The following is a 72,089-nucleotide window of genomic DNA, read 5'->3' as shown; positions in this document are numbered from 1 at the left end:
AAAGATGTTCAGGAAAGCAGGCGTCCTTCCAATAAAATATCCAGCCTCCAGCCAATCACTACTGAGGGGTAGAAAGAGGAGGCATCTGGGGAACGTCTATCAACAACCTAAACATGTGGTACCGTCACAACAGACAACTCAAACCCGTAAAGCTGCGACTAAGACGCCTGCACAACAACAAGAAACTAGAGAGGATAATCTAATCTTACCGTTTCCAATTGAATAGGTAATCGAAATCCTAGAAGTGTGGATTCAAGATGGCTTCATCAAGCTACCTCTTATCAGACGTCCTCCAACTGAAGAAGAAATGGTAAATCCTGAATATTATCGTTACCATAGGTTCGTCAATCACCCCACCAACGATTGCGACAAATTGAAGAACATTTTCAAAGAAGATGTGGATGCAGTAAAACTTCAACTAAGCACTGAGGGAGTCCATAGAGATCCTCTTCTCGTCAGGAGCTTCATGGTTTCTGGGGAATCCGTCCATAAAATTGTACAGTCCATGATGGAGCATTTATATGAGATTCTGTATTTCTCCAAGGCGCGGCGTCAAGACATATTTTCAGCCCTCAACCGTGTTATATCATGCAAGCAACAATAGGCGAGATTCCTCACACAGAGAATCAAGGAGGAGATGCTTCACCGAAAATAAAAGAGAGGAAATAATAAAAGGAGAAATAAACTCACGTATGTGAGTTATATGAAAGGAAGAAACTCATCCTTTGGGCCATAACAGCCTATCAAAACCTTTTAATGTTCGTGGTCGTGGCTAGCATCACCGCCTATGCTCGCCTAAAGCTCGTGGACGTAGCTACCACTACTTATGCCTCTCCGCTCATCCAAGATTCATGGTCGTGGTTACCAAATCCCATGACCACCATCACCACGCCTCTCCCTGCCGTGTCCGCATCCACCACTCCTCCCTGTCAAGTATCGTGATTGTAGACATCCAAGCTCTAGCCAATCTGTTTTGTTTCCACAAAAATGTAGTCTCTTCTGATTGCAGCTGCTGCTAAGAGCCGTTGTTGCTCGTTTGTTGATACCATCCGGAGCTTCACCATAGCAACAACGACTACGGACAAAGGTAATCCGAACTTATGCATATTATATTTTCCCATGGAGGAGGTAATAGAGTCACCAATACGGAGGCAAGATGATGATATATTTATTATGGTAAACTCATTGACCATACAAGATAGAACCACGTAAACCAAACTTGGGGATTGAGGCTCGACAAAGAATCCCTTCACTGTCAAGGACCTCTTCAACTCAGAAGAGACGGTCAACCAAGAAACCGTGACAAGGTCACCACTCTTCAAAGATGTAGCGTAAGGATATCATCACCTCCCTTTCTGGAAGGCGCCTGACCAACAAGCAGTATTTGGTTCAACCATTCATAAGCGTTGTTGTCAGTAAAGAATCGAAGAGGAAAGTCACGCCTCAGCAAGCCACACAGACCAATCGCGTCATGTCTTCCACATCACCTACTCAGAACTCATCACCGCCTACCCAAGGAGTGCACGAAGCTGCGCATCAACAATAACATCGCCGACAAAGTCATATTCGGTGATTCTATATTTCCAATTTCCTATAGAAGGGGTGCATGGGCTTCCAAAAGTTTGGATACAATACAGATCTATCAAATGCGACTCCCGCTCATTGATAAACAAGTGACGAGCAAATGCAATAGTAGTACATCTTCCAGAAGAAAATAGGCTCAGGATAATTACACTTGGGGACTGCCAGCACAGGATGTCTTCACGTCCCTCGACCAGGTTACTTTTGATATGAGCATCATCACTGTCAAAGCTTTACGAGCCGCAGTAATTCCTCAACATGAAGATGTACACGTGCATCAAAGACTCCAAAAGTACGCCGCAGAGATATTTTCACATATCCGGCCACGCCATCGGATCTAGCACGCATCTATAACTCCTTACAAGACTGCATTGTATTGCCAAGCCGACTCAAAAGTAAACCTCTAGTAATTAAACAAAAGTGTAACTGGGGACTGCTCAATCGCATCCCATTCCGTACAACAATCCAAGATTCAGAAGATAGTTCAAAGGGTATCGCCTGATATGAAGTCCTTGAATACTTGATAGCAGCACGTAGGAAACAGAACGCTTCTCATATGGTGTACTCCATCCAATGGCTCTGAAAGATTTTGCTCATACAAGCATCCCAAGCATATCGTCATCGTAATCAGAAGGGAAAGAACGAGCCTATGAGATAAAGAGTCAGAATGAACCCAATTTCATTTCAGTCAGTGTTCAGGAGTTTAAAGAACATTTTAGTTGAGACTTAGCAGTACAGACACCAAACAACTTAAAGTCAAGGCTTCTTGTAATTGAGCGTAATGGAGTTTGGCAAATTTTGAAATCCACTGGAGAGGCTAGATACTCATTTTTCTAGAGACAGGACCTTATTACACATTTCAGAGAGGACCGATGGAGTTCACTCAGGATTTGATGAAATTTCAAAACTGTGAAAGTCATACGTACAACTAAAGTTTATACTTACAAAAAGAAGAAGAAAGAACAAGATATACTTACCTCGTGATGGAGCTGCTGACAGTGAGGAAGAGGAGCCGGCTGCTGCAGACGAAAGCACGGAACCTGACAAGCAACAAAAAACGGAAGAGGGTCGATACCCCTTTTTTACGAACAGAGTTTCCAGAGTTCAAACAGAAGAAGGATTTCTTCTTGCTCCATGAACGGGAATAGATGGGTTGGCCCACAACACTCATACCCCATAGCCGAGCTAGCGACATGCTACTACGAAGACCACTGGACGTGCGGTACCGTTGTTGAATGCCGATTAGAATTTTCCTGGTAATATCTACCTGCTTCGTCTTTTCAATTTTAATTTCGTCTGTCACCATCTAGTGCTTATCCCGCAAAAATGTTACTGTTATGTGCTAAGCAGGGGACTTAATATTGATGGTGGTTTTTAGCTTAGGGAAAAACTATAAAAGTCTGTCTACCTGATCCGGCATCAGAAGTAGTAGACCTTGATATGTCTATCTTCCGCAAGGAATTTGAAGAATATATCGAAATATGATGAGTGCCTATGTCTCTCTTCATATTGTATTAAAACTCAAGTTCCTAGATGAATTGTTCACTGGTATAGAGCCTAATGAGTATTTCTCCTAGCTGCATTCACTAGTGGAAATAGCAGTTTCGCGACCGTCATGGCAAGTCATATATACAAGTTAAATTACTTGTTTTAACGGTCTCAGAAATGATCGTTGTTTGAGCGTATTTTTCATATATGACGTGGTTGTGCGGGTCGCGGAACATCCTATGTCAGCGACCGATTTTAACAGTCAAGGTGTTAGGACTGACCACCATCGGTCGTAGATATACATTTCAATATATAAAAAAATAGATTCAGAACTGGCTGAATGGATACATCCGTTCTGAATGGGCTGAAATGAAATAATTATACTGAACTAAAATGAAATAATTATACTGGATTAACAACCTCAGAATAAAATTACGTTAAAACATTATATTCATTGTAAAATTCATAATCCGAGTTCATGGTTTCTTAAACAAAAGCTCAAACCAGCACCATAAAATAGTACAATTTTGTACATCAACTGAAGTTCATAATTCAAGATATAATAAATCAAATAACTCAAACTAAAAAAAATTCAACCAAAAAATATACAAAAGTGGAACCTTCTCAGTTAGCAAGAAGACGAAGCACTTTTGTAGTTCCAGGACCTGAAAATACGAAATTTCATATTTTTGTTGAATATAGTCTCGGAGAATACTATAGATTGGTAGTACATAAATGATCGAACCACCAAAAATTTGACCTCGAATGGTGTGGTGGCACTGAATGTTCACGCCACCAAAAATGTGGTGGCATGAACCACCAACAGTCACCAAGACCAACACCACCATTAAATTGAACTATGCAATGAAAGAAATGAAAAATTACAATTTACAAAGGCATACCAGTAGATACAGTGTTTACCCTAACTTTATAGTGCCTTCCATCTTTAAAAGCAAGCACCTGCATCAAGTAGATATAGTGGGTATGAAACCTTCTTCAGTTAGTTGGAATATTAAGCAACAATTGTTGTTCGTCGACATGAAATTACGCACATTTCAGGAAAAATCAGTCCATTTCACCATTATTCACCAGAAAAAATTACAAGTCAAAATTGAAAATGACAAGGTATTATCATAAACATTCAAATAGAACATTTAGAAAACTATGAAGGGAGTTTAGTAGGAATTTATTGGAGTTTTCCAGGCTAACAAGTATCAATGATTATTCAGCTGCAGTATTAGCAGCAACAATACCATCTCGCCTGGCCCTGCGAACTGCTGCACAACCTCAATACCTGAAGAATATGAATAGATCAGACGATCCAATTAGCATCCAAAGTGCCCATTAGTACTCATATAGCAGAACAAGTTCAATTAACCAACCTAGAAGAGCACCAAATTGCTTTTCTCGGAGTCGAGTGGTCTGGTTTGCATCATCTCCAAATAGCCTTGCCAAACTTTAATGTAGTTGTCTTGCACAGTTTAGATGCAAATAATGTTAAAGTTGCGTCGTTGCTATTAGCCGTTGATATGATGTTGACAGCAAGATAATGAGACAAGTATTAGATTTGTGAAAACTGTTAAACATCGTAAAATCACAGAGACTGTGTTTCCTTACACTGCTAAGTTATGGTAAAGGTCCTTGAAATTCACTTTAAGTTCATTGTTTGTGTTCTCCAAATCAAAGAATGACTGCAAAAGAAACATGGATCAGAGTATATCGTTAAGGAAATCCATCCGACGACAATAAATACAGGAAGATTAAGAACAAATACTCAATTGTGACTTTCATTACTGCGGAATTATTACATGCCGACTGGACATCAATTTCAGTAATAATTGAGGGCCAATGTTTCCTAGATCCTAGTAGTATCGAAAAGGTCACATAGAATTACCAGGAAGAAAATTTATAATGTTTCTTCAAGAAACTAAAATTCTTGTACCTAACTCAACTTTAGTAATCATGTTGCTTAATCCTTCATATGGTTGATTTTAGACCATTGAAATCACACCCATAAATATACAGTACTTAAACTTTATTATCCAAGGGACCAAGGGGTGGGTAAGAAAACATATATATCCATGAGTTTTAAACTATGCGTACATACTACATAGGAATTAAGATTCTTTCATAGAAAAATAGATATGCGTGAATGAGCCTATCATGCATTTAATGGAGGTTCAAGCATAATCAGTAAGTTAACCTTTCCGAGTCCTAACATTTAGAAGAAATCCTGCACGAGGAATTATTAACTGCCTCAATTAATACATGCATTCATGTGCAAAACAAATTGCAGAAACTACAAACTGGAATAGCAATCCATGTACAACAAGAAATATGTTAATCAGTCTAAGTAAACAAAGGAGTAGAATTTTTAATGAATCTACACATGTGACAAACAAATTAGCGTCAAACATTAGATAAGAATTCTCGCCCTATAACAAAATCAGGCGTGTCGTATAAATATTCAGTAATAATGGCATGTTAAGACAAAAGATAATGAGTAAAATTATGTTAATGCTAATACATACAGCTAGATAGATGTTTAGAAGCAACTGATAAAATCTTCTTTACCATGCCATCCTTCCAGTCGATCTTAACAACACTTAACAATTCGTCAAACACTAACAATTCTTCATCAAAATCAAATCAAGTTCTCTAATTCGGTCAAACCAGTAATCAAAAAATCAAAACCAAAAAACCAGACAAGAAAAACCAGTCACATTGACCCTAAGCTACTAATCATACCGACATTGATAACTGAAAATCGAGAAAAAACCCAAAAACATGCAAAATTAGCCGAAAGTTAACAAAAATGGTGTAAATAGAGATATAGATAGAAGGAGAAGGAGAAGAAATATCCTCACCAGGATCGCACTGCGAGAAAAGTTCTTCCACATCTACAACCACATAAAACACAAACAGATTAGAACCAAAAACCCATAAACCCTTAAATCAAAAATAAAATAAAATCAACATCAAAATTAATTAGGAATTGAAGATTATTAACCATAAGTAAGAGCTTTAATCTTTAATTATTCAAAGTCATCAATCTTCATCATCTGCAGCAGGTTCTTCCATCTCCATTTTTGAAAATCAACAAACATCCTTTCAAATCTGATTCAGCAAGAGCGCACTATTTCCCATCATGAACAAATAACATGAAACATTCACACCCATCCAAACAATCGACCCCTAAAAATTGAAAAATATAAACCCTAACCCTAAAATTAAAATACAAGAGAAAACCAAAATAAAAAAACTTACCATGTTTCATATTCCTTAAAACAAGATACTGCGAATCTCTAATCAACAACAACACTTTCAGATTCACTGGTCTCAGATTGTTTCAGATTCAATGTATTCTTCTACTTCCTGATTAACCACCTTCACTTCTATTTCTTATAGAACATAAATTCACTTCTATTTCTAATAGAACATAAAACCAAATTCTAGTATGCATGATTATCAAACCCTAAGAGAAATGAGTTAGAGAAGGGTTTGAGGTGCGGCTGTGAGAGGATGAAAGAGAAATAAGTTTCGTTCGCTTTTGATAGGGAAGAGAAGATAAGATATGGGAAGAGATATGGGCGAGGTGGTCAAAAAGAAGAAATAGGGTTAGCTTCATCCAGCCGTTCACTTCGGTTTGGTTAATCTTGACCACCAAAAGGGTGGGGCCCCGAAAATCCAAACTATAGAACAATCTAGGATTATCTGTCATAGTGTGGGTTAAAGAATGAGGAATAAAATAATAATAAAAAATCTTAGACAATGACTGTTTTTGACGCTCCTAGTTGTGCTCCTCATTTTTATTAGATCTAGGACCGTCTTGACCGGTCCACGGTCAATTTACCGCCATTGAGGGTCGGGGATGTGGGTCAGAAAAACCCCCTTTTCCACTAGTGGTACCCATACGCATACTGGCAGAAGTTCAAGACCGTGAATTTCTGCTGAGTTTGGAAATCAAAACCAACTCAATCTGGTTGCCTAAGTATGCGTACCCGTATGCATACTGGCGGAAAGTTCACGACCGTGAATTTCTGCTGAGTTTGAAAACCAAAACAAACTCAAGTCCAGTTACTTAAGTACGCATACCCGTATGCATACTTAAGTGTCTTACTTTCTAAAATTGGTTTGTTCATGAACTAAAACATTTATATAATAAGGAATGCAATTTTCAAACCGTGGATATCATGTTCGCGAAGCGATTCGATTGAATCAAAACCGATTTTGCTTCGATTGTGTCTTGTATACTTCTATAAGATCTAAGAAATTGAACAACTCTCTAACTAGTTCTTTTGAGTCATTTGAACTAGTTATGGTGAAGGTGAATATGGTTGATATGAAAGTGCTCATATGGCTAACCATTTGGTTAACTACTGTTGAACCAACTAGGTGTACATGTTTAGGTACGGTTACACAAACTTAAATGAACGTGCATTTCATTTGTGTATAACAAGCTAAGATTCAATCTAAAGGTTGAAATATATTAGCTTGAATCTAATCAAGTTTTCATCTAACGGTGAATATTGGATGCTTTGTTACCAAGGTAGCATTGATTGCAAACCCTAATTTGAAGACTATATAAAGGAGAACTCTAGAAACTGGGAAACCTAAACCCCACACCTCCAGTGTGATACTAGTTGTATAAGCTAGAGTCGATTCTCCTCTAACCTTAGGTTTCTATCGAGACCCTGTAGGTTAACGACTTGAAGACTTCATTGGGATTGTGAGGCCAGACCCAACTATTTTCTCTGTAGTTACGTGATCTGATCTTGCTGTTTCTATCGTATTGAGTACAATTGTCTCGAGATTAATTTCTCCGATAGGCAAGATAGAAAAGTAGTCACAAACATCTTTGTCTCATCGTTTTTGATTCCGAAATATCTTGTTTCACTAGTCGATTAAGATTACTGTGAGGTGATTGATATTTCTAGGATGTTCTTCGGGAATATAAGTCCGGTATATCAATTGGTTCCTGTTCACCTTGATTTATCAAAAGACGGAACAAAACTCGTAGGTATTTCTGTAGGAGACAGATTTATCTATTCTTGTAGACTTTTCTGTGTGATACAATTTTTTTTATTAAAGTCTTCGACTTTGGGTCGTAGAAACTCTTAGTTGTGGGTGAGATCAGCTAAGGGAATCAAGTGCGTAGTATCCTGCTGGGATCAGAGACGTAAGGAGCGCAACTATACCTTGGATCAGTGTGAGATTGATTGGGGTTCAAATACAGTCCAGACCGATGTTAGTTTGTAGTAGGCTAGTGTATGTAGCGGCTTAATACAGTGTGTGTTCAATCTGAACTAGGTCCCGGGGTTTTTCTGCATTTGCGGTTTCCTCGTTAACAAAACTTCTGGTGTCTGTGTTATTTCTTTTCCGCATTATATTTTGTTATATAATTTAAATATCACAGGTTGTGCGTTGAATCGATCAATTGGTAAATCCAACCTTTGGTTGTTGATTGAAATTGATTGATACTTGAACATTGGTCTTTGGTACCGTTCAAGTTAATTTATCTTATTCAATTAGACTCTCATATTTCTATTTGCTTGAGTAAGTATTGAGTTGAGAAATTGAGATATAACTCCTTGATATACTTTTTACTAAGATTGAGTCTGAATGGATAGTTGATTCTCTTAAAAGTATATTGGAGTTACTCCATACAGACTGCTAAGCGAATTATTGGGTGGGGTTGTTAGACCCCCACTTTTTCAGATCTCTCAACCGCAGATTGGTGGATAGTCACTCTAATGGGATAGTCTTCCCGTTGTTAGGGAGAGACAGGAAAAAGTATTTTCCGAGGGAACGACGGGGAATGTCGTGATATGTTCCCATTTTGTCTCATATAGACTCCTATACTCCACAAATGGAAATGTGAAGTGGAAAAAGGATTATCGATTTTCGGAATGTACACTGATATCGCTAAACTAATGAGATCACACATACCAAATGCAAACATGACTGTAAGGTTAAAAATCCTTAGTAAAGGATATGCACCATAAACTAAGGTGTTACAACTACACTTGGTGAAAGTGTGGTTGAGGTCGTGGCTCCATAAAGGAAAATTGAGAGACCACTAGGTTCGATCAGTGTTCACCTAGAAAGGAAATAGGTGAGTTAGGCACAAACTAATTATATAAATTGAAATCATCTCATAAGATTGTCTCTAAATATGTCCATGAATCAAACGGGAGGACGCTCCGAAGTTTTAAATGATTCTAGAGAACAATGAAATCCTGATGGATTATGAGAATGCACATGAGTCAATGGAAGGATCATGCGTGCACAATAATGATATAATCCATAAATAGTTGCTCCAGAAGTAGAGCACAATGAGATCGAACCATGCTTTATTTTGATTAATTTCAAATAAATAACATATTTGGCCTACGCAATCCAGGCAGAACTTAGTTCTTCGACAAATATACAGGTATTTGGTATGGTAGTGCTAACCAACCTAGTGTAAATCCTGTGGGACATATGTGGTTATTTGTCACAAAGTATAGCGACAAGAATGAGGTCTTAAAGTATAAAGAATCACCTTGTCTTGTGGCGCGAGGTTTCTCACAAACCCCTGGATCGCATACTCTTTTGAACATCATAATATTCAGTTAATTAGTTTGCTTGGTAGTTTCCAAAGAACTTGAAACATAATAGATGTGGTTATATCTTTGGAGATTTAGACTCAAAGATATTTGCGAAAGTGCATGATGTCCTTTTGCGTCCCAAGTCGAATGACTTTAAACCACGGAGTGTGTTTTCAGTTACACTGGAACACTCACTTATTGATTTAAACAATCAGGCGGATGTGGTATACCCGTCTAAGTGACTATTTGATTGGGAAGGGATAAAAAAGTACGGTTTTGTGCCATGCATATTAAATAAGTTCTTGATTAAGATCTTAATGGAATATAAAATCTTACAAGCTATTTAAAACCAGAATTTGAGATGAAAATCCTGAGAAATCTCGATCTTATCTATGTTCTGAACTAGAAGACCGATCTTGTGGTATATTATTCCATCAATTTGCGTATGTCCATTGTCAAGAAATTTAACAAGGACATGCATCCTACTAGCACTCCCATGATTAGTTGAGTTCAAATGTACATAAATGACCAATTCGTCTAAAGGAAGATGAGGAAGTTGTGTCGGGAGATGAACTTTCCTTATCTAAGTATAATAGACGCATTATTGTACTTAGCGTAATGTACTCGGCCAAATGTTACATCCTCGGGGAACTTGTTAGATAGATATAGCTCAGCGCCAACGCAACGTCATTGGAATGATATTGAATGTAATCATGTACCAAAAAGTAACCATTGACATAAATTTGTCTTATCTCTGCAAAGACATAAAAAGGAATGATAACGAAAGTGCAATCCAAAGGTTGTTGATTATGAAATAACAATAATCTCTTCTCCAACGAAAGTAATCAGGGGGAGATATGGTAGACTATTTTATAAGTCATTACGGATATTCAGTTCGAAAAGTATATGAATAAAGAAACTGTCTGGAACAACTCTGAAAGTAATCAGGGGGAGATGCCGACATCATGGGAAGAAGCCAAGATTATAATTTCAACATATTTTACTTCGAAATTGAAGTTGTGTTGTACTCTTTTTCCCTTCGATCGAGAATAGTTTTTCCCAAAGGGTTTTGTTACTCGACAAGGTTTTTAGCGAGACGACACTAAAACATCAAGTATGTTGATCGTTGAAGACATAAAGATCGTGTTGATATTACTGAATATATGGATCAAATAAATGAAACGTGATAGTCTGTTAAGCAATGTAACTTTCAGAATCAACAACAAGGTTTTATAAACATTCAAGTCACCAAAGTAAAGTGTGATGAACTCCTTTTGACTGCACTAAACTAATAAAATTTGTCCGACATCAGAGGGGCATCTAATGATGTGTTGAACTATTTTACTCATCGAGGTTGCTTTTTCCCATAGGGTTTTGTTCACTAGTGGAAAAGGGGGGTTTTCTTACCCACATCCCCGACCCTCAATGGCGGTCAATTGACCGTGGACCGGTCAAGACGGTCCTAGATCTAATAAAAATGCGGAGCACAACTAGGAGCATCAAAAACAGTCATTGTATAATATTTTTTATTATTATTTTATTCCTCATTCTTTAACCCATACTGTGACCGATAATCCTAGATTATCTTATAGTTTGGATTTTCGGGGCCCCACCCTTTAGGTGGTCAAGATTAACCAAACCGAAGTGAACGACTGGATTAAGCTAACCCTATTTCTTCTTTTTGACCACCTCACCAATATCTCTTCCCATATCTTATCTTATCTTCCCTATCAAAAGCGAACGAAACTTATTTTTGTTTCATCCTCTCACAGCCGCACGTCAAACCCTTCTCTAACTCATTTCTCTTATGGTTTGATAATCATGCATACTAGAATTTGGTTTATGTTCTATTAGAAATAGAAGTGAAATTTTGTTCTATTAGAAATATAAGTGAAGGTGGTTAATCAGGAAGTAGAAGAATACATTGAATCTGAAACAATCTGAGACCAGTGAATCTGAAAGTGTTATTGTTGATTAGAGATTCGCAGTATCTTGTTTTAAGGAATATGAAACATGGTAAGTTTTTTTATTTTGGTTTTCTCTTGTATTTTACTTTGAGGGTTAGGGTTTTGATTTTTCAATTTTTAGGGGTCGATTGTTTGGATGGGTGTAAATGTTTCATGTTATTTGTTCATGATGGGAAATAGTGTGCTCTTGTTGAACCAGATTTCAAAGGATGTTTGTTGATTTTCGAAAATGGAGATGGAAGAATAGGTCCTGCTGCAGATGATGAAGATTGATGACTTTGAATTCCATAATTAAACATTAAATCTCTTACTTCTGGTTAATAATCTTCAATTCCTAATTAATTTTGATGTTGATTTTTTTTTTTGATTTTAGGGTTTATGGGTTTTTGGTTCTAATCTGTTTGTGTTTTATGTGGTTGTAGATGTGGAAGAACTTTTCTCGCAGTGCGATCCTGGTGAGGATATTTCTTCTCCTTCTATCTATATCTCTATTTACACCATTTTTGTTAACTTTCGGCTAATTTTTCATGTTTTTGAGTTTTTTCTCGATTTTCAGTTATCAATGTCGGTATGATTAGTAGCTTAGGGTTAATGTGAGTGGTTTTTCTGGTCTGGTTTTTTGATTTTGATTTTTTGATTACTGGTTTGACCGAATTAGAGAATTTGATTTTATTTGATGAAGAATTGTTAGTGTTTGACGAATTGTTAAGTGTTGTTAAGATCGACTGGAAGGATGGCATGGTAAAGAAGATTTTATCAGTTGCTTCTAAACATCTATCTAGCTGTATTATCATTAACATAATTTTACTCATTATCTTTTGTCTTAACATGCCATTATTACTGAATATTTACACGACACGCCTGATTTTGATACATGGCGATAATTCTTATCTAATGTTTGACGCTAATTTTTTTGTCACATGTGTAGCTTCATTAAAAATTCTACTCCTTTGTTTACTTAGACTGATTAACATATTTCTTGTTGTACATGGATTGCTATTCCAGTTTGTAGTTTCTGCAATTTGTTTTGCACATGAATGCATGTATTAATTGAGGCAGTTAATAATTCCTCGTGCGGGCTTTCTTCCAAATGTTAGGACTCGGAAAGGTTAACTTACTGATTATGCTTGAACCTCCATTAAATGCATGATAGGCTCATTCACGCATATCTATTTTTTCTATGAAAGAAGCTTAATTCCTATGTAGTATGTACGCATAGTTTAAAACTCATGGATATATATGTTTTCTTACCCACCCCTCGGTCCCTTGGATAATAAAGTTTAAGTACTGTATATTTATGGGTGTGGTTTCAATGGTCTAAAATCAACCATGTGAAGGATTAAGCAACATGATTACTAAAGTTGAGTTAGGTACAATAATTTTAGTTTCTTGAAGAAACATTATAAATTTTCTTCCTGGTAATTCTATGTGACCTTTTCGATACTACTAGGATCTAGGAAACATTGGCCCTCAATTATTACTGAAATTGCTGTCCAGTCGGCATGTAATAATTCCACACTAATGAAAGTCACAATTGAGTATTTGTTCTTAATCTTCCTGTATTTATTGTCGTCGGCTGGATTTCCTTAACGATATACTCTGATCCATGTTTCTTTTGCAGTCATTCTTTGATTTGGAGAACACAAACAATGAACTTAAAGTGAATTTCAAGGACCTTTACCATAACTTAGCAGTGTAAGGAAACACAGTCTCTGTGATTTTACGATGTTTAACAGTTTTCACAAATTTAATACTTGTCTCATTATCTTGCTTTCAACATCATATCAACGGCTAATAGCAACTGCGCAACTTTAACATTATTTGCATCTAAACTGTGCAAGACAACTACATTAAAGTTTGGAAAGGCTATTTGGAGATGATGCAAACCAGACCACTCGACTCCGAGAAAAGCAATTTGGTGCTCTTCTAGGTTGGTTAATTGAAATTGTTCTGCTATATGAGTACTAATGGGAACTTTGGATGCTAATTGGATCTTCTGATCTATTCATATTCTTCAGGTATTGAGGTTGTGCAGCAGTTCGCAGGGCCATGCGGGATGGTATTGTTGTTGCTAATACTGCAGCTGAATAAGCATTGAAACTTGTTAGCCTGACAAACTCCAAGAAAACCCTACTAAACTCCCCTCATAGTTTTCTAAATGTTCTATTTGAATGTTTTTGATAATACCTCGTCATTTTCAATTTTGGCTTGTAATTTTTTCTGGTGAATAATGGTGAAATTGACTGATTTTTCCTGAAATGTGTATAATTTCAGGTCGACGAACAACAATTGTTGCTTAATATTCCAACTAACTGAAGAAGGTTCCATACCCACTATATCTACTTGATACAGGTGCTTGCTTTTAAAGATGGAAGGCACTATAAAGTTAGGGTAAACACTATATCTACTGGTATGCCTATGTAAATTGTAATTTTTCATTTCTTTCATTGCATAGTTCAATTTAATGGTGGTGTTGGTCTTGGTGACTGTTGGTGGTTCATGCCACCACATTTTTGGTGGCGTGAACATTCACTGCCACCACCACCACCATTCAAGCTCACATTTTTGGTGGTTCGATCATTTATGTACTACCAATCTATAGTATTCTCCGAGACTATATTCAACAAAAATATAAAATTTCGTATTTTCAGGTCCTGGAACTACAAAAGCGCTTCATATTCTTGCTAACTGAGAAGGTTCCACTTTTGCTTTCATTTTTTTGTTTCTTTAGCTAGTAAAAATGTTAGCCCTTGTATATTTTTTGGTTGAATTTTTTTTAGTTTGATTTATTAGATCTTGATTTTTTATGAACTTCAGTTGTTGTACAGAATTGTACTATTTTATGGTGCTGGTTTGAGCTTTTGTTTAAGAAACCATGAACTCGGATTACGAATTTTGCAATGAATATAATGTTTTAATGTTATGTTATTCTGAAGTTGTTACTCCAGTATAATTATTTCATTTTAGTTCAGTATAATTATTTCATTTCAGCCCATTCAGAACGGCTGCAGCCATTCAGCCAGTTCTGAATCTATTTTTTTTATATATTGAAATGTATATCTAAGACCGTTGGTGGTCAGTCCTAATACCTTGACTGTTAAAATCGGTCGCTGACATAGGTTGTTCTGCGACCCGCACAACCACGTCATAGATGAAAAAAACGCTCAAACAACGACCATTTCTGAGACCGTTAAAACAGGTCACTTAACTCATATATATGACTTGCCCTGACGATCGCGAAACTGCTATTTTCCACTAGTGGTTACTCGGCAAGGTTTTAATGAGACAACGTATTCGAGTCCAACTATGTTCTAAGTTTGCTTAATATTGTACTCTTTTTCTTTTAGTTCAGGTTTTGTCCCTCTGGGTTTTCCTGACGAAGTTTTAACGAGGCAATTAACTTAGACTCGTTGATCTTTGAAGATCGTATTGCATGTGATGAACAACATGTAAAGTACGAGACAACATGTGAAATACTACATGTGAAGATTTGTACCAAAAAATTTTCCCACTGGATTTTTCCTTGTCAAAGTTTTAATGAGGCAATCGATTTCAGCACAAGTCATCAAGGAGAGAACGACATTTAAAGAACTACATTCGAGACACTATATGTGAAGCACTGCATATGAAGTTCTGTTGAACCGCACAAAGGGGAATGTTGTAGGACCTACAGCCCATAGATGTGCGGCCCAACTAGCTATACCTAGGATTTTCCTTACATGTATATAAGGATATTATAGATATGTAATGTGGCTAATGAATCAATAAGATCTTCTTCTTTCTCTTATCTCTTTGTCTTCTTCTTTACGATTCTACCGCAAAAGTTATTAGTTTTAATCACAGACGTCTGACTCCTACAAACTAGAACTTGTTCGGTACAATCCATTGAGAAAGTCATGTGGGTGGGATTGTGTAATGTGTAGGTTGGAAAAACCAAAATCCTTTATTTATTGCACATGCACTGAAAAGGACAAACAAACATCCAAATGAAGCAAACTGGGTACTAGAAAAATGAAGCACAAACATACGCGCGCACACTGTTTATAGATAAGAAATAAAAGCAACATTTAAAGAGTTTTATCTTCAATGATCTAGAGATATGCTTGATGAACAAATCCAACTCTTCAGTTGAACTCATCCCTTCTGCTGGTAATACAGACTTCCGAAGAGCCAGACTCAACTCCTCTGCTCGCCTTCTCATGTCCTTCCCATCATCGGAATCCATCAGTTTCCTAACCACTTTGTCAATCATAGTCGAAGAAACTAGGTCGTTTCTATTAGCCCATTCTTGAACAAACACGCCAACTTTTAACACCTCCGTCACCAGCACAGCGTTCCAGGGATGGTCCGAGTGCATAGGCCAAACTGCCATAGGCACACCCATGCCTAAGCTTTCCACGACAGAGTTCCAACCACTATGGCTTAAAAAACCTCCTGTTGACGGGTGTGCCAATATCTCAACCTGTGGTGCCCAATCCCGCACTATCATACCCATTCCTCCTTCGGTGACCCTCTTCTCAAAGCCAATGGGTAGACCAATTCTCCGGACTTCGTTATTAGCATCAACGACATCGTTTCGATCTGCTTCTCTAAAAACCCAAATAAACCTATGTTGACTGCAGTCCAGCCCCTTTGCGAGTTGGTTTATTTCTTCCTCTGACAATGTCGTTGCAGTTCCGAATGCTACATACAGTACTGAATTTTGAGGTTGTGCATCTAACCATTCTAGGCATTTGTAGCGAGACTTTACTGACGCTGCTGACGACTTCTGCGGTGTCCCTCCAACAGCTGGTAATCGTCCTACTAATGGCCCAAGGCACCACAAAGTCATATTCCCTCCTTGAAAAGGCGGGACAGATAATAATATGTCGATGAACTTCCCTTCTAAAGGACGGCATGTGTTATATATATAACCGGAACTTATCTGTGATGCCAGTTTCATCTGCGGGGACATTATTTTTTCGAAAAATCCATCGAGTAAGCAGCCATCTATTGTCAGCTGATGCGAATACTCCTTAAGATACTCAAAGCTAGGCCAGTTTGGTCGACCATAAATCTCCCATCTGGTATACAAGGCAGTGAAAATCGTAAAAGGACTGAAACAATACACTTCTAAATTGTGAATCTTGGCTGATGAGGAGGCTTTTTCGACAGCGAAAGCCATGAAACAGTCGTGAACTAGGACAACCCGTTGAGCAGTGGCTGAGAGAGAGCTTATGAGTTCCGCAAGGGGCTGGTGGAAGTTCACTACGCCTTCAAAAGTGGGTGCTAGTTGGACTGGCAATTTGTTGGAAGAATTTGGATCAGGAGTAGGTGAAGGGAACGAATGAATCCCCAAATCATGAAACTGTATCGGGTTGGTAGCGGAGAGATTTCCCGCTTGCACACGCTGTGTTATTTGCTGAATGTTCACGGCTGTACAGATAAAATGAACGGGTATTCCTCGTGCCGATAAGAGATGGGATAAGTGTACTACTGCGCTGAAATGACCTTGTGTTGGAAACGGAAACATCACGACTACCACCGGTTCTAGTGGTAGTAGTGTTGATGAGCCATTGAAATCATGTTCTTGTTGATGACCCATAAATGATGGTTGCTTTGGTTTGGAGTTCAAATTAGTGATTGATGATATGATCAAGTTTTTGAATACTTTTTTTGGTTTTCGGTGTGTCGGTACTTACAATGTATTAGTTTGAAAGACAATCAACTTATCCTAGGTTCTGTTAACTTGTATATCCGGATGCATGCTAAGGTTTAATAAATAATTATCTTATTGTATTGGGATTATGAATTCAATTTTTTCCCCTCTATCTGCAATAATTGCTGCTGGTGGCAATTCGTTTCGTTAATAAAGACGCTGGGGCAGGTAGAAGAAAAACTTATCAAGTCGCTACAACTTTATTCCTTGTAATAGTGTATAAAAACTCATATAAAAAGATTAATCGTTACACCTCAACGAACTATAATATATGCCGTATAAACTTCTCTTTCTAGTTCTCTAAATCAATTATCATTCTTCTGTAAAATTCTGTAACATTTTTCGGTACAAGAAAATGGATGTTCCAGTTGATGATAATAGCACTTCGAAACCATCTTTGAAGTTCTTGATATATGGTAGAACAGGGTGGATAGGTGGTCTACTTGGCCCAATCTGTGACAAACAGGGCATACCGTATGAGTACGGAAGAGGCCGCCTGGAGGAAAGGTCCTCGTTAATGGAGGACATTCAGAACGTCAAGCCTACTCATGTTTTCAATGCTGCAGGTGTAACTGGTCGGCCTAATGTCGACTGGTGTGAGTCGCACAAGACAGAAACAATCCGTGTCAATGTTGCTGGTACACTGAACTTGGCTGATGTGTGTGGAGAGAATGGATTGCTGATGATTAACTTCGCTAGTGCATGCATATATGAATATGACGCTGAACACCCAAAAGGTTCAGGTGTTGGATTCAAGGAGGAAGACGTACCCAACTTTGCTGGTTCGTTCTACTCAAAGACCAAGGCCATGGTTGAAGAGTTGGTGAAGGAATATGACAATGTTTGTATTCTCAGAGTCCGCATGCCCATATCGTCAGACCTTAACAACCAACGCAATCTCATCACGAAGCTCAGTCTTTACGACAAGGTTGTTAACATTCCCAACAGTATGACAGTCTACGATGAACTTCTGCCTATTGCGGTTGAGATGGCTAAGTGGAATCTGACAGGTGTATGGAACTTTACAAATCCCGGAGCCATGAGTCATAGCGAGATTTTAGAGATGTACAAGGAACACATCGACAAAGATTTTTAATGTGAAACAAGGTAAAAGAAAGCAATACTAGATTGCTATAAGCAAGAAGAGAAGAGAATTCAAGCAAGAAGAGAAAGATAAGTTTTGTGTTTAATAATTTGATTGAGTAATAGATAGATCTTACAAGACTTAATCTAACCTTTATATAGGCTTGAAGAATAACTAAATTAGGAAACAGAAAACTAAAAGGAAATCTAAAAGAATCCTAAAAATAAGAAAGACTGAAACTAGGAAACCATGGAAGCCAAACCTCTAAGCGGAATCTTCTGGAATTGTAGTATGCCCTGCATCAGTCCCCCCTTCTAGAGTAAAGCTCGTCCTCGAGTTGTCCAAACAAACCAGAAGTTCATTGTCACCATGAAACGTAAAAATCTCTTGAACATTAAATGTGTTGGAGATATTCCAATCATTTGGTAGATCAATAACATAAGCATTATCATTGATCTTCTTTAAAACATTGAAAGGACCATATTTCTTCATCTTGGTTTTGTTATAAGTACCCACTGGAAATCTCTCTTTTCTTAGATGTATCATCACGAGCTCCCCTTCCTTGAAGGTTTTAAACCTCTTGTGTTTATCAGCATCCTCTTTATATTTAGAATTGGACTTCTCCAGTTTAGATTTTACTTCATTATGTAATTCAGTTGCTTTGTCTACAAAAGAGTCGGCTGCAGTGTTTGTACTCTGTGTGGTGGGTAAGGCTACCAAATCAAGAGTATGATTAGGTACTTTAGAGTACATAATCTCAAATGGAGTTTTCCCAGTAGAACGATTCACAGAAGTGTTGAAAGCGAATTCCATATGTGGCAATAACACATCCCACTGCTTACTATTATCCAGGCACTTAGCTCTAATCAAATTCCCAAGTGATCTATTAACAACCTCAGTCTGTCCATCAGTTTGCGGATGTGAAGTTGTGCTGAATTGTAGAACTGTGCCTAAGCGCATCCATAAACTTTTCCAGAAATAACTCAAAAATTTGGTATCTCTGTCAGAAGTGATAGACTTTGGAACCCCATGCAATCTTACTACTTCTTTAAAGAACAAAGAAGCAACATTAGAAGCGTCAGTTGATTTCTTACAAGCCACGAAGTGAGCCATTTTAGAGTAACGATCAACTACGACCATAACAGAATCATTACCTCTAGCAGTACGAGGTAAACCAAGTATAAAATCCATACTTATATCAACCCAAGGTGCATCAGGAACTGGTAAAGGAGTATACAACCCGGTATTTTGAATTGTACCCTTTGCTCTCTGACAGACCATGCATTTTTGTACGAACTTTTGTACATCACGTTTCAAAGATGGCCAGAAATATCTTTCTTCAATCAGGGCAACGGTTTTATCTCTCCCAAAATGACCACCAAGACCACTGCCATGTAATTCTCGCATAAGATGTAAACGTAAAGACCCTTGAGGAATACATAATCGATTCCCTTTAAAAAGAAAACCTTCTTGTATAAGAAAATCATCAACCCCATGAGTTTGAGAACTGCATTGATCCCATAGTTTGCCAAAATCTTCATCTTCTGGATAAATGTCTTTGATATAGTCAAATGCATAACTCTCATTACGAATTGTAGTTAATAGATGACTTCTTCTACTTAAGGCATCATCAACTTGATTCAATTTTCCACTTTTATGTCTCACGGAGAAAGTGTATTTGTTGAGTGTGGAAAGCCATCGATCATGCATTCTGTTAACTTTAGCAGAAGTATTCAAAAACTTCAAAGCATGGTTGTCAGTGTTGACAACAAATTCCCTATGTATAAGATAAGTATGCCACTGCTTAAGAGATTGAACAAGAGCCAATAACTCTAATTCATATGTAGACCATTTCTTTTGTGCATCTGAATTCTTCTCACTGTAATATGCAATTGGATGACCCTCCTGTGATAATACTGCACCAATACCAACAACAGATGCATCACAATCTATTTCAAAAGGCTTGTTGAAATTCGGAAGTGCAAGAATTGGTGCTGTACAAAGCTTTTCTTTAAGAAGAATAAAGCTTTTATCCATTGCTTCCGTCCACTCAAACTTCTCCTTCTTGAGACAGTCAGTCAAAGGTGCAGAAATAGAGCTAAAGTTCTTCACAAATCTTCGATAGAAAGAAGCCAAACCATGAAAACTACGAACATCACGAATAGAAGTAGGAACTGGCCAATCTTCAATTGTTTGAACTTTAGAAGGATCGACATGAATACCATCAGTAGAAATCACATATCCCAAAAATGTTACTGAAGAAGCCATGAAGGTACACTTCTTCAAATTAACATATAAAGAGTTGTCAGCAAGAACTTGAAACACTTGTGAAAGATGTTGGAGGTGTTCTGGCTCACTGCGACTAAAAATTAGTATGTCATCAAAATAGACAATAACAAATTTACTGATAAAGGGTTGGAGAACCTGATTCATAAGTCGCATAAAAGTACTAGGTGCATTAGATAACCCAAATGGCATGACCAGCCATTCATATAAACCTTCACGTGTCTTGAATGATGTTTTCCACTCATCGCCACCTCGATTGCGTATATGGTGGTAACCACTGCGTAAATCCAACTTAGTAAAAATAATAGAGCCCGACAGTAAATCAATCATATTATCAATACGCGGGATCGGAAATCTATAAGGAACGGTGATGCGATTTAATGCTCTGCAATCGACACACATCCTCCATCCATTGTCTTTTTTACTAACCAAGAAGGCAGGACTGGCACAAGGACTGTTGCTATGTCGTATTAAACCCTTTGTAAGCAAATAAATTACCTGTCCCTTTGCAGGCAACTCAATCATAGGCTTAGAATCTTCATGGGAATGTAAAGAATGTTGTGGGTGCAAAGAACGAATAACAATGGCTACGATAGCATCAGTCTGTGCACAAGAGTTTGAAGTGGAATTGGATGGACTAAGAACCTTGATTTTCCCATTATGAACAAAAGTGTAAGTATTCTCGAATCCATTGTGAACCGAGTGAATATCATATTGCCAAGGTCTGCCAAGAAGAAGATGGGTTGCCGTCATATTAATGACATCACATAGAACTGTGTCTTCATAACCCTCAAAAGAGAATGACACATAACACTGAAGAGTAATCTTCTGTGTGCTAGAGGCATTAACCCATCCTACAGTGTAAGGTTCTGGATGAGAAGTTACTGGTAGTTCAAGATTCTTAACTACGTGATCAACAATATAATTATCCACACTGCCACTATCAATTATCATCTTGCAGATTTTACCCCCAATATAACATCTTGATTTAAAAATACTATGTCTCCTAGACTTGCATTGTTGAGTAAGAAATAATGGATGAATCATCCCAACAAACTCGTCGTCATCACCAGGTGAGTCTTCATCTTCGAACTCATTAAGCGCACCAGTGACTTCATTAATGAACTGAGGTTCACCAATCAAAGCATTGAATTTCCGACAATCACTAGAAGTGTGCCCCGATTGCTGACATTTATTTCACTTATCTCCACGAAATTTTGTATAAGCATTATTAGCTCGCTGTTGCGGTGGAAATTGTTGTTGCCTGTTATGAAACCGATTCCCTGTAGTAGAAGGAGTTGGTTGCAGAGAGTGAGATTGCTGACCCGGCTGAAGATCAACTGGATTGGCTAAGATAGGTGCAGCCAGAGGTGGAGTATAGGGCACAATATGGCTAGGTTGTCGATGTGAATGGCTAACATCATCGTAAGGAGGCCTGGGAATATTTAAAACAGTATCTGGAGAAAAGTTTTGAGATGAATTGGTACCCCTGTAAGTATTTTGATGATGCCCTTGTCTGGATGGATAAATCCTAGAAGAACGAATAAGACGATTTTCTATCTTAATAGCTTGCTGCACAACTTCGACCATAGTAAAAACTGAATGAGTCATACCATTTTGTATTAATCTATTCAGTCCCTCAATGAATCTTGCAAATAACTGTTCTTCAGATTCTTTGAGTTGATTTCGTGCGACCAAATTATAAAAATCTGACACATATTCTTCAACAGTTCGTGCCCCCTGCTGAATGTTTTGTAATTTGATGAAAAGTTGCTTCATAAAGTCTCTAGGTAAGAACTTATCCCTGATCAAAGTTTTCATACGTTTCCAAGTACGTATTTTCGGTTTGTTAGCGTTTCTACGATCATCACAGATCTTATCCCACCAAGCTGCAGCTCCTCCTTTGAGTTTGTATGTCACAAGTTTAACCTTAGAATCTTCAGGGACTTCCATGAATTCGAAAAAAGCTTCTACCTCAAAGAACCATTCAGTTAGTTCTTCAATGCGAAAATTTCCAGAGAAGTTGGGAATATCAGCTTTTAGTTTATATTCTGGTAAAGAACTGTAAGGGTTGTGATCAGTTTTTAAACGTCGTTCTTCAATCCAATTCTTCTCTAGATCGTTCTCACGTTCATCTTCATCATCATTGTCAAGTGCAGGAGAAACTATCTTCTTCTTTGAATGACCTATGAAGCCTTCATACGATTTCTTAATGTTTAAAGTACGCAATACATCTTCAGGTACTTCATCATTCTGTAAAAACTGAAATATATCTTCTTTAGTTTTTCCTTCTAAGTCTACAAGCTCAGGCATATCTAAATCTAGATTTATATGTTTTGAAACCTTCAAAAGTTGATTCTGCATGGTTTCAAGCTTGGTATCTCTTAACCCTAATTTGTCCTCCATGGACTTCTCAAGAGCTTCAGTAATGTTTTTTGCCAAAATCTCGGTATGAGATTTGATGAGAGCTTCGATTGCTGCTAGAGTAACTGGTTGAGCAGTCATTTTTTTTTTTTGTATACGAAAAGGAACTAAAAAAGGACTGAAAGGTGTTGCGGAAGCGATGTAAAGGATCAAGTTATAGGATGAAGACCTAAAACTAAGCGGTTGATACCAACTAATGTGGAACAAGGTAAAAGAAAGCAATACTAGATTGCTATAAGCAAGAAGAGAAGAGAATTCAAGCAAGAAGAGAAAGATAAGTTTTGTGTTTAATAATTTGATTGAGTAATAGATAGATCTTACAAGACTTAATCTAGCCTTTATATAGGCTTGAAGAATAACTAAACTAGGAAACAGAAAACTAAAAGAAAATCTAAAAGAATCCTAAAAATAAGAAAGACTGAAACTAGGAAACCATGGAAGCCAAACCTCTAAGCGGAATCTTCTGGAATTGTAGTATACCCTGCATCAATTCTAAATGGAGTAACTTCACCCTTGAAGAACAGGCTAAGGTGATTGTTGCTGGTCGATGCAGCAACGAGATGGATGCGTCTAAATTGAAGGAGTTTCCTGAGTTGCTATCAATTAAAGAATCGCTGATCAAATATGTGTTTAAACCCAACAAGAAAACTTCCGCTTTTATATCTTAAAGAACTGTAACAATCTGGGCATTAGTTTGTACTTTATTTCTTGGAACTTCTGTAGAAGCTTGATTGGGTCATATGCATTGTGTATTGAAAGTATGTGTCCGAAGAACATGAACTCATAAAAGAAACATACAGATACTTTCAAACTAGAGACAACATCAGATGGATAAAAATTGCACTCTTAAATTCTCAACTTTGACATCCAAGTGGTAAAAACAGCAAATAGTTTATTACAGGGCTTAAGCCATTCTTACATCAAACAAGAATAATAAAATAAAATAAAACATAAAATCTGATTTCGCCTCAGCAGCTCCCAGTAATCAAATACATCAAATTTTTCAAAGGTTTTCAGGATCTACACATATCTGGCAGGCACAATACATGACCCAAATCAGACATTCCCAAGTAGTGATTTCTTCTCGTGCTCTTCCAAGACTTTCCCACCATGACAAGGCTGACGATGTGAAGGTATCAACTGCTATTCCAACTCTAATGGCATCGTCTGTTACCTTCCTTTCATCGAAAATGCATGCCACTTCATCTGCCCAATCCGAGAAATTCCAACAAGAGCCGTCGAAGTCCGGAAACTCACCACTCCATATTGCCGAGTCTGAAAATTCATCATACGACATTAAGCAGTCATAATCCTCATCCATCTTAAGCAATTCATCATCGTACACATCCATGTTAAGCAATTCTCAAATACAAAAACAAAATCAATCAATCACAGACTTTCTTCTTGATGAATCAGACACGCGAACCCTAGTTTTTGCTTCTGATGCTATCTCACCTTAAGATTAAGATACAAGGAAGAAGGAATATGGTTTCTGAACTAACCCCCTATGATTTATATAGAACAAGCGGAAGTCCTGAATATAGAAGTTTGAAGAAATATGGAAACGCGTTTCAAAATTACAACTCTACTACCTGTTTCCTAATCTTGTATTAACTCGAATATGGAAACTCTGTAAGCGGGTCTACGAAGTGTTTGATAGAAATTCTTAATGAGTTTTCCGTTTGCCCAATTGGTTTCTATCACTATCAAGCAACACTGATTTCACCCAGCAACACAATGCTTCTAAATGGAGAAACACCTTTTGTGTGTGAATGTCAGTAAACCTTTTGGTGATAAGATTTCTGAATGAAAATGAAGTGCTGTTCAGTTTCACTCTGACATTTGTATTTTCTAGTTTGCTATTAAATGGCTTGAATTGGTTGAAGTAAAGTTAGATACTTACTAAATATCCTATATCACTGCAGATGCTACACAATATGGTTCATGCCGATGGATCCGTCCTTCAAACTTTTGATTACTTAAAGCAAAATGGCTTACAAGGATTTGTTGATATTTGGCCAAGACCTACTGCCATAGCATGGAAAACTATTGCTTGCTATGCAGCATTCGAGGCTCTACTTCAACTTGCTCTTCCTGGCAAACGAGTTGAAGGTCCCATCTCTCCTGCAGGGAATGTACCTGTCTACAAGGTAATCAGCATAATAGTGTCCGTGTATGTCATGATTATCGGCAATCTAATTTTTAGCATGTGAGTCTTGATGAGCAATGATAACTCGTTTTAAAAACTTAGCTTGAAGTACCTTTCCAGTAAGATCTCTTCTTTGTACAGATGGTATTTGGAAAGCTGAAGACAATTAGAAAGGTTTAACCCTGCAATCGTCGATGACCATTTGGGAGAGATTTACTCAGCACTCATCTCCGGAAGTTTAATCTTTTGTATCCTTCTATACATAAAAGTGAGGGTTATGGATTGAAATGGGCTCAACTACTTCTTTGTTGCCAGTATTCATTTGTTTACTAATACAGTATATGTCGCACCTTTCTAATTTACTATCTTTGTCTATAAGGGTCGTAGTGCTCCATCCTCCACCGGCTCCGGATCATCTGGGAATCCTATCATTGACTTCTACTGGGTGAGTTCTTAAATTTGATGGACAATAAGTTTATACTTTGGCGACTCTGGGTTATCTTATACTGAATCTGATCATCTAGTCCACATTCCTTTAACGGGCAGAAGTTTATACTCTATACATGCAAAAGGTTTACTATTGGCGAAGCTTTTCAGGATCTAACTTTATGATCTTTAGCATTCCCATGTTTATGTCGTATTATGAAGTATATGGGAAAGATACAATTTCCTAGAGTAAATATTTCTGCAATACTAGTTAACTATCCCACATAATATGCTGAATTAAGCTTATGGAATTTGAACTGTGTCGGAGCTGCAGCCTTCTTTAATGTTTTATGTTTGGGAAACACATGCATTATGCCTGCCATGGTAACCTAAACTCATTTATGTGTTTATGTGATTCTTAGAAGTAACCGATGTATGTATTTGGTTTTTCTTTTATCTCGCAATTATACGTTTCAATATGCACTAATATCTTGTCATATCCTTATAATGCAGGGAATGGAGCTATATCCTCGAATTGGGAAATACTTTGATATTAAGGTCTTTACAAATACAAATTGTAGATTCGGTATGATGTCTCGGCGTGTTCTTGCTGTCACTTATTGTATCAAGCAGGTTAGTCGCTTAACCATCATCATCTAATGGATAGTTTCAGGAAGAGCACAACAGATCCTTTACCTGTGCCTTATAACGCGATACCATTTGTAGGTAAAGCAAGACAGTTCATAAAAGTAGGCGTAGAATCTCAGCCAGGATGTTGTTAATTCAGATTGTCCCTTTCTAGATTTGCTGTCATGTAATACTCTTTTATTCTCTTGTTTAACAATTCCACCACTTCAACAAATGATTGCAGTATGAAATGAATTGGAAAGTAGCTGACTCTATGCTTGTGAACACTGTATTGATGCTTGTGTACGTAACCAAGTTCTTTTGGTGGGAAGCTGGATACTGGAGTACAATGGACATTGCACATGATCGAGGTACCACTGAAGTATCCTTTTTTGTTAATTTTAACAGTACTGAGCGCCATCTACCTGGAGGTGTAGATGAGTATAAATCACTATCATCACAAAAGTACATGACTTGCCTACTAGATTGTATATATCGACATTCGGTTTGCAATGACCCCTATTAAAAAGAATCGAAATATCTCCCTCAAGATCTATCTGCAAAAGAGGCATTTAAATCATTACAATCTTCTGGGTTTGTAATTTTTAAGAATTTCAGTTGCCTCAAATCTTCTTCTTTGATTTCTACAGCTGCGTTTTATATTTGCTGGGGATGCTTGGTCTGGGTTCCGTCAATTTATACCTCACCTGGAATGTACCTAGTCAATCATCCAGTGAATCTTGGTACTCAGGTAAGTAACTAGTGCACATTATCCATGCACCGTCCTTGTTCCTAAACAAAGTCTTTCTGAGTAGTGCAAGTGCTATTTTGTGATTCTAACCTTGACCAATTGCTTCCAGACAGCACTTCTTATCTTAGCTGCTGGTGTTCTGTGTGTATACGTCAACTACAACTGCGACAGGCAAAGACAAGAATTCCGCAGAACAAATGGAAAGTGCTTGGTGTGGGGAAGAGCTCCATCAAAGGTATTCCACATTGTCATTGCTCCCATGTTATCTATTTCGCCGCAGTTATGCTTTTGTCTGCGCAACAGTTATCCTGGAAGCAGGCTGTTTATAATTTTAGAAGCCTCAATATAACTAAATTTTTCAGCAGATTGTCGCCTCCTATCAAACTAGCAAGGGGGAGACCAAAGCTAGCCTTCTTTTAACCTCAGGATGGTAAGTTGTTCTTTTCTTTAATTTGTTACATCACAAAAATTATTTGATCGTGCTTGGTACTTCAATATGTATTTGCGAACCGGAGCAATTCATTTAGCTGCTCAGTATTAGATATGTTGGTCGTAATTCTGTAGTTAGTATTGATCTTTCACCAGATTTTTCTTAATATCATAGATTGCTGCGCAGGTGGGGTTTAACACGGCACTTTCAATACGTGCCAGAAATATTATCTGCTTTCTTTTGGACTGTGCCAGCGCTTTTTACCCATGTAAGATTCTCCCTTTAATCGGCACTGCTGTTATATGTTAAAAGTTTGTACCTAGAAACAGATGGAGATTAATATTTCATTGTACAATCTCCTCTCCATATATATATACAGAGTGTTTCACGTTGTAAAAGAATCCAAAAGTTATTACATTGGAGAATTTTTTGGGTTTGGAATATGCAGTGTTTTATTAGGCAGGCATAATTGGTTCTTATGGAAAAAATATGGGGAGTCCGCGAGAAACCCCAACCACTTTGTATAAGGGGAGTGACGTTGTCGAATATACTGTACTATTTTAAGGTTATCAGCAATATTTTAATTAGCTACTCAATGAATCGTGCTTAGCTCTAACTACATTTTCTGTGGTTTGTTGATCATCACACCTCTTCTCTGAATTCATTACGAAAACGATCATACACATTTTTTTATGGAATTCTTTGTTGAAGTAATCCAGTTTCTAGCTAATATTCCAATACTGCAGAGGCTTCCAATTTCATCTTTTGGGAAAATTGCTCAATTAGTTCAACCCAGATATTACAGTGAGTTTTTTCATTGCCTTATTTTCCTGAGCAGGTAAATGTTTGTTATTTAACTTATTAACAATTTCCTAAGAATGTTTGTTATTTAACTTATTTTCCTAGCCGTACAGTATTCGACATAAACAAAGATTTCACAGGAAATTGAAAATTTTGGTGTAGAAAAAAAAAGGGTGAAATTATCAGTTTGGAGTAGAAGCCTAATTTGTTTTAACGTGATTCTTCTCGTTTTCTAGGATGTGGTTCCACAGGCCTTTTAGAGCCGAGTGGTTACTAAACGTGGCAAGTACATAAACCTTTGTGCTTTTCTCCATAGTATTTGAACATAGTTGGTAACATCTGTTGTTCATCATCGATTTCAAGTAATTCTTTAATGAGGTTAATATTACCAGCTGATGATTAATTTGTTTGTAATCAGATTGAAAGTCCATCAGCCAGCAGTGGCTGTGGATTCTGTTCAGCTAGAATGTATAACCAGAGAGGGCAGGTAAATTTTTCTTGGCTTGAACCATAGATACACAAGAATTGCTAATCAAAAGTTCACTTATGCTTTATTTGGATGGCAGCTTGTTGCGTCGTTGATTCAAGAGGGTCTCATTAGGACGGCCAGATCACAACAATCAGTAGCCAAATCAAATCCCTGATTTGATCAGTAGATTTTATGCATAATGGACCCTGTGGAAGGAAAGGAATCAGAGGCCATTCAACAACAAGTCTCTCAAGAATTAAGCTCATTCAAAAAATCATCAGGCATGCAATCGCGTACTATCTCTATCTAACCACCAGTGTCTCAGAATTCTCTCTTAAGGAGTTCATGTCAACTGGAAGTGTGTGTTATCTTTGAACCACCTTGAATCAGCTCTTTTCTTTTCTGCAGCTCTTCGTTCTTGTAGTTAGCTTTTCTTTTTTGTTTGCTCTTTCTCTTCGGGTGGATGCTTTGTCCTTCATTGCCAGAAATTTGTAATTTGTATTTATCTTTGCAGTTGGCTTCTGGTTCTTTCAATAAAATCCAGATCCTGTAAGCACACAGATATAGGCTCATCAGAATCTTCCAAGCAATTACATTTTTTTTCTCTCTTTTGCCGAACTATTAACTTCTCTCCTAACTGAAATACACTTCCATCTACTAGGAATTACGGGGTTTTCTATGTCATGCACCTATCCCCTTCTTCATTCAAAAGTTAAGTATCTTTTCAAGGATACTTCAGATCTGATTTTCTGCTCATTAATATTTGTCTTGCCATGTCATACTAGGTATTTGTACCTCCATAAAGGCTTAGCTTAGTTGCATTTTGCACCATACTCTACCTTTGAGGTGTATTTTTTTCAACAATCAAGCCAATCAATCTCGTGATGCTCAATTATTCTCTTAAAATATTATTCTATGGGTCTTCTTAACTTGTATACTCGTATGCATGTTAAGAACTTTTACATTGTTCTTCGGACTTTTCTATTAAAGTTTCGAGATAATCATTGATGATAAACCTGGTCATAAATGTAAAAAAAAACTTACATAAAAGCCCTTGAGGTCCACTTAAATACCTGGGTCCCACTACTTAATACTTAATTCACACCTGTTTATCTCTACAATTTGTATTAATTCTGTGATTGCTCTTGTCTTTATTTATCCTCTTAGAGATATCCTATGGTTTAACTTTAACCTATGGTTTAAAATTCTTCACGGCTACTCTCTCACATATATCGTGTCATTTAATTAAAATCGCTACCGTATGACATCTACTCGTCCGATTGATGTTGAAGCAAATATTTTCGGTTCCTTTTTTTTAGCCGGATAAATTTTGTAACAGTATTTTTGGATAAACATTAATTAGATTTTAGATATACATAGAAAATCAGTTTTGTTACCCACAAAATATCTTTGGATAAACATTAAGTAAATTTTAGATATACATATAAAATCAATTTTGTTACCCGCAAAAGCTTATTCATACATACCCTATATCACCTGTGCACGAATGAAATTATGAGACATAAAAGTAAAAGTATGAGTCAGTATTAAATTATTTAGTGATGAGGGTATAAAAGGAATTGCAATTTGATAAAAAACATGTAAATCATATTTCAAGATAATAACAACTCCAATAAAATTTATCAAATTCCAATGTTAAAAGTGAGCTATTAAAGGCTCCTTAACATGTATGCTGGTATACAAGTTAAGAAGACAATTGTTTTATTTTGTTGTTAAATAGTACCACAAATTTTCAAGTTTTGATGTATTATTCATCTTCTTGGGGTGCCAAAAATTTGGTAATTTATTGTGGTAATTTTTACTCACTTTCACTTTCAGTTGTGCACTTTATTGATTTGTACTAATGGAATACTATTATACGTGACTCTAATGCGTGTCTCTAATTTTAGGATGGAGTCCATTCAATTTAACCAGATTGTGGCCACTCAGTGTAATATTCCACTAGTAGTTTAAATAAACACAATGAAATGCAGGTTACGTGGACTCAATTTATGTTGTCCCAGCTTAGGACACTGATAAATATCACGTATATCATCTATATCCTCCTCACTTAACCTTCGTTAAGGAAATTATTTATTCATCATCAGCCAGGGAAATCTTACTTAATGCATTATCAAAACCACCTATTCACTATAGAGTTTCGAAGCAAAATTATAAAAATTAGGAATAAACAAAAAGCAACATCACACAATCTAATCTTTTTTTTTTGCTAAGAAACACACCAATGCATTAAGACAGAAGGGAATTACAAACAACAGGCAAGTTCACCTTCCTAGCAATATTGTCCAGAAAAGAAGTAAGGAATTGCCAGAGACCTTTAAGAAGGTTTTTTCTAGCCCGACGTGCAAGCCGGTCAGCTAGAGAATTATTACACCGCTTTACATACAAAAGCCTATAAGTTACATAACTACCAAAGGAAATCCTACACCGATTCAGGAGGTCTATACTTCTCCAGCTAATGTCTGAAGTAGCATTATTTGCAAAATTGACCAGTTGTAGACAGTCACTAAGAAAGATAACTTTAGGAAGATTCGTCTCTTCTGCCCAAGAGATCGCCAAAAGAAGAGAAGCAGCTTCAGCACCCATTGCATTTGGAATCCACCCAAAGTCCGCACGAGAACAAGTTACATTCCCTGAAACATCACACCAAATAACACCCGCACCCAGTTTAAAATCCTTGAAAGAGCCATCCACAAATAAGATATGATTCACATCAGAAGAAGGGATTTTCACGGAATAAGTAGCAGGTGAAGAACTTAAGGAAGAACCACTCTTAGGGAAAATATAGGAGCTCAACATTTTCTTAATATCCAGAATGATATTATTCAAGTCAAAGACTACAATTCTGAACAAGACATCACATCTCAGTTTCCAAATGCTCCACAAAACCAAAAAACCAATACTAGGCCAAGAAACATTGTAAGGAGAAGAACTAAGAGAAGTGTTATGCCAGAGGAGGAATAGATCATATATCCATTCAACATCCACGGATATCATATGTTGAAAAGAAAGACCATACCAAATACGAGAAACTACAGGACAGTTAATGAGGAGATGCATAATTGTTTCATCATGAGACTGACAGAGAGGGAAAGAAGCATTCACATTGGGGTTGTACAACAGCAATAAGGAATTAACCGGAAGCATATGCGCAAAATTTTCCACATGAAGAATTTAATCTTCGGCAAACAATCAATATTCCACACTTTTCTCAAGAAGGAAGAGTCTTCCGAAGACGGACAATCATTAATATAGATTCTATAAGCCCATATGAGCGTGTCAGCATAATTAAAATTTAAAGGGATAGATCTAATTATATCAACTTCATCAGGCAAAAATAAATCATGTAAAAAATCAACATTCCAACAGTGAAAAGAGTTATCAAAAAGTTCATTCACAAAAACATAGTTACTATGATTAGGATTCTGAGAAGTAGGAGGAACATTATACCCTGGGATCCAATTTGAACTTCAAATATTTGTAGAAGCCCCATTATTAATTCTAATCACTGAGTTGGCTTTTAAGAATTTTAAGCCATTAACTATACCTTTCCATATCCATGAAGAGGAGTACTTATCAATCTCTAAAAGATTCTGATTGGGAAAATATTTGTATTTTAAAAAAGTAAATAGTAAAGTATTTGACAGTTTCAGTAATCTCCAACCTAGCTTGCAGATAAACACTCTATTTAAAGCATGAGAATTTCTAATTCCTTAACCCCCATTAGCCTTAGATTTTCCAATGTCCCCTCAAGAACGAAAATAAGCCGCATGCTTGGGATTTTGTTTAGAACACCAGAAGGTCCTCTGAATGGCATCAATCTTGCTAGTGGCAGTTTTAGGAAGCGGAAAGAAAGCCATATGATAAATGGAAATACCAGAAAGCACATGCTTAGTCACAACAGTTCTACCTCCTAAATTTAACTTCGATTTCCTAGAAGAATTTAGTCTAGCATAAAAATTATCAATCAGAAAACCAAAATATTTGGTCTTGTCCTTACCAATGAACAAGGGGGTACCTAAATATTTTTCAGAGTTGCAGAGGAATTTCATGTGAATATTTTTGGAAAGAAGTTTAATATGCCTATGATGCATTTTACCACTAGAAATGAAACCCCATTTATCAAGATTAATAGCCTGACCTGAAGCCTTTGCAAAGACATTTATGACCTTAAGAATATTTTTGGCATAGGTAATAGAAGCTTTGCAAAACAGCATGCAGTTGTCTGCAAAAAAAAAGGTGAGAGATAGAGGGACTGTTTTTTTAAGCTTAAACCCCTGAAACAAATTCTCCTCCTCAGCTTTGACAAGGAGTTGAGACAACACTTCCATGCAGAGAATGAAAATATACGAAGACAAACAATCACCTTGACGAATACCACGCGTAGGAAAAAAGGTTTCCCCTGGTGAACCATTAACTAGCACTGCATAAGACACCGTACTTATACATTGATGATCATATTACACCAGACCTCCGAGAATCCTAATTTCTTGAACACAGCTAAGATGAATGACCATTCCAGCCTATCAAAGGCTTTCGAAATATCTAGTTTTATAGCAATATGACCATTGTTAGCAGACTTTTTCTTCTTCTTAAATGAGTGAAGAATTTCATGAGTTATGACAATGTTGTCGTGAATCTGACAATTCGCAAAAAATGCAGACTGAAAGGGAGAAATAAGATAATTTAAGAGAGGTTTAAGCCTATTTGTCAAGATTTTAGAGATGATTTTATAGACACAATTAGCCAAACTGATTGGTCTAAAGTCATTAGGAGAACACGGGTTCTTAGTTTTGGGAATTAAGGTAATAAAAGTAAAGTTAGACTGTTTCAGAAGAAACCTTTTTGTGAAAAAATTAACATGAGAGATTACCTCAGAATGCACTATATCCCAATTATCTCTGAAGAATCAAGGAGGAAAGCCATCTGGTCCTGGGGAACTCCAAGGAGCCATCATGTTGACAGTATCAATGATTTCTTGAACTGAAGGCATGGAAATCAAAGAAGCATTAATGTCATCAGTAATAATTGGAGAAACATATCTAAGGGATTCGTCAATATCAACCTTGCTCGGATTGGAGGAAGTATAGATCTTCTTGAAATGTTTTGAGAGTAACTCAGCTATCTGATCTCTGTTTTCTAACCAATTCCCTTGATCATCCTTAATCGTATGAATGGTACTAACCATATTCCTAAGCTTAACAATGTTATGAAAGAAATGAGTATTTCTGTCATATTGACTGAAGTAGTTTATTCTAGATTTTTGTTTATAGAAACAATATCAATTTCATACCAGTAGTTAAGATGTTTGGAATAGTTTAAAATGTAGCCACCAATCTGAGTAGTATAAGGCAAGGCTTGAAGTTTTTCTATTTCTGAGTTTAGACGACCTATAGTTATTTTTATGTGACCAAAGGAATTTATGTTCCAATTTATCAAATCCTTCTTCACATTACTGAGTTTATTGACTACAACAAAAGAAGGAGAACCAACCACCTTATGAGACCAAGAATTATGCAAAGTATCTTTAAACTCAGGACTAAGCTGCCAGCACTGAAATAATTTATAAGGGATGTTGACAAATTTTTCATAATCAAAACATTTAACCATAATGGGGCAGTGATCCGAATAAACTCCCCCTAAGTTAGTGATCCTAGTATGTGGCAAATCCGAGACCCATTTGTCATTCATAAAGCTCCTATCAAGTTTTTCAAAAATCAATTCCACTGGATTTTTAAATCTACAATTACACCAGGTGAAAGGATTGACGTAAGATAAAACTTCATTCATATTCATCTTCAAAAGGTGTTCCCTAACAAAATTAGGAGGGAAAGAGTGTTCAACATTACCTCCTTGTTTTTCAGAACCATGAAGAATGAAATTGAAATCACCAACTAGCAGCCAAGGATTATTATTATTCTCAGCCATTTCATTCAAAAAATTCCACTGATTTCGTATACCAGAAGAAGTTAAGGAGCCATAAATAAACGAGACCAGACAATTCTTGATTATTGGCGTAATACCGCATAATATATGGACCATGTTTAAGGAAGAACCTAGGACTTCTATATTTGATTTTTGAAAATACCCGAAAGCAAGACCTCCTGATTTACCAACAACAGGAATAAAAGACCAAGCATCAAATGACAGATGATGTGTATATTTGCTAATTATGCTAGCATCAACTATAGTTTCAAGAATACATACACAGTCAAGCTTATACTTTCTAACAAGGTTATATAAATGTCTCCACTTCTTATCTGAGCAATAGCCATTAATGTTCCAACACAAAAATTTCATGGTGATGAAAAAGAAACAGCAAGCAGAAAAGAAACAAGAAAAAGCAACAACCACAACAAGAAACAACAAGATAAAGCAAGATAAAGCAAGCAAGAAACACACAAGAGCTTTAAAGAACAACAGGAAAATCACAGCCAAAAAATCAAGAAGAGACCAATGAAGACTTACATGATCATGAGCATTAGAGGCATCAACAACCATAGAGTCCGAGTCCAACATCATAAAATCGATTTCCTTTTCAAAATCTTCATCAGAGACCACCGGTTCAGGCGGAAGAGAAGCTAAAGGCATCGGCTCAAGAATAATAGTATCATTAAAACCCTCATTAAGCCTATTCTCAGTCAAACTGTCATTTTCAGAAAAAATAGAGCCAAAGGCAGCAGAGGAGAAACTTAATTCAGTAGCAAAACTAAAGGTGAAACCCGAAGACGACACCACAGATTGCGGAAATGATGAGAAAGAAGAGGACCAGAATACATTCCCAATTGAAGCACCCATAGTGGAAGATTCTCCAACAGACCCCACATTGAACGAAACATCAGAAAGAGGAGTAAAAGGAGGAACATAAGACACAGAGGGCCAGTAGGCATGAAAACAAAAGGATTAGTTTCAAATTCAGTCATTGGCCTCTTCCCTTTTCTATCGAAAGGAGATAAGATTGGAAAGTCAGGCGAAGGAGAATGACGAGGAGAAGGGCGACCAGTGCTAGATGGTTCTCTAATAGTCAAAGTTGAGACAGAAGGCAAATCTGAAGAAAATAGTGAGATCAGAGAGCCGAGTTTCTATTGCCTAACGTTCCCGAAGACTGAAGACTTACATAGAAAGCAGAAGGTTTAGACTCTGCAAGAGAAGCAGCAGCAGATGCATGAGAAAATCTGCCATTTGCAGCACCTGAACCACCAGGAAGATTCATTGTCGGATTAGTGACTGCAACATGTGTAGCTCTAGAAGTTAGATACGGAAGAGCTCTGAAAAAGATCCTAGATTGAATCTCTCGACATCTAATTTCATCATGAATAAGCACAAAACAACTCTTGCAAGCACAGAGTGGGAGCCTTGGATAAAAAGCAGATATGTAAAAGGTCTTACTACTAGTATTGATAACAACCTTCTTTGTTAAGGGAGAGTTTAGTGGAACCATCAATTTGACTTCAAACCTGTTACTAACAGCAGATTCGGCAGCAACAAAGTCTCCAATCTGATCCATAACTTCTCGTGCCCTACCTTTGTTGACCAGATCCGAAGGAATTGTTACTTGGACTAGCATAAGAGTTTTTCCCCAAACCAAATCAAATATAGCTTCCAGCTTGTTTAAGGGTTGCACTGCAAAAAGCTGACTAAAGAGTAAAGTAGGACGAGCAAAAAAAGCAATATCCCTATCCTTATTACTTTTAAACATGACATCAAACAAATTCTGATAAGGCATTCCTTGCATATACGGCTTAGCAAGTTTAAAATCTGCTGAATTTATCGGCCAGATTCTATTAAGATGATGCTTAACAGAGGTTTTGTAGTAGCTGGCAGTGCAGCAAACATGTGAGGGAACTCTTCATCATCTTCATCTAAGTCTAAAACTTTAACTTGTTCAGCAGCAAAAGCCATTTCAGAGAAATTGAAATAAGGGAAAGAAAGAAATCAGAAAATTAAGATTTGCATACTGAAAGAATTGAGGAGCCATAACATATATAGATGAAAGACCATAGACACTGCATGAAGACACTGCATTAAGACATTTCTTGGGATTGAAATATGAAAAGACTGCCATAATGACAGCCATCACGCCCAACATGACTTAACCACAGATAGCAGGAATTGAAGAGATAGTAGTGCATATTCTCAAAGCACAAAGTATCAAAGAGTAACTAAACTGGATAACCAAATTTGCCAAGTGTAAACAATCATCTGAGGCAGCCACCCAAACCCAGTGAAAATTAGTGCACATATAAAAAAATAACTTATCTCTCTTAATATAAAATTATCACCAATTGAGGGGATAAAGAATATCACAACTTTTGATGAGTGTTGCAGAACTTTTGATACTCACAAGAAAATACAGGGAATAAGTGAAGAGAGAACTACTTCAAATCTATCCAAAAATTCTCCAAAACCATCATTAAGAAGAGACTAAACCATGTTAAAGCAGATTTAACCAAACAGTAAGTGAGAGAGACTAAAATCTTCAATTGAGTAAATAGAGAGAACTTTACTATTCAATATACTTTCATAGACAACATCAAATCCCTAAACAGAGTAGGATCTCAGAAAACCCCAAATACTATGAATGACATAACTGCAATATTTACAGAAAGAATGACTTAATAGGATGTATCAAACTGAACCCAATTTACCAGACCCATCTCTGCCCGTATCTCTTGAATAATCGAATCTTATGATGTTTTCCAGGAAACCCTATGGCTGCGCCTCCATTAGCTCATGACCTAATTAAGGAAAAGGAAGAAGAAACCCGTGAAAAGCAACAAATTTGCAGTTATCCAGATAACAAAAAGAGTCAATCAAATAATTATATGCATCACGAATTAGAATAGAAGAATTGCAAAAGGGATTAAAACTTCCTAATTAAAAAAATTAGGTCAAAAAGTTTGTAAAGAAAATTAAAACATAAGGAGGAAAAACAAATAAAGAGATGAAAGGGAGAGTCAATCACCAGTAGAACATGAAATCAGAAGCATATCAGGAATTAGAGACCCCGAATTGATCAAGAGATTGAAGACATGATTGAAATTGACTAAGTCAACGTTGCAAGAAAAACCGCCTTAACCTTTGCTCCGCCCTCGTCGCAAGAAAAATCCCCAGATGACACAATCTAATCTAGTGGTATTAACTTGGGAAATGCATGTATGCAAGTTTTACTATTACGGGAATTTGTTAAGACCAGTGCTATAAGCACGAGTTTTACTATCACTAAACACATTGGCACTCTGGTTTGTACCCACTAAAAAATTTAAATGAATCAATACCAGAATTTTTGTTAAGATCCAGTGCTATAAGCACTTTTGAGTTCTTTTCTTTTTAGCATTAATTGTTTTTTGTTTTACTAATGTGCATCCTATTTAATATGGGCTCTTCAAATCAACATTGCTAACGGGTGTCAGGATTAGTGGGGGTGTACCAAGCCAAGATAAAAATTGTTTTGTCCTATATAAAAACTGTTTTGTCTTATTATAGTTTTGGTACACCCCCACTAATACTGGCACCCCCCATTAGCAGCCTTGCTTCAAATGGGTTCTCAGATTAGCACCATCTCTTCCAGAACTATTGCGGGAAGCACTTAAACCTTTCAATTATATACTCTCTCAGTTCCTTTTTAATAGGCTGGTTTCCTAAAATAAATGTTTCAAAAAAATAGGTTGGTTTCCTAATTGGGAAAGTCAAATGTTACTTTAGTTTTCTGGGACCACTTTTCTCTTAACTTCTTTTGATGACAAGTGTCGTGTGGACCATTTCACTATACTTCTTTTATTGACAAGTGCCATGGAGACCATTTCACTTCACTTCTTTTATTGACAAGTGTCATGAAGACCACTTTCAATAATTGATTCTCTTAATTTCCTTAATTTTCTCTAAAAACAAAACCAGACTATTAAAAAGGAACGGGGGGAGTATGTCAGTTTGAGGAAAGTGGGATGAAATTGACTTCATGAGGACAATGACCAGCTGGATGTAATTACAACTGAGTAATGGATTATGTAAATGTTTAAATTTAATTGCGGAAGGTAACTGTAGGGGCCCTTGGGGGTTTGCCATGCCTATTGGAGTTGCTCTTAGACAGGGATGGAGCCAGCACATTATAAGGGTGTGCAGTTGCACCCCGTGCCCAGCTGGCTCCAAAGCCCATTTTAAATCCTTGAAGAATCATTTTATAGTTAAACCTGTTTTAGCATTTTTGCGCCTATAGCAAATTTTTGGTTGCATCTATAGCAAATTTTTGCACCCCTTCCCACGATTTTTGGCTCCTAGGCTGGCATTATTGGCTCCTAACTCCTATTATGGTTGTTGGTGAGTCCGCGACAAACCCAACCACTTTGTATAATTCTTTAAGGTTGTTGGTTTGTTGTTTTAAGAGGCCAACATGGAATAGCTACTAAATTAATTACGTTTATCAGCAACTTTTTAAGTTTGAAATGTGAGTGGATTAAGTTAATTATCCAATTAGCTACTTAATGAACCGTGGTTAGCTCTAACTACATTTTCTGTGGTTTGTTGATCTTCATACCTCTTCTCTGAATTAAACAATCATTTCCATTTTTTTATGGAATTCTTTGTTGAAGTCATCCAGTTTCTAGCTAATATTCCATTACTGCAGAGGCTTCCAGTTTCATCTTTTGGGAAAATTGCTCAATTAGTTCAACCCAGATATTACAGTGAGTTTTCTCATTGCTATTCCTTTTTCCAATGATTTTTTCTTTAACTTGATGATCATGAAATGTGATGTGATGATTTAGAGCCTAATGAATATGTTGTTCGACAAGGGAAAATGGATGATGGCATTTCTTTTATTTAGAAAGGAGAGGTAATTATTACTTAATTGTAACAAAAAAACAGGATTGTATCCTGTTTGTTGATTTTCCCAACAGAACATTTCAACTTTCAAGTTGTATATATGTATATGGATTCCGATTGTTGTCGAATAAATTGAAGGCAGGCGCGTGTACAACGTATGCAGTTTTACTAACTTAATTGTCCTGGAGGCAGGCCAAGGTCCATGGATATAACAACATGGAGGAAGAAAATCGTTTGTTGGAGCTTCGGTTAAAACCGTATGATTATTTTGGTTATGGTACTAAATATCTGAATGAAATTGCAAACTCTATTGTTTGTAGCTTTGAGATTTTCCTTTTAGTTGTTTTAGCTTGATTTTTTTTGTTTTATAGGGGATTTAACTTCTTATCATCAGGCAGACGTAATCGCGGTAGATGAGGTATCTATTTGTCATATTTTATTATGGTTAAATTAACTTCATAAAATGCATCTTAGTTAAGGAAGTGGTAAATCAGAAACTGATATCCAGTAGTTCTTATTTTATATGGCAGCTCTCTTGTCTGGTGTTGCCCCATGAACATACTACTTTGCTACAGCCAAAATCAATCTGGACAGCGGATGAAACTCATGAGACCTCGTTGATGGAACGTATACTGCATTTGGATTCAGTTGATGTATGTTTCCAATGACTAATGACTTCCTCTAGCAATTCTAATATTAATATGTTGTTTCCCCTTATTAATTGCTCGCTTCTTATGTTTTGAAGGTGAACTTATTCCGTGGAATCACACTGCCAGATACTCCAAGGACCGGGAAGGTTTTTGGAGGACAATTGACTGGGCAGGCATGCTTTTTTCATTCTTCTTTCTTTCTTTTGCTGGTCATAAATTTTATGTTCAGTTTAACCTCTTTTGATTGATACCGGGTAAAGTTATCTCTAACCGCTTCCAGTACAATCTCTGCTTGATCTTCAAATTCGTATAGGATTAAATTGCAATAATTCTTGGATCCAAGTAGAAGTACTTCCGTTTTTCGATAGTCAGAAATTGTGTCCTGCTTTTAGACTGATCGAGTAATTTGTGTGTTTACTGCTCCCATATCTGATGACCAAAGAACCATTCACCTCATCCTTAATATGTTATTTGACGGTTTAGTGTTTTGAGATAATGAATTTTGATGTGAGTCCATTTGCAGGCATTAGCTGCAGCTTCAAAGACTGTTGATCGCGGGAAAGTTGTTCACAGTTTCCACAACTATTTTTTACTTGCTGGCGATCTTGGCGGTAAGTTGGTATATGTAATATGACTGAGTAATGTATGTTGCTAACTGGCATACATACAATGGGTTCAACATAGAGGAGTCTGGAGAAGATAAGGAATCCAACCCTCTATAGTGTGAGTTGCTCTCCTACGTCTCACCCACACTATGGGCAAAAGGGGATGGGTTTATCACTGTACTAGACAGAGGAACCCCACTTAATTTTATTTTTAAAGCCGGTTTTCAGGTGTATATCTTTGCAACTTTCTTTAGTAGGGTAGTGTGGACTTATTGTGTTGGTCATGCTATTTTCTCTTGATGCGTAAGAGCTGCAATTCGGACACATGTTTTCTAATCAGTGTATTATATAATATTCTCGCCGGTGTGAAATACAGTGAATGCTCTTATCTAATTGAAGCACACAATTTTCAGAGCCAATTATATATCACGTTCATCGCTTGCGTGATGGGAATAGCTTCGCAACCCGACGAGTAGATGCAATGCAAAAGGGAAATGTCATATTCACTTTGCTCGCTTCATTTCAAGTAAATTACTGCGTACTTGCACAGCTGCAGCTGCAATATCGAGAGGGAAAAAAATCCTAATTGTATAAGTGCTGTCCTATGTTTGTTTTATATAAGGAAGAAATTGGGTTTGAACACCAAGAAGTTGCAATGCCAGCTGCTCCTGCTCCAGAGACGGTAATGCTGTACTATATATGCTCTTCTCTATTTTTAAGGACCATATTGGATTTCTCGTATGTGACTGAAATCCTATTCCACTCCAGCTTCTATCAATGGAAGAGCTCCGAGACAGAAGTTATTTGGACCCTCGCCTTCCTGAGTATATATCCTCTATTAAAAGTTTACAGTACAATCTGATTTTCTTCTTAAGCAAGGCCTAACTTAACCGAGCTTCAGAAACTACCGAAGCAAGGTGGTTACAGATCCTTGGCCTGTGGATATGAGATTTTATGAGCCAACTACCTATATAGTGCAAACTAAAACCCCGGGGAGGTTCGATCTAGTTCATTGTTTACCTCGATTCCCGTAATACATGGTTGCTTTACATTTCTTTGTTCAGTAAATAAATCAAGGTCTTTTGGATCTTCAGATTTTGATTTTCTTTCTTTTTTTCATGTACCAAATGTGTTATTTCGTGAATATCGAACAATTGCAGTTTGAGTTTCTGGCTTAAAGCACAGGGAACACTTTCCGATGACCCTGCGCTGCATAGGTGAGTGAAAACTGACACTGTGCTAACCCACTAAGCTATCTTGAATGGTGATATAAAAGGTAATCTTGAATGGTTGAGTTGCAGATGTGTAACGGCCTACATTTCAGATCTTATACTAGTTGCGGTAAGCTTGAAGCCTCATGCTAAGAGAGGATTGAAAACCACACAAGCCAGTTTGGACCACTTGTAAGTCACTCCATTTCTCGTTAAATCGTAGTTTAGTCTTGATAAGACAGGCTAAAAGAGAGATACATGTATTTTGCTCTCGGCGTGAAGCAATCTAGAGCGATAATTTGATCTCCTGGCATCTTTCATTAAATCCTATTTAATCCTTTTGTATCAATTTAAGTGATAGTATTCTGCACATAAATTAAGAAATTGTGAGATAAAACTTTTTTCCCCTTTATATCCATATGAACAATGTCATAGGAATGTTTGTTATTTTCCTAGCAGTACATTATCCAACATAAACAAAGATTTTGTAGCAAATTTAGGCGTAAAAAAAAAGGGTGAAATTATCACTTAGTTGCCTAAAAAAATATTGAACTATCAACAATACTAACCTGAATATTAATTTGTGTTAACGTTTTTCTTCTTGTTTTCCAGGATGTGGTTCCACAGGCCTTTTAGAGCTGACGAGTGGTTACTAAACGTGGCAAGTACACAAACCTTTGTGCTTTTCTATTTGAACACAGTTGGTAAAATCTGATATTCATCATTAATATCACCAGCTGATGATTAATTTGTTTGTGATCAGATTGAAAGTCCATCTGCCAGTAGTGGTCGTGGATTCTGTTCTGCTATGGTGAACGCTATGTTAGCTAGTTCAGGGATACCTTCGAACCTGTGGGGGGAAGCAATTCTCTCTGCTTGCTATATCTTGAACCGAGTTCCATTTAAGAAATCCGACAAAACTCCATATGAGTTGTGGAAAGGAAGACAACCGTCCTATGCATACTTTAAAGTGTGGGGGTGTTTGGCCAAGGTGGCCACTCCTCGTTCCAAGAAAACCAAAATAGGACCAAAAACTGTAGATTGTGTTTTCCTAGGATATCCTGAGCACACTAGTGCTTATAGGTTCATGGTAATTGGTGAGAACACCATAATGGAATCCAGAGATGCAGTGTTTTTCGAACACATTTTCCCTTTAGGGTCTGGACCTCATAAAAGGGTCCGCGATGATCTCTCAGATGTTCCTTCGACTAGTCAACCCCCGTCTCTAGATGCTGAAACCGAACCTAGAAGAAGTAAGAGGGTCAGAACCGAGAAAGGTTTCGGTCCAGATTTTGTGACTCTTACGGTAAAGTCTGAACCCCAAACCTATAAGGAAGCTATGACTTCTCCGGAAGCTCCCTTCTGGGAAGAAGCTTCAAATAATGAGTGGGATTCCATTCAACAAAATGAAACTTGGGAGCTTGTAGACTTACCTCCTGGTAGTAAAACCATAGGTTGCAAGTGGGTCTTCAAAAGGAAACTTAGAACATATGGAACTATAGAAAAACACAAAGCTAGGTTGGTAGCTAAGGGGTACAGACAACAGGAAGGATTAGATTTCTTTGATACCTATTCACCGGTCACTAGAATCACTTGCTTTTATTTATGATTTGCATATACATCAGATGGATGTTAAAACTTCTTTTTTATATGGTGAATTGAATGAAGAAATTTATATGGACCAACCTGAAGGTTTTGTTGTGAAAGGTTATGAAGATAAAGTATGCAAACTGAAAAATCTCTGTATGGTTTAAAACAAGCACCTAAACAGTGGCATGAAAAATTTAAACATGTAATGATATCTAATGGCTTCAAAGTAAATGAATCTGATAAATGTGTTTACATTAAATCTGTGGATGATTCTCATGTTATTGTGTGCTTGTATGTTGATGATATGCTCATATTAGGTAGTAACCTTGATAGTATTAATACCACTAAAAGCATGCTTAACGAAAACTTTGACATGAAAGACTTAGGCCCTGCTGATGTAATCTTAGGGATGAAAATCAGAAAGATGTCTGATGGATATAGTCTTAGTCAATCTCATTATGTTGAAACTGTGCTTAAGAGATTTAATCATGAAAATGCTAAACCTGCAACTACTCCTTATGATCCCAATTGTAAATTGAAAAAGAACAAGGGTGAGGGTATTTATCAACTTGAGTATTCTCGTGTTATTGGCAGTCTTATGTATTTAATGAACTGTACAAGACCTGATATTGCCTACACTGTGAGTAGATTAAGCAGGTACACTTGCAACCCTGGGAAGGATCACTGGAATGCTCTCTACAGAGTTCTAAGGTACCTGAATGGATACGAGGTTTCCTGGGTGGAATTCCACTCTGACCCAAGCCTGTGTCTTCGATCGCAATCCACTGTGACAGTCAAGCTGCTATTGGATGCGCAAAGAATAGTGTATACAACGGAAAGTCTATACATCTTCAAAGAAGACACAAGACAGTGAAACAACTACTATCTACTGGCATCATCTCTATAGACTTTGTAAGGTCTAAAGAGAATATTGCAGATCCTTTGACGAAAGGGTTATCTAGAGAGGTAGTTAGATCCACATCGAAGGGGATGGGACTCAAGCTCATAGAATAAATCGCCATGAAGGACACTCAACCTTGTGAATGGAGCTCCAAGATCAAGGTTCAATGAGATAACTAATTTTTGGTGATGTCGAGAGAAAGCACTATCTTTGTCCCTCCCTATGGTGTAACCGTATGATAGTGCTGCCTGCATGTTTTAGGATGATCTGTCAGGATCTTAATGAGTTCCATGGCTTTTCTTACAGCGGAGTGTGGCAGGACACTCTTAATGGACTCACCTATGTGGATGTTGGAAGTGGGGCCGCTTCCTATGAGAATTTGAGCTTTTTCTCTAGAGACATTCATTAAGTCCGGGATTTAGCCCACGGCCAAAACGGGCACAACGGCAAGAGCTTGGCAGCTTTCTTTTTCTTTGAGACATCAAAGTGTGGTTTTTATTTCTGAATTGCACTCACTGTTGACGGTTCAAGACATTGTGTTCACCGAAACAACAAGCAGTTCTGGTAACCTCTCACTATGTTAAGGTTCAATCTCTGGGACACCTTAGCCTAATATTGATGTATTATGTTTTCTCGTATTTCGTCGATATGTTTTATCATTCATGTGGGGGATTGTTAGAAAAAACGCTTTAAAATTACCAATTTTTCCATGGACTGTGTTTTGATCCCTAGACCTATTGCCCATTAGTTGTTTTTTCTTTTGAATAGATAAAACAATAGTCCCACATTGACTAAAATCTAAAGAGTTTTAGACATAAATACCATAGAGTTGGCTATAAGGGCATGGCCCTTGGGTCATTAGACTTTTGTGCTTGGGGGGGAGGCTTAGACTAGGGCAAGGTTGCCTTTCCCGTACGCGCGGTGCTTCGCACAGAAGCACGCACGCCGCCGCCGTCCGTCCGGTCGGTCGGTCGGTCGGGTCGGGCTCGGGCTCGGGCTCGGGTGTGGGTGTGGGTGTGGGTGTGGGTGTGGGTGTGGGTTCATTAGATCCTATCTTTTTTCTGAAATTTTTGGTACGTGTTTTCCACACAAGTAGAAGAATCTTTTCTTTGTCTGAACGTGCTTGTCTTGGCTTCTTTGTCTGCACGAGTTTTCTCCTGACATCTTTGTCTGAACGTGCTTGTCTTGGCTTCTTTGTCTGCACGAGTTTTCTCCTGACTTCTTTGTCTGAACGTGCTTGTCTTGGCTTCTTTGTCTGTACGTGTTTTGTCCTGGCTCTCTTGTATGTACGTATTTGGCTTGGCAGCAACACACTGCTCCATGCCTGTCAAAACAACTTTTCTTGCACTATCTTTAACCCAACATAACCAGTTTTTCCTGTCATACGCATGGGTTTTCTTTCTTGTTTGTAACTACACGAACACTATATAAGAGAGTAGTTGTAATCTCATAAGACATACCACAGAGAAATATCTCTTCTACTCTCCCTCAGTTTTTCTATAAACATCTCTTCTACTGTTTTAAGTTCTGCCAAGCTCTAAGGGTACCCTCATTGTATGCTTCATTGAGGGGTACTAACTGTAGTTGTATCCTGGAGGTGACTCGCCAACTGCTGTAGCATCTCAGAGGAGTGGCAGGCGATATTGCCTTTAGGACAGCGTAGTCTACGTGCCTCTACATTCTCTGTGCAGCAACATCAGCAACATTATTTTGTGCTAAGTATCTTCTTCTCAGTTACTTTATTAGTATTTTTCTCAACAATCTAAAGGCAATATCCTCTTTACTATATTTTGTAACAACATGGGAAAGAGTACTGTAGACAAACCCCCAAAGTTTAGTGGCAAAGACTTTAAACGATGGCAGTCCAAAATGTTATTCTTCTTAAAAGACCAAAGGCTAGATGAAGTTGCCTTAGAAAGACCCTCAAGAAGGCTTCATGACCGTGGTTATGAAGATAGACTGGATAGGTGGACTAGGAAAAATTACATGTGCAAACTTAATGGCATCATTCATGAAACTACTGCACCTTATTCACCTGAGTCGAATGGAGTAGCAGAAAGGAAAAACCGAACACTCATAGATATGGTGAACGCTATGTTAGCTAGTTCAGGGCTACCTTCGAACTTGTGGGGGGAAGCAATTCTCTCTGCTTGCTATATCTTGAACCGAGTTCCATTTAAGAAATCCGACAAAACTCCATATGAGTTGTGGAAAGGAAGACAACCGTCCTATGCATACTTTAAAGTGTGGGGGTGTTTGGCCAAGGTGGCCACTCCTCGTTCCAAGAAAACCAAAATAGGACCAAAAACTGTAGATTGTGTTTTCCTAGGATATCCTGAGCACACTAGTGCTTATAGGTTCATGGTAATTGGTGAGAACACCATAATGGAATCCAGAGATGCAGTGTTTTTCGAACACATTTTCCCTTTAGGGTCTGGACCTCATAAAAGGGTCCGCGATGATCTCTCAGATGTTCCTTCGACTAGTCAACCCCCATCTCTAGATGCTGAAACCGAACCTAGAAGAAGTAAGAGGGTCAGAACCGAGAAAGGTTTCGGTCCAGATTTTGTGACTCTTACGGTAGAGTCTGAACCCCAAACCTATAAGGAAGCTATGACTTCTCCGGAAGCTCCCTTCTGGGAAGAAGCTTCAAATAATGAGTGGGATTCCATTCAACAAAATGAAACTTGGGAGCTTGTAGACTTACCTCCTGGTAGTAAAACCATAGGTTGCAAGTGGGTCTTCAAAAGGAAACTTAGAACAGATGGAACTATAGAAAAACACAAAGCTAGGTTGGTAGCTAAGGGGTACAGACAACAGGAAGGATTAGATTTCTTTGACACCTATTCACCGGTTACTAGAATCACTTCTATCCGGATGTTGATTGCTATTGCTTCTATTTATGATTTGCATATACATCAGATGGATGTTAAAACTGCTTTTTTATATGGTGAATTGAATGAAGAAATTTATATGGACCAACCGGAAGGTTTTGTTGTGAAAGGTTTTGAAGATAAAGTATGCAAACTGAAAAAATCTTTGTATGGTTTAAAACAAGCACCTAAACAGTGGCATGAAAAATTTAATCATGTAATGATATCTAATGGCTTCAAGGTTAATGAATCTGATAAATGTGTTTACATTAAATCTGTGGACGATTCTCATGTTATTGTGTGCCTATATGTTGATGATATGCTCATATTAGGAAGTAACCTTGATCGTATCAATACCACTAAAAGCATGCTTAACGAAAACTTTGACATGAAAGACTTAGGCCCTGCTGATGTAATCTTAGGGATGAAAATCAGAAAGATGTCTGATGGATATAGTCTTAGTCAATCTCATTATGTTGAAACTGTGCTTAAGAGATTTAATCATGAAAATGCTAAACCTGCAACTACTCCTTATGATCCCAATTGCAAATTGAAAAAGAACAAGGGTGAGGGTATTTATCAACTTGAGTATTCTCGTGTTATTGGCAGTCTTATGTATTTAATGAACTGTACAAGACCTGATATTGCCTATACTGTGAGTAGATTAAGCAGGTACACTTGCAACCCTGGGCAGGATCACTGGAATGCTCTCTACAGAGTTCTAAGGTACCTGAGAGGAACTTCAAACTATTGCCTAAGTTTTGGGAAGTATCCTGCTGTGCTAGAAGGGTATTGTGATGCTAACTGGATATCAGACTCAGATGAGTGCAAATCCACTAGCGGGTACATCTTCACACTTGGTGGTGCGTCTGTGTCATGGAAGTCTACCAAACAGACATGTATAGCTCGATCCACCATGGAGTCTGAGTTTATAGCCTTGGAGAAAGATGGAGAGGAAGCTGAATGGATACGAGGTTTCCTGGGTGGAATTCCACTCTGGCCCAAGCCAGTGTCTTCGATCGCAATCCACTGTGACAGTCAAGATGCTATTGGATGCGCAAAGAATAGTGTATACAACGGAAAGTCTATACATCTTCGAAGAAGACACAAGACAGTGAAACAACTACTCTCTACTGGCATCATCTCTATAGACTTTGTAAGGTCTAAAGAGAATATTGCAGATCCTTTGACGAAAGGGTTATCTAGAGAGGTAGTTAGATCCACATCGAAGGGGATGGGACTCAAGCTCATAGAATAAATCGCCATGAAGGACACTCAACCTTGTGAATGGAGCTCCAAGATCAAGGTTCAATGAGATAACTAATTTTTGGTAATGTCGAGAGAAAGCACTATCTTTGTCCCTCCCTATGGTGTAACCATATGATAGTGCTGCCTGCATGTTTTAGGATGATCTGTCAGGATCTTAATGAGTTCCATGGCTTTACTTAAAGCGGAGTGTGGCAGGACACTCTTAATGGACTCACCTATGTGGATGTTGTAAGTGGGGCCGCTTCCTATGAGAATTTGAGCTTTTTCTCTAGAGACATTCATTAAGTCCGGGATTTAGCCCACGGCCAAAACGGGCACAACGGCAAGAGCTTGGCAGCTTTCTTTTTCTTTGAGACATCAAAGTGTGGTTGTTATTTCTGAATTGCACTCACTGTTGACGGTTCAAGACATTGTGTTCACCGAAACAACAAGCAGTTCCGGTAACCTCTCACTATGTTAAGGTTCAATCTCTGGGACACCTTAGCCTAATATTGATGTATTATGTTTTCTCGTATTTCGTCGATATGTTTTATCATTCATGTGGGGGATTGTTAGAAAAAACGCTTTAAAATTACCAATTTTTCCATGGACTATGTTTTGATCCCTAGACCTATTACCCATTAATTGTTTTTTCTTTTGAATAGATAAAACAATAGTCCCACATTGACTAAAATCTAAAGAGTTTTAGACATAAATACCATAGAGTTGGCTATAAGGGCATGGCCCTTGGGTCATTAGACTTTTGTGCTTGGGGGGGAGGCTTAGACTAGGGCAAGGTTGCCTTTCCCGTACGCGCGGTGCTTCGCACAGAAGCACGCACGCCGCCGCCACCGTCCGTCCGGTCGGTCGGTCGGGTCGGGTCGGGTCGGGCTCGGGTTCGGGTGTGGGTGTGGGTGTGGGTGTGTATCACGTCCCGGACATATGCAAGAATCTTATCTCAGAAACCATCTTACTTGGAAAAGGTTTTAAATTTGTAGCTGAGTCTAACAAAGTTGTAATCTCTAAAGGTGGTGACTTCGTAGGAAAAGGATATGTCACTGATAACATGATTAAGCTTAGTGTACTTTCTTTGAACTTGAATGATAATGCATCTTCTTCTGCTTATGTTTGTGACTCCTCACATGTTTGGCATGATAGACTAGGACATGTTAATTTCAAATCTATTGAAAGACTTGCTAAATTAGGCTGCATTCCTAAAATAAACTTTGACAGAGGTCATAAATGTGAAATTTGTGTTGAATCTAAATATGCTAGAAAACCCTTTAACAAAAAGGTTGAACGTAGTACAACTCCCCTAGAACTAATCCACTCCGATTTGGGAGATTTGAAATCAACACCAACTAGAGGTGGGAAAAAATGGTACATCACTTTTATAGATGATCACTCAAGATACTGTCAGGTTTATCTTCTTAGAAGTAAAGATGAAGCCCTAGACGCTTTCAAATTATATAAACTTGAAGTAGAAAACCAAAGAGGTGTTACTATTAAAACTCTTAGGTCGGACCGAGGCGGTGAGTATGTGATACCTATAGGAGAATTCTGCAAACTTAATGGCATCATTCATGAAACTACTGCACCTTATTCACCTGAGTCGAATGGAGTAGCTGAAAGGAAAAACCGAACACTCATAGATATGGTGAACGCTATGTTAGCTAGTTCAGGGATACCTTCGAACCTGTGGGGGGAAACAATTCTCTCTGCTTGTTATATCTTGAACCGAGTTCCATTTAAGAAATCCGACAAAACTCCATATGAGTTGTGGAAAGGAAGACAACCGTCCTATGCATACTTTAAAGTGTGGGGGTGTTTGGCCAAGGTGGCCACTCCTCGTTCCAAGAAAACCAAAATAGGACCAAAAACTGTAGATTGTGTTTTCCTAGGATATCCTGAGCACACTAGTGCTTATAGGTTCATGGTAATTGGTGAGAACACCATAATGGAATCCAGAGATGCAGTGTTTTTCGAACACATTTTCCCTTTAGGGTCTGGACCTCATAAAAGGGTCCACGATGATCTCTCAGATGTTCCTTCGACTAGTCAACCCCCGTCTCTAGATGCTGAAACCGAACCTAGAAGAAGTAAGAGGGTCAGAACCGAGAAAGGTTTCGGTCCAGATTTTGTGACTCTTACGGTAGAGTCTGAACCCCAAACCTATAAGGAAGCTGTGACTTCTCCGGAAGCTCCCTTCTGGGAAGAAGCTTCAAATAATGAGTGGGATTCCATTCAACAAAATGAAACTTGGGAGCTTGTAGACTTACCTCCTGGTAGTAAAACCATAGGTTGCAAGTGGGTCTTCAAAAGGAAACTTAGAACAGATGGAACTATAGAAAAACACAAAGCTAGGTTGGTAGCTAAGGGGTACAGACAACAGGAAGGATTAGATTTCTTTGATACCTATTCACCGGTCACTAGAATCACTTCTATCCGGATGTTGATTGCTATTGCTTCTATTTATGATTTGCATATACATCAGATGGATGTTAAAACTGCTTTTTTATATGGTGAATTGAATGAAGAAATTTATATGGACCAACCTGATGGTTTTGTTGTGAAAGGTTTTGAAGATAAAGTATGCAAACTGAAAAAATCTTTGTATGGTTTAAAACAAGCACCTAAACAGTGGCATGAAAAATTTAATCATGTAATGATATCTAATGGCTTCAAGGTTAATGAATCTGATAAATGTGTTTACATTAAATCTGTGGATGATTCTCATGTTATTGTGTGCCTATATGTTGATGATATGCTCATATTAGGTAGTAACCTTGATAGTATTAATACCACTAAAAGCATGCTTAACGAAAACTTTGACATGAAAGACTTAGGCCCTGCTGATGTAATCTTAGGGATGAAAATCAGAAAGATGTCTGATGGATATAGTCTTAGTCAATCTCATTATGTTGAAACTGTGCTTAAGAGATTTAATCATGAAAATGCTAAACCTGCAACTACTCCTTATGATCCCAATTGCAAATTGAAAAAGAACAAGGGTGAAGGTATTTATCAACTTGAGTATTCTCGTGTTATTGGCAGTCTTATGTATTTAATGAACTGTACAAGACCTGATATTGCCTATACTGTGAGTAGATTAAGCAGGTACACTTGCAACCCTGGGCAGGATCACTGGAATGCTCTCTACAGAGTTCTACGGTACCTGAGAGGAACTTCAAACTATTGCTTAAGTTTTGGGAAGTATCCTGCTGTGCTAGAAGGGTATTGTGATGCTAACTGGATATCAGACTCAGATGAGTGCAAATCCACTAGTGGGTACATCTTCACACTTGGTGGTGCGTCTGTGTCATGGAAGTCTACCAAACAGACATGTATAGCCCGATCCACCATGGAGTCTGAGTTTATAGCCTTGGAGAAAGCTGGAGAGGAAGCTGAATGGATACGAGGTTTCCTGGGTGGAATTCCACTCTGGCCCAAGCCTGTGTCTTCGATCGCAATCCACTGTGACAGTCAAGCTGCTATTGGATGCGCAAAGAATAGTGTATACAACGGAAAGTCTATACATCTTCGAAGAAGACACAAGACAGTGAAACAACTACTCTCTACTGGCATCATCTCTATAGACTTTGTAAGGTCTAAAGAGAATATTGCAGATCCTTTGACGAAAGGGTTATCTAGAGAGGTAGTTAGATCCACATCGAAGGGATGGGACTCAAGCTCATAGAATAAATCGCCATGAAGGACACTCAACCTTGTGAACGGAGCTCCAAGATCAGGGTTCAATGAGATAACTAATTTTTGGTGATGTCGAGAGAAAGCACTATCTTTGTCCCTCCCTATGGTGTAACCGTATGATAGTGATGCCTGCATGTTTTAGGATGATCTGTCAAGATCTTAATGAGTTCCATGGCTTTGCTTAAAGCGGAGTGTGGCAGGACACTCTTAATGGACTCACCTATGTGGATGTTGGAAGTGGGGCCGCTTCCTATGAGAATTTGAGCTTTTTCTCTAGAGACATTCATTAAGTCCGGGATTTAGCCCACGGCCAAAACGGGCACAACGACAAGAGCTTGGCAGCTTTCTTTTTCTTTGAGACATCAAAGTGTGGTTGTTATTTCTGAATTGCACTCACTGTTGACGGTTCAAGACATTGTGTTCACCGAAACAACAAGCAGTTCCGGTAACCTCTCACTATGTTAAGGTTCAATCTCTGGGACACCTTAGCCTAATATTGATGTATTATGTTTTCTCGTATTTCGTCGATATGTTTTATCATTCATGTGGGGGATTGTTAGAAAAAACGCTTTAAAATTACCAATTTTTCCATGGACTATGTTTTGATCCCTAGACCTATTGCCCATTGATTGTTTTTTCTTTTGAATAGATAAAACAATAGTCCCACATTGACTAAAATCTAAAGAGTTTTAGACATAAATACCATAGAGTTGGCTATAAGGGCATGGCCCTTGGGTCATTAGACTTTTGTGCTTGGGGGGGAGGCTTAGACTAGGGCAAGGTTGCCTTTCCCGTATGCGCGGTGCTTCGCACAGAAGCACGCACGCCGCCGCCGCCGTCCGTCCGGTCGGTCGGTCGGTCGGGTCGGGCTCGGGCTCGGGTTCGGGTTCGGGTGTGGGTGTATTAGATCCTATCTTTTTGCTGAAATTTTTGGTACGTGTTTTCCACACAAGTAGAAGAATCTTTTCTTTGTCTGCACGTGTTTTGTCCTGACTTCTTTGTCTGAACGTGCTTGTCTTGGCTTCTTTGTCTGCACGAGTTTTGTCCTGACTTCTTTGTCTGAACGTGCTTGTCTTGGCTTCTTTGTTTGTACGTGTTTTGTCCTGGCTCCCTTGTATGTACGTATTTGGCTTGGCAGCAACACACTGCTCCATGCCTGACAAAACAACTTTTGTTGCACTATCTTTAACCCAACATAACCAGTTTTTTCTGTCATACGCATGGGTTTTCTTTCTTGTTTGTAACTACACAAACACTATATAAGAGAGTAGTTGTAATCTCAGAAAATATATACCACAGAGAAATATCTCTTCTACTCTTCCTCAGTTTTTCTGTAAACATCTCTTCTACTGTTTTAAGTTCTGCCAAGCTCTAAGGGTACCCTCATTGTATGCTACATTGAGGGGTACTAACTGTAGTTGTATCCTGGAGGTGACTCGCAAACTGCTGTAGCATCTCAGAGGAGTGGCAGGCGATATTGCCTTTAGGACAGCGTAGTTTACGTGCCTCTACATTTTCTGTGCAGCAACATCAGCAACATTATTTTGAGCTAAGTATCTTCTTCTCAGTTACTTTATTAGTAATATACCCAAAAATCTAAAGGCAATATCCTCTTTACTATATTTTGTAACAACATGGGAAAGAGTACTGTAGACAAACCCCCAAAGTTTAGTGGCAAAGACTTTAAACGATGGCAGTCCAAAATGTTATTCTTCTTAAAAGACCAAAGGCTAGATGAAGTTGCCTTAGAAAGACCCTCAAGAAGGCTTCATGACCGTGGTTATGAAGATAGACTGGATAGGTGGACTAGGAAAAATTACATGTGCAAAAACCATATTCTTAACTGTCTGGATGACTCCTTGTACGACTTTTATAATGCAAAAGAGAATTTTACTGCTTTTGATTTATGGGAAGCCCTAGAAGAAAAATATCTTGCTGAAGCTGCTGGAAGCAAGAAGTTCTTGGTGGCTAGGTTCCTGGAATATAAGATGACTGATGAAAAGCCTGTTGTAGAACAATTCGTCGAACTCCAGCTACTCATCAACGAAATTCTTGCTGAAGGCATGCATATTGATGAATCTCTACAAGTATCTGCAGTGATTGAAAAGCTACCACCCTCATGGAACGAGTACAAGAGGAGGCTGCGACACAAGAATCGTGAAATCACCATGGTGGAGCTGGGGAAAAAGATCCAGGTGGAGGAACTTCTGTGCTGCAAAGACAAGAGCCTGATGCTGAGCAAATACATGTCAAACAAAGCTCATGTCCTGGACGATAATGCTGCGTCAAAGAAAAGGCACGGAGAATCCAGCAAAAATGGTAAACGTAACAAACAGCGTAACTCCAAAGGTAACCATCTTAAGCCAAAGGGTGGTGTCTCCAAAAACACCATCAAAGGCGACTGCTATAACTGTGGGAAAACTGGTCATATGGCCAAGGACTGTAGGGCACCTAAAAATACCAAAAATGATCCTAAACAGAAAAATAAGGCAAACGTAGTAGATGATTCTGGATATTTTACTGGCATGGTGTCTGAAGTCAACCTTGTCTCTAATGTGACCAATGTGAGAGACTAGTGGCTTGATTCTGGAGCCACTAGGCATGTCTGTAAGTTCAGAAATGCTTTCTCCTCCTATAACAAAGTAGGAGACGATGAGAAATTGTTTATGGGAAACTCTTCTACCTCTAAAGTGGTAGGAAAAGGCAAGTTTGAATTGAAGCTCACTTCAGGAAAAACTCTCGCATTGAATGACGTGTATCACGTCCCGGACATATGCAAGAATCTTATCTCAGAAACCATCTTACTTGGAAAAGGTTTTAAATTTGTAGCTGAGTCTAACAAAGTTGTAATCTCTAAAGGTGGTGACTTCGTAGGAAAAGGATATGTCACTGATAACATGATTAAGCTTAGTGTACTTTCTTTGAACTTGAATGATAATGCATCTTCTTCTGCTTATGTTTGTGACTCCTCACATGTTTGGCATGATAGACTAGGACATGTTAATTTCAAATCTATTGAAAGACTTTCTAAATTAGGCTGCATTCCTAAAATAAACTTTGACAGAGGTCATAAATGTGAAATTTGTGTTGAATCTAAATATGCTAGAAAACCCTTTAACAAAAAGGTTGAACGTAGTACAACTCCCCTAGAACTAATCCACTCCGATTTGGGAGATTTGAAATCGACACCAACTAGAGGTGGGAAAAAATGGTACATCACTTTTATAGATGATCACTCAAGATACTGTCAGGTTTATCTTCTTAGAAGTAAAGATGAAGCCCTAGACGCTTTCAAACTATATAAACTTGAAGTAGAAAACCAAAGAGGTGTTACTATTAAAACTCTTAGGTCGGACCGAGGCGGTGAGTATGTGATACCTATAGGAGAATTCTGCAAACTTAATGGCATCATTCATGAAACTACTGCACCTTATTCACCTGAGTCGAATGGAGTAGCTGAAAGGAAAAACCGAACACTCATAGATATGGTGAACGCTATGTTAGCTAGTTCAGGGCTACCTTCGAACCTGTGGGGGGAAGCAATTCTCTCTGCTTGCTATATCTTGAACCGAGTTCCATTTAAGAAATCCGACAAAACTCCATATGAGTTATGGAAAGGAAGACAACCGTCCTATGCATACTTTAAAGTGTGGGGGTGTTTGGCCAAGGTGGCCACTCCTCGTTCCAAGAAAACCAAAATAGGACCTAAAACTGTAGATTGTGTTTTCCTAGGATATCTTGAGCACACTAGTGCTTATAGGTTCATGGTAATTGGTGAGAACACCATAATGGAATCCAGAGATGCAGTGTTTTTCGAACACATTTTCCCTTTAGGGTCTGGACCTCATAAAAGGGTCCGCGATGATCTCTCAGATGTTCCTTCGACTAGTCAACCCCCGTCTCTAGATGCTGAAACCGAACCTAGAAGAAGTAAGAGGGTCAGAACCGAGAAAGGTTTCGGTCCATATTTTGTGACTCTTACGGTAGAGTCTGAACCCCAAACCTATAAGGAAGCTATGACTTCTCCGGAAGCTCCCTTCTGGGAAGAAGCTTCAAATAATGAGTGGGATTCCATTCAACAAAATGAAACTTGGGAGCTTGTAGACTTACCTCCTGGTAGTAAAACCATAGGTTTCAAGTGGGTCTTCAAAAGGAAACTTAGAACAGATGGAACTATAGAAAAACACAAAGCTAGGTTGGTAGCTAAGGGGTACAGACAACAGGAAGGATTAGATTTCTTTGATACCTATTCACCGGTCACTAGAATCACTTCTATCCGGATGCTGATTGCTATTGCTTCTATTTATGATTTGCATATACATCAGATGGATGTTAAAACTGCTTTTTTATATGGTGAATTGAATGAAGAAATTTATATGGATCAACCGGAAGGTTTTGTTGTGAAAGGTTTTGAAGATAAAGTATGCAAACTGAAAAAATCTTTGTATGGTTTAAAACAAGCACCTAAACAGTGGCATGAAAAATTTAATCATGTAATGATATCTAATGGCTTCAAGGTTAATGAATCTGATAAATGTGTTTACATTAAATATGTGGACGATTCTCATGTTATTGTGTGCCTATATGTTGATGATATGCTCATATTAGGAAGTAACCTTGATAGTATCAATACCACTAAAAGCATGCTTAACGAAAACTTTGACATGAAAGACTTAGGCCCTGCTGATGTAATCTTAGGGATGAAAATCAGAAAGATGTCTGATGGATATAGTCTTAGTCAATCTCATTATGTTGAAACTGTGCTTAAGAGATTTAATCATGAAAAAGCTAAACCTGCAACTACTCCTTATGATCCCAATTGCAAATTGAAAAAGAACAAGGGTGAGGGTATTTATCAACTTGAGTATTCTCGTGTTATTGGCAGTCTTATGTATTTAATGAACTGTACAAGACCTGATATTGCTTATACTGTGAGTAGATTAAGCAGGTACACTTGCAACCCTGGGTAGGATCACTGGAATGCTCTCTACAGAGTTCTACGGTACCTGAGAGGAACTTCAAACTATTGCCTAAGTTTTGGGAAGTATCCTGCTGTGCTAGAAGGGTATTGTGATGCTAACTGGATATCAGACTCAGATGAGTGCAAATCCACTAGCGGGTACATCTTCACACTTGGTGGTGCGTCTGTGTCATGGAAGTCTACCAAACAGACATGTATAGCTCGATCCACCATGGAGTCTGAGTTTATAGCCTTGGAGAAAGCTGGAGAGGAAGCTGAATGGATACGAGGTTTCCTGGGTGGAATTCCACTCTGGCCCAATCCTGTGTCTTCGATCGCAATCCACTGTGACAGTCAAGCTGCTATTGGATGCGCAAAGAATAGTGTATACAACGGAAAGTCTATACATCTTCGAAGAAGACACAAGACAGTGAAACAACTACTCTCTACTGGCATCATCTCTATAGACTTTGTAAGGTCTAAAGAGAATATTGCAGATCCTTTGACGAAAGGGTTATCTAGAGAGGTAGTTAGATCCACATCGAAGGGGATGGGACTCAAGCTCATAGAATAAATCGCCATGAAGGACACTCAACCTTGTGAATGGAGCTCCAAGATCAAGGTTCAATGAGATAACTAATTTTTGGTGATGTCGAGAGAAAGCACTATCTTTGTCCCTCCCTATGGTGTAACCGTATGATAAGTGCTGCCTGCATGTTTTAGGATGATCTGTCAGGATCTTAATGAGTTCCATGGATTTGCTTAAAGCGGAGTGTGGCAGGACACTCTTAATGGACTCACCTATATGGATGTTGGAAGTGGGGCCGCTTCCTATGAGAATTTGAGCTTTTTCTCTAGAGACATTCATTAAGTCCGGGATTTAGCCCACGGCCAAAACGGGCACAACGGCAAGAGCTTGGCAGCTTTCTTTTTCTTTGAGACATCAAAGTGTGGTTGTTATTTCTGAATTGCACTCACTGTTGACGGTTCAAGACATTGTGTTCACCGAAACAACAAGCAGTTCCGGTAACCTCTCACTATGTTAAGGTTCAATCTCTGGGACACCTTAGCCTAATATTGATGTATTATGTTTTCTCGTATTTCGTCGATATGTTTTATCATTCATGTGGGGGATTGTTAGAAAAAACGCTTTAAAATTACCAATTTTTCCATGGACTATGTTTTGATCCCTAGACCTATTGCCCATTAATTGTTTTTTCTTTTGAATAGATAAAACAATAGTCCCACATTGACTAAAATCTAAAGAGTTTTAGACATAAATACCATAGAGTTGGCTATAAGGGCATGGCCCTTGGGTCATTAGACTTTTGTGCTTGGGGGGGAGGCTTAGACTAGGGCAAGGTTGCCTTTCCTGTACGCGCGGTGCTTCGCACAGAAGCACGCACGCCGCCGCCGCCGTCCGTCCGGTCGGTCGGGTCGGGCTCGGGCTCGGGCTCGGGTTCGGGTTCGGGTGTGGGTGTGGGTGTATTAGATCCTATCTTTTTGCTGAAATTTTTGGTACGTGTTTTCCACACAAGTAGAAGAATCTTTTCTTTGTCTGCACGTGTTTTGTCCTGACTTCTTTGTCTGAACGTGCTTGTCTTGGCTTCTTTGTCTGCACGAGTTTTGTCCTGACTTCTTTGTCTGAACGTGCTTGTCTTGGCTTCTTTGTTTGTACGTGTTTTGTCCTGGCTCCCTTGTATGTACGTATTTGGCTTGGCAGCAACACACTGCTCCATGCCTGACAAAACAACTTTTGTTGCACTATCTTTAACCCAACATAACCAGTTTTTTCTGTCATACGCATGGGTTTTCTTTCTTGTTTGTAACTACACAAACACTATATAAGAGAGTAGTTGTAATCTCAGAAAATACACACCACAGAGAAATATCTCTTCTACTCTCCCTCAGTTTTTCTGTAAACATCTCTTCTACGCCAAGCTCTAAGGGTACCCTCATTGTATGCTACATTGAGGGGTACTAACTGTAGTTGTATCCTGGAGGTGACTCGCCAACTGCTGTAGCATCTCAGAGGAGTGGCAGGCGATATTGCCTTTAGGACAGCGTAGTCTACATGCCTCTACATTTTCTGTGCAGCAACATCAGCAACATTATTTTGAGCTAAGTATCTTCTTCTCAGTTACTTTATTAGTAATATACCCAACAATCTAAAGGCAATATCCTCTTTACTATATTTTGTAACAACATGGGAAAGAGTACTGTAGAAAAACCCCCAAAGTTTAGTGGCAAAGACTTTAAACGATGGCAGTCCAAAATGTTATTCTTCTTAAAAGACCAAAGGCTAGATGAAGTTGCCTTAGAAAGACCCTCAAGAAGGCTTCATGACCGTGGTTATGAAGATAGACTGGATAGGTGGACTAGGAAAAATTACATGTGCAAAAACCATATTCTTAACTGTCTGGATGACTCCTTGTACGACTTTTATAATGCAAAAGAGAATTTTACTGCTTTTGATTTATGGGAAGCCCTAGAAGAAAAATATCTTGCTGAAGCTGCTGGAAGAAAGAAGTTCTTGGTGGCTAGGTTCCTGGAATATAAGATGACTGATGAAAAGCCTGTTGTAGAACAATTCGTCGAACTCCAGCTACTCATCAACGAAATTCTTGCTGAAGGCATGCATATTGATGAATCTCTACAAGTATCTGCAGTGATTGAAAAGCTACCACCCTCATGGAACGAGTACAAGAGGAGGCTGCGACACAAGAATCGTGAAATCACCATGGTGGAGCTGGGGAAAAAGATCCAGGTGGAGGAACTTCTGTGCTGCAAAGACAAGAGCCTGATGCTGAGCAAAGACATGTCAAACAAAGCTCGTGTCCTGGACGATAATGCTGCGTCAAAGAAAAGGCACGGAGAATCCAGCAAAAATGGTAAACGTAACAAACAGCGTAACTCCAAAGGTAACCATCTTAAGCCAAAGGGTGGTGTCTCCAAAAACACCATCAAAGGCGACTGCTATAACTGTGGGAAAACTGGTCATATGGCCAAGGACTGTAGGGCACCTAAAAAGACCAAAAATGATCCTAAACAGAAAAATAAGGCAAACGCAGTAGATGATTCTGGATATTTTACTGGCATGGTGTCTGAAGTCAACCTTGTCTCTAATGTGACCAATGTGAGAGACTGGTGGCTTGATTCTGGAGCCACTAGGCATGTCTGTAAGTTCAGAAATGCTTTCTCCTCCTATAAAAAAGTAGGAGACGATGAGAAATTGTTTATGGGAAACTCTTCTACCTCTAAAGTGGTAGGAAAAGGCAAGGTTGAATTGAAGCTCACTTCAGGAAAAACTCTCGCATTGAATGACGTGTATCACGTCCCGGACATATGCAAGAATCTTATCTCAGAAACCATCTTACTTGGAAAAGGTTTTAAATTTGTAGCTGAGTCTAACAAAGTTGTAATCTCTAAAGGTGGTGACTTCGTAGGAAAAGGATATGTCACTGATAACATGATTAAGCTTAGTGTACTTTCTTTGAACTTGAATGATAATGCATCTTCTTCTGCTTATGTTTGTGACTCCTCACATGTTTGGCATGATAGACTAGGACATGTTAATTTCAAATCTATTGAAAGACTTGCTAAACTAGGCTGCATTCCTAAAATAAACTTTGACAGAGGTCATAAATGTGAAATTTGTGTTGAATCTAAATTTGCTAGAAAACCCTTTAACAAAAAGGTTGAACGTAGTACAACTCCCCTAGAACTAATCCACTCTGATTTGGGAGATTTGAAATCAACACCAACTAGAGGTGGGAAAAAATGGTACATCACTTTTATAGATGATCACTCAAGATACTGTCAGGTTTATCTTCTTAGAAGTAAAGATGAAGCCCTAGACGCTTTCAAATTATATAAACTTGAAGTAGAAAACCAAAGAGGTGTTACTATTAAAACTCTTAGGTCGGACCGAGGCGGTGAGTATGTGATACCTATAGGAGAATTCTGCAAACTTAATGGCATCATTCATGAAACTACTGCACCTTATTCACCTGAGTCGAATGGAGTAGCTGAAAGGAAAAACCGAACACTCATAGATATGGTGAACGCTATGTTAGCTAGTTCAGGGCTACCTTCGAACCTGTGGGGGGAAGCAATTCTCTCTGCTTGCTATATCTTGAACCGAGTTCCATTTAAGAAATCCGACAAAACTCCATATGAGTTGTGGAAAGGAAGACAACCGTCCTATGCATACTTTAAAGTGTGGGGGTGTTTGGCCAAGGTGGCCACTCCTCGTTCCAAGAAAACCAAAATAGGACCAAAAACTGTAGATTGTGTTTTCCTAGGATATCCTGAGCACACTAGTGCTTATAGGTTCATGGTAATTGGTGAGAACACCATAATGGAATCCATAGATGCAGTGTTTTTCGAACACATTTTCCCTTTAGGGTCTGGACCTCATAAAAGGGTCCGCGATGATCTCTCAGATGTTCCTTCGACTAGTCAACCCCCGTCTCTAGATGCTGAAACCGAACCTAGAAGAAGTAAGAGGGTCAGAACCGAGAAAGGTTTCGGTCCAGATTTTGTGACTCTTACGGTAGAGTCTGAACCCCAAACCTATAAGGAAGCTATGACTTCTCCGGAAGCTCCCTTCTGGGAAGAAGCTTCAAATAATGAGTGGGATTCCATTCAACAAAATGAAACTTGGGAGCTTGTAGACTTACCTCCTGGTAGTAAAACCATAGGTTGCAAGTGGGTCTTCAAAAGGAAACTTAGAACAGATGGAACTATAGAAAAACAAAAAGCTAGGTTGGTAGCTAAGGGGTACAGACAACAGGAAGGATTAGATTTCTTTGACACCTATTCACCGGTCACTAGAATCACTTCTATCCGGATGTTGATTGCTATTGCTTCTATTTATGATTTGCATATACATCAGATGGATGTTAAAACTGCTTTTTTATATGGTGAATTGAATGAAGAAATTTATATGGACCAACCGGAAGGTTTTGTTGTGAAAGGTTTTGAAGATAAAGTATGCAAACTGAAAAAATCTTTGTATGGTTTAAAACAAGCACCTAAACAGTGGCATGAAAAATTTAATCATGTAATGATATCTAATGGCTTCAAGGTTAATGAATCTGATAAATGTGTTTACATTAAATCTGTGGACGATTCTCATGTTATTGTGTGCCTATATGTTGATGATATGCTCATATTAGGAAGTAACCTTGATAGTATCAATACCACTAAAAGCATGCTTAAAGAAAACTTTGACATGAAAGACTTAGGCCCTGCTGATGTAATCTTAGGGATGAAAATCAGAAAGATGTCTGATGGATATAGTCTTAGTCAATCTCATTATGTTGAAACTGTGCTTAAGAGATTTAATCATGAAAAAACTAAACCTGCAACTACTCCTTATGATCCCAATTGCAAATTGAAAAAGAACAAGGGTGAGGGTATTTATCAACTTGAGTATTCTCGTGTTATTGGCAGTCTTATGTATTTAATGAACTGTACAAGACCTGATATTGCTTATACTGTGAGTAGATTAAGCAGGTACACTTGCAACCCTAGGCAGGATCACTGGAATGCTCTCTACAGAGTTCTACGGTACCTGAGAGGAACTTCAAACTATTGCCTAAGTTTTGGGAAGTATCCTGCTGTGCTAGAAGGGTATTGTGATGCTAACTGGATATCAGACTCAGATGAGTGCAAATCCACTAGCGGGTACATCTTCACACTTGGTGGTGCGTCTGTGTCATGGAAGTCTACCAAACAGACATGTATAGCTCGATCCACCATGGAGTCTGAGTTTATAGCCTTGGAGAAAGCTGGAGAGGAAGCTGAATGGATACGAGGTTTCCTGGGTGGAATTCCACTCTGGCCCAAGCCTGTGTCTTCGATCGCAATCCACTGTGACAGTCAAGCTGCTATTGGATGCGCAAAGAATAGTGTATACAACGGAAAGTCTATACATCTTCGAAGAAGACACAAGACAGTGAAACAACTACTCTCTACTGGCATCATCTCTATAGACTTTGTAAGGTCTAAAGAGAATATTGCAGATCCTTTGACGAAAGGGTTATCTAGAGAGGTAGTTAGATGCACATCGAAGGGGATGGGACTCAAGCTCATAGAATAAATCGCCATGAAGGACACTCAACCTTGTGAATGGAGATCCAAGATCAAGGTTCAATGAGACAACTAATTTTTGGTGATGTCGAGAGAAAGCACTATCTTTGTCCCTCCCTATGGTGTAACCGTATGATAAGTGCTGCCTGCATGTTTTAGGATGATCTGTCAGGATCTTAATGAGTTCCATGGCTTTGCTTAAAGCGGAGTGTGGCAGGACACTCTTAATGGACTCACCTATATGGATGTTGGAAGTGGGGCCGCTTCCTATGAGAATTTGAGCTTTTTCTCTAGAGACATTCATTAAGTCCGGGATTTAGCCCACGGCCAAAACGGGCACAACGGCAAGAGCTTGGCAGCTTTCTTTTTCTTTGAGACATCAAAGTGTGGTTGTTATTTCTGAATTGCACTCACTGTTGACGGTTCAAGACATTGTGTTCACCGAAACAACAAGCAGTTCCGGTAACCTCTCACTATGTTAAGGTTCAATCTCTGGGACACCTTAGCCTAATATTGATGTATTATGTTTTCTCGTATTTCGTCAATATGTTTTATCATTCATGTGGGGGATTGTTAGAAAAAACGCTTTAAAATTACCAATTTTTCCATGGACTGTGTTTTGATCCCTAGACCTATTGCCCATTAGTTGTTTTTTCTTTTGAATAGATAAAACAATAGTCCCACATTGACTAAAATCTAAAGAGTTTTAGACATAAATACCATAGAGTTGGCTATAAGGGCATGGCCCTTGGGTCATTAGACTTTTGTGCTTGGGGGGGAGGCTTAGACTAGGGAAAGGTTGCCTTTCCCGTACGCGCGGTGCTTCGCACAGAAGCACGCACGCCGCCGCCGTCCGTCCGGTCGGTCGGTCGGGTCGGGTCGGGCTCGGGTTCGGGTTCGGGTGTGGGTGTGGGTTCATTAGATCCTATCTTTTTGCTGAAATTTTTGGTACGTGTTTTCCACACAAGTAGAAGAATCTTTTCTTTGTCTGAACGTGCTTGTCTTGGCTTCTTTGTCTGCACGAGTTTTCTCCTGACTTCTTTGTCTGAACGTGCTTGTCTTGGCTTCTTTGTCTGCACGAGTTTTCTCCTGACTTCTTTGTCTGAACGTGCTTGTCTTGGCTTCTTTGTCTGTACGTGTTTTGTCCTGGCTCTCTTGTATGTACGTATTTGGCTTGGCAGCAACACACTGCTCCATGCCTGTCAAAACAACTTTTCTTGCACTATCTTTAACCCAACATAACCAGTTTTTCCTGTCATACGCATGGGTTTTCTTTCTTGTTTGTAACTACACAAACACTATATAAGAGAGTAGTTGTAATCTCATAACACATAACACAGAGAAATATCTCTTCTACTCTCCCTCAGTTTTTCTATAAACATCTCTTCTACTGTTTTAAGTTCTGCCAAGCTCTAAGGGTACCCTCATTGTATGCTACATTGAGGGGTACTAACTGTAGTTGTATCCTGGAGGTGACTCGCCAACTGCTGTAGCATCTCAGAGGAGTGGCAGGCGATATTGCCTTTAGGACAGCGTAGTCTACGTGCCTCTACATTCTCTGTGCAGCAACATCAGCAACATTATTTTGTGCTAAGTATCTTCTTCTCAGTTACTTTATTAGTATTTTTTTCAACACTCTAAAGGCAATATCCTCTTTACTATATTTTGTAACAACATGGGAAAGAGTACTGTAGACAAACCCCCAAAGTTTAGTGGCAAAGACTTTAAACGATGGCAGTCCAAAATGTTATTCTTCTTAAAAGACCAAAGGCTAGATGAAGTTGCCTTAGAAAGACCCTCAAGAAGGCTTCATGACCGTGGTTATGAAGATAGACTGGATAGGTGGACTAGGAAAAATTACATGTGCAAAAACCATATTCTTAACTGTCTGGATGACTCCCTGTACGACTTTTATAATGCAAAAGAGAATTTTACTGCTTTTGATTTATGGGAAGCCCTAGAAGAAAAATATCTTGCTGAAGCTGCTGGAAGCAAGAAGTTCTTGGTGGCTAGGTTCCTGGAATATAAGATGATTGATGAAAAGCCTGTTGTAGAACAATTCGTCGAACTCCAGCTACTCATCAACGAAATTCTTGCTGAAGGAATGCATATTGATGAATCTCTACAAGTATCCGCAGTGATTGAAAAGCTACCACCCTCATGGAACGAGTACAAGAGGAGGCTGCGACACAAGAATCGTGAAATCACCATGGTGGAGCTGGGGAAAAAGATCCAGGTGGAGGAACTTCTGTGCTGCAAAGACAAGAGCCTGATGCTGAGCAAAGACATGTCAAACAAAGCTCATGTCCTGGACGATAATGCTTCATCAAAGAAAAGGCACGGAGAATCCAGCAAAAATGGTAAACGTAACAAACAGCGTAACTCCAAAGGTAACCATCTTAAGCCAAAGGGTGGTGTCTCCAAAAACACCATCAAAGGCGACTGCTATAACTGTGGGAAAACTGGTCATATGGCCAAGGACTGTAGGGCACCTAAAAATACCAAAAATGATCCTAAACAGAAAAATAAGGCAAACGTAGTAGATGATTCTGGATATTTTACTGGCATGGTGTCTGAAGTCAACCTTGTCTCTAATGTGACCAATGTGAGAGACTGGTGGCTTGATTCTGGAGCCACTAGGCATGTCTGTAAGTTCAGAAATGCTTTCTCCTCCTATAACAAAGTAGGAGACGATGAAAAATTGTTTATGGGAAACTCTTCTACCTCTAAAGTGGTAGGAAAAGGCAAGGTTGAATTGAAGCTCACTTCAGGAAAAACTCTCGCATTGAATGACGTGTATCACGTCCCGGACATATGCAAGAATCTTATCTCAGAAACCATCTTACTTGGAAAAGGTTTTAAATTTGTAGCTGAGTCTAACAAAGTTGTTATCTCTAAAGGTGGTGACTTCGTAGGAAAGGATATGTCACTGATAACATGATTAAGCTTAGTGTACTTTCTTTGAACTTGAATGATAATGCATCTTCTTCTGCTTATGTTTGTGACTCCTCACATGTTTGGCATGATAGACTAGGACATGTTAATTTCAAATCTATTGAAAGACTTGCTAAATTAGGCTGCATTCCTAAAATAAACTTTGACAGAGGTCATAAATGTGAAATTTGTGTTGAATCTAAATATGCTAGAAAACCCTTTAACAAAAAGGTTGAACGTAGTACAACTCCCCTAGAACTAATCCACTCCGATTTGGGAGATTTGAAATCAACACCAACTAGAGGTGGGAAAAAATGGTACATCACTTTTATAGATGATCACTCAAGATACTGTCAGGTTTATCTTCTTAGAAGTAAAGATGAAGCCCTAGACGCTTTCAAATTATATAAACTTGAAGTAGAAAACCAAAGAGGTGTTACTATTAAAACTCTTAGGTCGGACCGAGGCGGTGAGTATGTGATACCTATAGGAGAATTCTGCAAACTTAATGGCATCATTCATGAAACTACTGCACCTTATTCACCTGAGTCGAATGGAGTAGCTGAAAGGAAAAACCGAACACTCATAGATATGGTGAACGCTATGTTAGCTAGTTCAGGGCTACCTTCGAACCTGTGGGGGGAAGCAATTCTCTCTGCTTGCTATATCTTGAACCGAGTTCCATTTAAGAAATACGACAAAACTCCATATGAGTTGTGGAAAGGAAGACAACCGTCCTATGCATACTTTAAAGTGTGGGGGTGTTTGGCCAAGGTGGCCACTCCTCGTTCCAAGAAAACCAAAATAGGACCAAAAACTGTAGATTGTGTTTTCCTAGGATATCCTGAGCACACTAGTGCTTATAGGTTCATGGTAATTGGTGAGAACACCATAATGGAATCCAGAGATGCAGTGTTTTTCGAACACATTTTCCCTTTAGGGTCTGGACCTCATAAAAGGGTCCGCGATGATCTCTCAGATGTTCCTTCGACTAGTCAACCCCCGTCTCTAGATGCTGAAACCGAACCTAGAAGAAGTAAGAGGGTCAGAACCGAGAAAGGTTTCGGTCCAGATTTTGTGACTCTTACGGTAGAGTCTGAACCCCAAACCTATAAGGAAGCTATGACTTCTCCGGAAGCTCCCTTCTGGGAAGAAGCTTCAAATAATGAGTGGGATTCCATTCAACAAAATGAAACTTGGGAGCTTGTAGACTTACCTCCTGGTAGTAAAACCATAGGTTGCAAGTGGGTCTTCAAAAGGAAACTTAGAACAGATGGAACTATAGAAAAACACAAAGCTAGGTTGGTAGCTGATGAGTGCTAAATAGTGCATATTTATATATATTTTTGTTGGCATTTAACTCATCTTTTGTGCATTAATTCTACATTTTATCCCATATTCTGTATTTTCATTGTTTTCAAGAATAAATATTTTTCTTACTTAATTTTTCATTTTTAGGTAACAAATAAAATCTGGATGAAGTGAGGAGCAAAAAGAGCAGAAAAGTAGTGAAAAGCCGGGAGGAATTACGCAAGGAAGCCGCGAAGAATGTTGTGCACAAGACCAAGAGGGTAGAAATGGGCTCAAGAAGGAGGAATTGTTCTTAAAGAAGTTATGGGCCTGGCATACCCAAGGCCCAAAACCCTTTCTCAAACCCATTTCCACTACCCAAGCCCGTATCGGATTTCAGCCGTCAGATTGAAGCATCTCAGCATCCTACGGTCGCTCCATCATCGCACATCAAACTCCGAAGCTCCCGCTTTACATCGCAACGCCGATCTCCATCTTGGGCCGTCCTTTTCGTTGCATTCCTCCATCCGACGGTCGCTACCCACAGCCTCCCATCTCATCGTTGGATCCACCTACCATCGTCACATCCTACGGATCAGCTCGCCAAACATCGAATCAGATGTTCCCGCTTCACACCCTAGCACCGATGCCTATACTACCACCCAAACACCTCCTTCTTCCCAAAACTTCATCTCCTTCTCCCGACAGTTGCAGAGCTCTGCAACTCCACCACCTCCCCTCTCTGCCGCTGTCACTTCCGTCACCACCACCAGTTCCATCACTGCCACTACTATCTCTTCACCGACAACACCCCCATATCCCTAGCCTAGTTATTTTCTTCTCCTCACAACCTCTGAAACCCTAGGTTTTGGGGTGAGTAAAATAACTCGAAATTAGGGGACAATAGGAGCAGAGGAAGAGCATCAAGGACTAGAGGAGGCATGGGTCGAGCAGATTTTGGGAGTTTGTAAGTTAAATTTTGTGTAATTTAAAAAAACCCTAATTTTCTGATTTGGGGATTTACAATTAGGGTTAGTGTTCTGGTATAAATTGTACACTGTGTAACATTGTGAAAAAAGAGGGAGGAGACCCAAGTTTAATTTCAGTAAGAATTTTCTCTATCAATTGGTTTTTGTTCTGTGTTCTGTCCCTGTAGCTTTTCTCCATGTATAATAACCCTCTTAGTATCATGTTAGGCTCTCTAACTATGAACTAAACATCTTAACTGGGGCTAAGATGAAACCCTTAGCCTGAATGCTAATTTGTGTGCTGATGTGCTGCTGTTTATGCCAAGATAATTGTGTAAGATGAATTTTTGTTGATGAATACATGTTGCTTTCACCTAGAATGTCAAGCATCCTAGGTAGTTAGAATTCCTCTATGTTTGTTCACTGACTCTACATTGCTTGTTATTGTGTTTGATTAGTTGTGCTTTAAACAGACAACTAATGCTTGCCTTGATTTAGTGATTGGAGGTAATTTATCTATTCAAAGAAACTAAAGTAGTTCATTGGTTCACATGCTAGTATGGGCTGAGAGGTGAATTCTCAACCCTAGTTTCCATTCATCTGATTCACCATATCCTTATTACTGTTCAGAAATTTTCCCCTCCTCATTTGCTTGTTCATCTTCAGTTCTCTGTATAACCTTGCTTCAGTCTCAATGATTGAATTAGTGTAATGATTTGCCTCAAATTCTGCTGCTCAGTTATTGTGAATGATTGGTTTTAATGATTTATGATTAGTTCTCCAGAAATAAATGCTAGTATTAATGTTTAGTCAGTGGTTAATGATTAATGTTAGTGTTTAGTTAATGAGAATGATTAGTAGTTAGTAATTAATGCTTCAGGAATAAATACTGTGTTGAAATTGAGGTTAATCTGAAATCAATGCAGTGAAGATAATAACTGTTAGTGGGAAATTAATGCTGTTCTGTGACAACTGTTTGAAATAAATGTTAGTTCTGATTATGATTGAGAAGTTAATGCTAGCTCAGTAATAAATGTTTATGGTTGTGAAGTTAATGCCTGTTCTGTTAATGGTTGTTAGTGAAAAATAAATGCTGATAATTGCTAATGATTAGTGCTGTTGAATGCTAATGATTGGTTCTGTTTAGTGTCACAATAAGAAAGATCACATTTGCCCCCCTTGTCCCTGTGGAACTGACCTGTGCTTGCCCTGTGTTGCTTGCCGACACTGTGCACTTGCAGTAGAATTTTTAGGACCATTCCTAGTCCCAACAGTAGCTAAGGGGTACAGACAACAGGAAGGATTAGATTTCTTTGACACCTATTCACCGGTCACTAGAATCACTTCTATCCGGATGTTGATTGCTATTGCTTCTATTTATGATTTGCATATACATCAGATGGATGTTAAAACTGCTTTTTTATATGGTGAATTGAATGAAGAAATTTATATGGACCAACCGGAAGGTTTTGTTGTGAAAGGTTTTGAAGATAAAGTATGCAAACTGAAAAAATCTTTGTATGGTTTAAAACAAGCACCTAAACAGTGGCATGAAAAATTTAATCATGTAATGATATCTAATGGCTTCAAGGTTAATGAATCTGATAAATGTGTTTACATTAAATCTGTGGACGATTCTCATGTTATTGTGTGCCTATATGTTGATGATATGCTCATATTAGGAAGTAACCTTGATAGTATCAATACCACTAAAAGCATGCTTAACGAAAACTTTGACATGAAAGACTTAGGACCTGCTGATGTAATCTTAGGGATGAAAATCAGAAAGATGTCTGATGGATATAGTCTTAGTCAATCTCATTATGTTGAAACTGTGCTTAAGAGATTTAATCATGAAAAAGCTAAACCTGCAACTACTCCTTATGATCCCAATTGCAAATTGAAAAAGAACAAGGGTGAGGGTATTTATCAACTTGAGTATTCTCGTGTTATTGGCAGTCCTATGTATTTAATGAACTGTACAAGACCTGATATTGCTTATACTGTGAGTAGATTAAGCAGGTACACTTGCAACCCTGGGCAGGATCACTGGAATGCTCTCTACAGAGTTCTACGGTACCTGAGAGGAACTTCAAACTATTGCCTAAGTTTTGGGAAGTATCCTGCTGTGCTAGAAGGGTATTGTGATGCTAACTGGATATCAGACTCAGATGAGTGCAAATCCACTAGCGGGTACATCTTCACACTTGGTGGTGCGTCTGTGTCATGGAAGTCTACCAAACAGACATGTATAGCTCGATCCACCATGGAGTCTGAGTTTATAGCCTTGGAGAAAGCTGAATGGATACGAGGTTTCCTGGGTGGAATTCCACTCTGGCCCAAGCCTGTGTCTTCGATCGCAATCCACTGTGACAGTCAAGCTGCTATTGGATGCGCAAAGAATAGTGTATACAACGGAAAGTCTATACATCTTCGAAGAAGACACAAGACAGTGAAACAACTACTCTCTACTGGCATCATCTCTATAGACTTTGTAAGGTCTAAAGAGAATATTGCAGATCCTTTGACGAAAGGGTTATCTAGAGAGGTAGTTAGATCCACATCGAAGGGGATGGGACTCAAGCTCATAGAATAAATCGCCATGAAGGACACTCAACCTTGTGAATGGAGCTCCAAGATCAAGGTTCAATGAGATAACTAATTTTTGGTGATGTCGAGAGAAAGCACTATCTTTGTCCCTCCCTATGGTGTAACCGTATGATAGTGCTGCATGCATGTTTTAGGATGATCTGTCAGGATCTTAATGAGTTCCATGGCTTTGCTTACAGCGGAGTGTGGCAGGACACTCTTAATGGACTCACCTATGTGGATGTTGGAAGTGGGGCCGCTTCCTATGAGAATTTGAGCTTTTTCTCTAGAGACATTCATTAAGTCCGGGATTTAGCCCACGGCCAAAACGGGCACAACGGCAAGAGCTTGGCAGCTTTCTTTTTCTTTGAGACATCAAAGTGTGGTTGTTATTTCTGAATTGCACTCACTGTTGACGGTTCAAGACATTGTGTTCACCGAAACAACAAGAAGTTCCGGTAACCTCTCACTATGTTAAGGTTCAATCTCTGGGACACCTTAGCCTAATATTGATGTATTATGTTTTCTCGTATTTCGTCGATATGTTTTATCATTCATGTGGGGGATTGTTAGAAAAAACGCTTTAAAATTACCAATTTTTCCATGGACTGTGTTTTGATCCCTAGACCTATTGCCCATTAGTTGTTTTTTCTTTTGAATAGATAAAACAATAGTCCCACATTGACTAAAATCTAAAGAGTTTTAGACATAAATACCATAGAGTTGGCTATAAGGGCATGGCCCTTGGGTCATTAGACTTTTGTGCTTGGGGGGGAGGCTTAGACTAGGGCAAGGTTGCCTTTCCCGTACGCGCGGTGCTTCGCACAGAAGCACGCACGCCGCCGCCGTCCGT

General features: G+C 38.5%; 3 protein-coding genes and 1 pseudogene across 7 annotated transcripts; 3 read left to right on the top strand and 1 right to left on the bottom strand.

The window, feature by feature from the left end:
• Window positions 1-15,629: 15,629 nt before the first annotated feature.
• Window positions 15,630-17,210, bottom strand: LOC113295452 (zeatin O-glucosyltransferase-like). The gene has a single exon (XM_026543791.1). It carries the CDS (start codon window positions 17,208-17,210, stop codon window positions 15,630-15,632), a length of 1,581 nt encoding a protein of 526 aa, XP_026399576.1.
• A 469-nt stretch (window positions 17,211-17,679) lies between these two features.
• LOC113295451 (trifunctional UDP-glucose 4,6-dehydratase/UDP-4-keto-6-deoxy-D-glucose 3,5-epimerase/UDP-4-keto-L-rhamnose-reductase RHM1-like) lies at window positions 17,680-23,786 on the top strand. The gene is made up of 2 exons (XM_026543790.1): window positions 17,680-18,416; window positions 23,612-23,786. Exons 1-2 carry the CDS (start codon window positions 17,680-17,682, stop codon window positions 23,784-23,786), a joined length of 912 nt encoding a protein of 303 aa, XP_026399575.1.
• A 245-nt stretch (window positions 23,787-24,031) lies between these two features.
• Window positions 24,032-29,389, top strand: LOC113298913 (7-dehydrocholesterol reductase-like). Of its 5 annotated transcripts, none has more exons than XM_026547784.1 (14): window positions 24,032-24,251; window positions 25,044-25,268; window positions 25,409-25,535; window positions 25,647-25,712; window positions 26,207-26,326; window positions 26,565-26,691; window positions 26,971-27,071; window positions 27,181-27,306; window positions 27,434-27,501; window positions 27,688-27,769; window positions 28,248-28,339; window positions 28,539-28,584; window positions 28,721-28,789; window positions 28,869-29,389. In XM_026547784.1, the coding sequence occupies exons 5-14, from the start codon at window positions 26,210-26,212 to the stop codon at window positions 28,944-28,946; spliced, it is 906 nt and encodes a 301-aa protein (XP_026403569.1). In that variant the 5' UTR covers window positions 24,032-24,251; window positions 25,044-25,268; window positions 25,409-25,535; window positions 25,647-25,712; window positions 26,207-26,209; the 3' UTR covers window positions 28,947-29,389. The 5 variants fall into 5 exon arrangements, with proteins under 5 accessions (XP_026403569.1, XP_026403568.1, XP_026403570.1 ...); XM_026547783.1 differs by having other exon boundaries at window positions 24,032-24,892; XM_026547785.1 differs by having other exon boundaries at window positions 24,034-24,892; window positions 27,437-27,501.
• A 9,832-nt stretch (window positions 29,390-39,221) lies between these two features.
• On the top strand, window positions 39,222-42,989 carry LOC113298912 (annotated as a pseudogene).
• The last annotated feature ends 29,100 nt before the right edge of the window (window positions 42,990-72,089 follow it).

The sequence above is a fragment of the Papaver somniferum genome, chromosome 7, assembly GCF_003573695.1.
Source record: "Papaver somniferum cultivar HN1 chromosome 7, ASM357369v1, whole genome shotgun sequence".
Lineage (NCBI taxonomy): Eukaryota > Viridiplantae > Streptophyta > Magnoliopsida > Ranunculales > Papaveraceae > Papaver > Papaver somniferum.
Note: the sequence above shows the minus strand (reverse complement) of the source record. Positions and strands in the feature narration are given on the sequence as shown.

Bases quoted from the DNA above. Each gene is read 5' to 3' on its own strand.
- LOC113295452 (XM_026543791.1), bottom strand. From the start codon at position 17,210: ATGGGTCATCAACAAGAACATGATTTCAATGGCTCATCAACACTACTA.
- LOC113295451 (XM_026543790.1), top strand. From the start codon at position 17,680: ATGGATGTTCCAGTTGATGATAATAGCACTTCGAAACCATCTTTGAAG. The intron at 18,417-23,611 runs TTAATGTGAAAC...CTGCATCAATTC, and splicing joins GAACACATCGACAAAGATTT to TAAATGGAGTAACTTCACCC.
- LOC113298913 (XM_026547784.1), top strand. From the start codon at position 26,210: ATGGAGCTATATCCTCGAATTGGGAAATACTTTGATATTAAGGTCTTT. The intron at 28,585-28,720 runs GCAAGTACATAA...GTTTGTAATCAG, and splicing joins CCGAGTGGTTACTAAACGTG to ATTGAAAGTCCATCAGCCAG. The intron at 28,790-28,868 runs GTAAATTTTTCT...TTTGGATGGCAG, and splicing joins TGTATAACCAGAGAGGGCAG to CTTGTTGCGTCGTTGATTCA.